At 43.5% G+C, this 72089-nt stretch overlaps 2 protein-coding genes across 2 annotated transcripts; both read right to left on the bottom strand.

The window, feature by feature from the left end:
- Positions 1–26782: 26782 nt before the first annotated feature.
- Positions 26783–37134, bottom strand: LOC137032166 (B-cell receptor CD22-like). The gene is made up of 11 exons (XM_067403778.1): positions 37079–37134; positions 36752–36808; positions 35988–36344; positions 35644–35889; positions 34111–34365; positions 33776–34024; positions 33596–33692; positions 28274–28319; positions 27569–27646; positions 27415–27492; positions 26783–27268 (listed from the first exon to the last, which is right to left on the bottom strand). The coding sequence occupies exons 2-11, from the start codon at positions 36804–36806 to the stop codon at positions 27245–27247; spliced, it is 1485 nt and encodes a 494-aa protein (XP_067259879.1). The 5' UTR covers positions 36807–36808; positions 37079–37134; the 3' UTR covers positions 26783–27244.
- A 24977-nt stretch (positions 37135–62111) lies between these two features.
- On the bottom strand, positions 62112–63752 carry LOC137033177 (transcription factor Adf-1-like). Its single transcript, XM_067405365.1, has 3 exons — positions 63306–63752; positions 62814–62995; positions 62112–62630 (listed from the first exon to the last, which is right to left on the bottom strand). Exons 1-3 carry the CDS (start codon positions 63454–63456, stop codon positions 62154–62156), a joined length of 810 nt encoding a protein of 269 aa, XP_067261466.1. The 5' UTR covers positions 63457–63752; the 3' UTR covers positions 62112–62153.
- Between the last annotated feature and the right edge of the window lie 8337 nt (positions 63753–72089).

Genomic DNA, 72089 nt, shown 5'->3' with positions numbered 1-72089 from the left:
TTATCTCAGGTCCATTAAATAAGTTATTTTGATTTTAGTAATGTTATTAAACAGTAAATAAGAAATTAACATTAATTAATAATAATTAATACTTTATAAGTATGTTTATTGTCAGTTTAGTGATAATAAATTAACTAACATGTTAACTAATGTGCTGTATGTTTTCGAAGTTTTACTGAACAATAACAAATAATCAGAACATTTCTAATCATTAGGGCATGTTGTAGTCCAGATTAAAATATAAAAATGTTTAGGTTTGAAAATAAATATAATTTTAAGTCTTTTTTAAGTATTCAGTATTTGGTGCTGTGATGAACAACACTAAGATTACAAAAAAACGAATGGCTGTTTGAAGCATTTTAAAAACTTCCCTAGCGCAGTTACTTTGCTTGCACGGTTTCTGTGGTAACCGCTGCATTCTGCTCTTCCATCAGCGCCCTCTGCTGTCAGAGAGTGAACGCGCACTTTCATTCAGCTCGTCTCCTTCACTTGTTCCGCCATGTGCCACATGCACGTTGGGCTTGTTTACATCTGAACGCGTGTCCTTTTGACGCAGAATACAGCGGTATTGTGCATTTTATACGATTGATGGGTAAAGAATTCTTAATTGCCTTATAAAAAATTGGTAGTAAATTATTATTTACGGTATTTTGAAGTGCCCACGATTACAATATTGTGCATATTCATTACCGCGATTTATCGCATTACCGAATATCGGCACAAGTCTAATCTTCGTACAGATTTTGAAACACCAGACCCTCATTTTCTTTGTTCACGTCCACCGGTCTCATCCTAATACTACGATGATAACTGGTGTTGTAGCCCTGCAAAATATCTTGTAAAATGTCTATGTAACGCCGGGAATTTGTAGCAGCTAAAACTCGCCACATTCAACTTTTTAGTGTTCTATTAAATCGCTCAACGACGCTGGCTTTCAAATCAGTAGCCGTTGCAAAATGATTGATGTTGTGTTTTTTCATCACTTCTTGAAAATGTTTGTTGAAAAATTCCTTCCCCTGGTCCGTCTGCAATTTCTGAGGTACGCGGCCATGTTGGAGTATAGACGAAAATGCTTTAGTTACTTCGACCCCTCTCTTATTCTTTAACACACGTGCCCATGCATACTTGCTAAATACACTGATGCATGTTAGCAGATATTTATTATTATCATTGTCTATGGAATAGGCTGACATGTCAACGAGATCCGCTTGGGTATCCACTCTGTACATGATGACTCTATTGCGTTTGTATTTTATAGGAGCAGTTCTGTGTAATGTGTAAGCATCCTCCCCGGCCAACCAATCCGAAACCTCTTTATCGGTTAGACGTACTCCACTATCCTTTAACCCTCTGGAGTCTGAGGCTGATTTGGGGCTTGGAGAAGTTTTGACATGCCCTGACATTTGTGCTTTTTTCATTTGTTCATAAACATATAAATGACAAAAGTGTCATTACACTGTATTCAGCACAAACTAGGCTACAATAATATGTGAGGAACATGTATGTACATGTTTGTGTTTTTGAAGGAATAACATTTATGCGTGGTTGTTGAAAAAAAACAAAAACTTAAGTCACTGAAATAAGGCCAAAAAAAGTATAGTAAATCTGTGTTCACAAGACTTTTGGGTACTGGAGGTTGTAAAATAGAGTTTTTGCTTCAAAATTATGTAAAAATTATGCTGCTTACTCCTTCATATAAAACAATATATTGATTTAGTTTTTGTAAGACACTTTTTGCCAAGAAACACAGTATGCGAGGAGGCGTGAATCACCACTGAAAATGGGCCATTCTCACCTGAGAAGACAAAAGAATTGGATAGTAATGAGCTGAAATGACTTGCATATTAATGAGGCATTTCAGTCAGGTAGGCTGTGAAAAAAACCTTCTGTGATGTCTCAAGCTCATTATGATATATGAAACATACAGAAAAATATTATTACAATATAAAGTAATGATTTTATATTATACTTTAAAATATAATGTATTTCTGTGATGCAAAGAGTCTGAATATAGGCTTTTAGTTTAAAAGCATGCACATTTGGAGAAATATTGGATTCTCATATGCTTATGTCAATTTTCTATACAGAGGAGTTATATTTATTTAATATTCACGGTCATTACTATAAGCGCTGGTGTTTTCAATTCATCCTTGAAGTCGGAGGGCGCTCTGTGTATTTTTAGTCCACAAATTCATCTAAAAGAAGAAGAGGCTATTCCATGAATGGAGTTTCCAATACATACTGCAGCCGGAGGGCGCTAAAGAAACAAAAATTCATCTAAAATTCATCCATAGAAGAAAAGTAAACAGGAACTAACTGCATGTCTTCTAGAGATCGCTAACCATGACTTTTACATCCAGATAAACACTTTTCAAGACAATAAATACACGATTGAGACGATGAATGCATGTATTGCCTCTGAATTTGCGTCTGAATAGCGCTGGCTATTCCGTGGGCGTGGCCGCATTAACGGATAATGAGCTGAATCACGGATTTCTGACATGGCTCTCTTTTCATACAGATTACATAAACACAGAAAGTTTGTTTTCGATTTGACTTACATGATTTAAAACCTGACATCTTAACGTTTTTTTAGACATAAGTTACATTTTTCTGTGATTAGTATTCACTAAGTTACAGTTCATTTTCTGAGAACTATCAGATTGGACTTCGTTCAGAGGGAGAGGAGAGATCACGCATCATGTTAGTTTTCTTTATTTTACAAAAAGCATAACATTTTGTTTTTACTCTGAGTGTATATAAATAAAAGAAGATATTCTATAGTTTCAATTGATATATTACTTATGTCTCTATGACAAAAAATGACGGAGTATTTAAAGTCTGTTTTGCTGCAATGTGAAAAAAAACCTGCAAAACGCGCCGGCGCGTTTTCAGACCTCAGAGTGTTGAGACAGAGTCTTTTAATCGTTTTTTACAGCCTAAAGAACCAGGGTTGGATGGCGTGTAATAAGCTTTTGTCATGAGCTCTGACATGTTATCGTATCACCCTTATGATTAAAAATAAGTCATACAAGCAGATTCAAACTTTTATTAAAATAATATGATGACGTTACAGTGTGTAAAAGAAAATATTTAAAAAGAATACATATTGCAGGCATGCTCTAAGTAAGAAAGTAAAAAAGATTAGTGATTGTCTAGCCAGAAAAGAAATTCACGGCATGACTTCCAATCATGGTCTAGGACATAGCTGCCCATTGTTTCAACAATAGCCCTGACGGTGCCAGAATCATTATGGAATCTAACCAATTCCACACAAACATCTGATACATATGTGTAGATACAGAGGATGTCACTGATGCAAAAAAAAATGTGTTACTTCGAGTCTCCAGAACATTTCGTATCGCAATATGGTTCAGTCCCTTTAACACATATGTTTTTCAAATCCTCCCATGAAAGAGCTAGCCCCCTTATTTGTTCACAGTATTTCCTGAATTTTGATTTGTGGGAGGGATCATCCTCATCATCTTCATAAGCAAGATCATCATACGTATCAAGGGCTTCATCGATCAAATTTTTCCAATAACGCATTCATTTGTCTTCTGTAATGTCCTTTAAACAGATTATCTATGATTCTGCTTTGGCTACATACAGCACCCATGGTGACGGTGGGGTCTTGCTCACTCTCCATTCAAAATTGAGAAACCTTGCCAGAGATCGAAGGTGTCATGCACAGCTTTCTCGCAGGATTTGTCCAGAAGTTTGTCTCTGATTTCTTGTAGTTTTGCAGTGATGAATGGTTCGTCTTTTAATTCATGCAGAATAGCTCCGGCTGTTCCTTGAATTCACTGAGGGTGTGATTTTAAGCCAGACCATTGTAGGGCGTAGGCTATAACGGTCCGAAGATCAGGTTTGAACAGTTTTTGGGTCAGTTCGTCAAGGGGGGCTCAAACAGGCAGAAATGTTGAAGCTGGTTTGGATGATTTATCGTGCAGCCTTCGCATCATTTTGCTTATCGCTGATGAGATGTTGCAGTAGTACTGCAATCGTGACTTTAATGATTTTTAATCCAGTGTCGGAGAAGCACCCGTCTGTGGTGTCAAAATTCTTATTGGCAGATGTAGAGGTACTATCACACAGTCCAGTTAGGAAAGTCAGATTGCGATATCCAAGCTCAGTGCAGAATTTATCTAACCATCCTTTTTTGTCATCAGATGTCGCATGTTCGTCTGTCAGCATATGATCAATAGCATTATCGTCAGTTGGGTCAAGAGTTCGGTTGAAAGAGACTCCACAACTACTGTTGCGACCCCGCTCTGAAGCGACGTCTTGAGACATGGCTTATAAAGATGTTCTGAGGGGAGGTCCTGCCTTACCGCTCTCTTTATGGGTGTAGTGAATGGGCGGGGACGGCAGAGCATATGTACTGCTGCGTGCGCATCTCTCGGGGTGGAACAGCTGCACTTTAATTCTGTTGTATCCATCATGCATGTCACACCATTTGAACATTTTGTTTATGATTGAGAAAAAGGAACTCAGCTGAGCCAGATCACACCATTTGAACAAAAATTGCATCTCATACATATCATTATGTTCAATATGCGAGACAGCTCCTGAGCGGTCGCCAAGTTTTGTCTTGTCTTTGCAACAGAATATGTAGACGCACTCGTCCTGTTTCTTATTGGAATGATCACCGACCACTGAGAAGCGGACATTCAGAGTTATCCCATCCCACTCTGCGATGTACAAAGGTTCTTCTCTACAGTCACTCAGATCTTTCCAGACTCGTGTATAAAATAAAGTCCAGTATTTATCCGGTAATACCAGTCATGGGTCTTCTCCCGGTATAAATTCATCTCTGTTGTCAGATGTGTAGAGCGTAACGACCGACCCACTTTATGCAATATGTAACCGAATACACGGTTACTATTCAGCAAAAATGCACCTTTCGCATACTCCTTATTGTCATGGAGGAATTTTGTCAATTGGACATGTCCGTATGTCTTTCTCTCAGCCAAAGTCAGACTTTCCATCAACTCTTTGCACCATTCTGGCTCATGGTTTTTAGGTGAGTACAAACCAGACATGTTTCACAGCATTTTTCCTGTTTCAGCAGAAGCCCAAGCATTATTTATATAGACATGCACCGGAATGCGGATATCGTTGTGTCAAAGTTCAAACGTTCAATCGTCAAATTCCCACCGCCTGTATAAAAATTCCCACACCATTTCACACCTAGTGCAATCGTCAAATTACCCACCACACCTGTATAAACATACCCAACACTATTTCACTTCCTGAACATAAAAACATATGACACTCATAAACACAGTCCAGAAACAGATGGTCACACTTCCTGTCATAAACACTGTCTGGAAACTGAAGGGCATAAGGTCACACTTCCTGTCATAAACACAGTCCGGAAACGGAAGGGCAAAAGGTCACACCTGTCATATCATAAATTGACACAAGCACCAGCATATTACTACTGAATCCAGAATTGCTATTGCCCTCAAGTCTACAGAAAGACTGTAAGTCAGGGTAGCTTTCATCTGACTGTTGGTCTTTTGAGTCACATTTGGTTGAAGCTTTGTTAAGGCCCAACTTCTGAGTGAGACGAGACACTCGAGTTTGCAACTGTTTGTTCTGCTTTTCTAACTTAGCAATACATTGGATTTGTTCTTGTGCAATTGATAGAGTAAATTCTCTATGGCAGCAGATAATGCCCTTCATATTTTTCTTCCGAATACAAGCACCAAGTACCTTTTTGCATCCTTCAATGGACCAAATTTTTTTTCTGGATGAATCTTTGACAAATCCAATCTGACTGACTCACTATTGAGTCCATTTGCTTTCCTAACAATGATTTGAACTCACTATCTGTCCATAAAGGGGTAGCTAGTCCACCTTTCTCAGTTGTTGAAATTAGTCTAGCGTTCTTTCTCAACATTGTTTAATGTCTTTCTGGCACAACAATACACTTCAACACTTTCCTGACAGAGCAGAGGTTAACCTAGTTAATACACATCGTAATGTATTCAACCTTCTCTGGCGAGCAGAGTAGAACCAACTTCCTAACACACTGTAACAGTTGTAACCTTCCATGAATTAACAGAGGATGAACCTTCTTCTCTAGCAAAGTAGAGGATGGCTATTCTTTTAACACACGACCTTCCCTGATTAAACAGAGGATACCAATATTAGCACTTAACTCTCTGAGGTCTGAAAACGCGCCGGCGCGTTTTGCAGGTTTTTTTTTTTCACATTGCAGTAAAACAGACTTAAAATACTCAGTGATTTTTTGTCATAGAGACATAAGTAATGTATCAATTGAAACTATAGAATATCTTCTTTTATTTGTATACACTCAGAGTAAAAACAAAATGTTGTGCTTTTTGTAAAATAAAGAAAACTATCATGATGCGTGATTTCTCCTCTCCCTCTGAACAAAGTCCAATCTGATAGTTCTCAGAAAATGAACTGTAACTTAGTGAATACTAATCACAGATTACATAAACCTTCTGTGTTTATGTAATCTGTATGAAAAGAGAGCCATGTCAGAAGTCCTTGATTCAGCTCATTATCCACTAATGCGGCCACGCCCACGGAGTCAGCGCTATTCAGACGCAAATTCAGAGGCAATACATGCATTCATCGTCTCAATCGTGTATTTATTGTCTTGAAAAGTGTTTATCTGGATGTAAGTCATGGTGAGCGAGCTCTAGAAGACATGCAGTTAGTTCCTGTTTTCTTTTTTTCTATAGATGAATTTTAGATGAATTTTTGTTTCTTTAGCGCCCTCCGGCTGCAGTATGAATTGGAAACTCCATTCATGGAATAGCCTCTTCTTCTTTTAGATGAATTTGTGGACTAAAATTGCACAGAGAGCGCCCTCCGACTTCAAGTATGAATTGAAAACATCAGCGCTCATAGTAATGACTATGAATATTAAATAAATATAACTCCTCTGTATAGAAAATTGACATAAGCATATGAGAATCCAAAATTTCTCCAAATGTGCATGCTTTTAAACTAAAAGCCTATATTCAGACTCTTTGCATCACAGAAATACATTATATTTTAAAGTATAATATAAAACCAATACTTTATATTGTAATAATATTTTTCTGTATGTTTCATATATCATGATGAGCTTGAGACATCACAGAAGGTTTTTTTCACAGCCTACCTGACTGAAATGCCTCATTAATATGCAAGTCATTTCAGCTCATTACTATGCAATTCTTTTGTCTTCTCAGGTGAGAATGGCCCATTATTCAGTGGTGATTCACGCCTCCACGCATATTGTGTTTCTTGGCAAAAAGTGTCTTACAAAAACTAAATCAATATATTGTTTTATATGAAGGAGTAAGCAGCATAATTTTTTACATAATTTTGAAGCAAAAACTCTACAACAAGTCTACAACCTCCAGTACCCTAAAATATTGTAAACACAGATTTACTATACTTTTTTGGCCTTATTTCAGTGACTTAAGTTTTTTGTTTTTTCAATAACCACACATAAATGTTATTCCTTCAAAAACACAAACATGTACATACATTTTCCTCACATATTATTGTAGCCTAGTTTGTGCTGAATACAGTGTAATGACACTTTTTCCATTAATATGTTTATGAACAACTGAAAAAAGCACAAATGTCAGGGCATGTCAAAACTTCTCCAGGCCCCAAATCAGCCTCAGACTCCAGAGGGTTAATGCTAATCTTCCCTGCCTGAACAGAGGATAAACTTCATCTCTAAAAGAACATTTTTAGAGGATAACTTAACCAAAACCTTAACACTCTGAGGTCTGACAGTATCGCCGGCGATACCACCATGGTTTTTTTCTTATGAGTGTGAAAGAGACTCAAAATACTCTGTCAATGTTGCACATACAATTAAGAGTTATACACCATTTTAATCTGTGGAATATCTTCTTTCATTTGTTTACACTCAGAGTAAAAACAGAATGTTGTGCTTTTTGTAAAATAAAGAAAACTAACATGATGCGTGATTTCTCCTCTCCCTCTGAACGAACTCCAATCTGATAGTTCTCAGAAAATGAACTGTAACTTAGTGAATACTAATGACAAAAAAATTACACTTATGTCTAAAAAAACGTTAAGATGTCAGGTTTTAAATCATGTAAGTCAAATCGAAAACAAACCTTCTTTGTTTATGTAATCTGTATGAAAAGAGAGCCATGTCAGAAATCCGTGATTCAGCTCATTATCTGGTAATGCGGCCACGCCCACGGAGCCAGCGCTATTCAGACGCTAATTCAGTCAATACATGCATTTATTATCTCAATCGTGTATTTATTGTCTTGAAAAGTGTTTATCTGGATGTAAAAGTCATGGTTAGCGATCTCTAGAAGACATGCAGTTACTTCCTGTTTACTTGTCTTCTACAGATGAAGTTTAGATGAGTTTTTGTTTCTTTAGCGCCCTCCGGCTGCTGTATGTATTGGAAACTCCATTCATGGAATAGCCTCTTCTTCTTTTAGATGAATTTGTGGACTAAAATGCACAGAGCGCCCTCCGACTTCAAGGATGAATTGAAAACACCAGCGCTCATAGTAATGACAATGAATATTAAGTAATATAACTCCTCTGTATAGAAAATTGACATAAGCATATGAGAATCCAATATTTCTCCAAATGTGCATGCTTTTAAACTAAAAGTCTATATTCAGACTCTTTGCATCACAGAAATACAATATATTTTAAAGTATAATATAAAACCATTACTTTATATTGAAATAATATTTTTCTGTATGTTTCATATATCATAATGAGCTTGAGACATCACAGAAGGTTTTTTTTCACAGCCTACCTGACTGAAATGCCTCATTAATATGCAAGTCATTTCAGCTCATTACTATCCAATTCTTTTGTCTTCTCAGGTGAGAATGGCCCATTTTCAGTGGTGATTCACGCCTCCTCGCATACTGTGTTTCTTGGCAAAAAGTGTCTTACAAAAACTAAATCAATATATTGTTTTATATGAAGGAGTAGGCAGCATAATTTTTACATAATTTTGAAGCAAAAACTCTAGTCTACAACCTCCAATACCCTAAAGTCTTATGAACACAGATTTATTATACTTTTTTTGGCCTTATTTCAGTGACTTAAGTTTTTTGTTTTTTCAACAACCACGCATAAATGTTATTCCTTCAAAAACACAAACATGTACATACATGTTCCTCACATATTATTGTAGCCTAGTTTGTGCTGAATACAGTGTAATGACACTTTTTCCATTAATATGTTTATGAACAACTGAAAAAAGCACAAATGTCAGGGCATCTCCAGGCCCCAAATCAGCCTCAGACTCCAGAGGGTTAAACAAACGTTAACCAAACCCTACAGCTGTCTGTTAACTCTTCTCTGACAGCACAGAGGATAACACATTTGTACTGGTCTTAATGGTTCTTTTGGATAGAGTATCACTCACCAACCCTTGGGTGTACAGGAAAATTCAGCCTGGATCTTCTTTTAGATCAGATCTCTGATGTGCTTTTAGTTTCAATCTGGATTGAGGTGAGAAGCTTTATCCGGATCACGGCACCAAAACTGTTGGAAACTTTTTTCCTCGTCAAAGCAGAGACCAGGAGACGTCGGGATATCTTTCAAGCATAAGTTACGTTTTATTGAGAAACATGCTGTTGCATCGCTGTAGTCATCCAAGTCTCACTAAGGCAGTGTACATTGAAGTTTATATACATTTTAGGGTGCAGTGCTTAGTGATAGAGACAAAGCACCAGGGAGACAACAAAGCATGCAAATGAACCCACCCCAGACGCTAAGGTCTCACAAGTCCTAATCCAATCAGCATACCTATTCAAAGAATGGGAGAGGGGCTCCAAGAGCCATTAACGACAAAAGGTGAGAATCTCAGTAATCTGACTCATTAGACATACAATAAAGAAAACAGGGACTGGCAGAAAACTCTTGCTAGAAACTTTGCTAAACAGAATCATTCATCTGATGTGGTCATCTTTACCTTAAAATGCTAAATACAATGTACTTAACCTTAGTATTTCATCTGAGGTTATGTCAGTATGTAGGGTCAGATCTTAAATAGATTTTTAAATTTGTAATCCCACAGATGTTACTTGTTTAAAGTGGTATTGAAATAAACATACTAACAATACAAATGAATGACACTTAAAGAACTATTAAAAACCCTCAAGGATATTTTTATTTTATTTATTTTGATGAGAAAAGTTCATCACTCTCAGTAAATGTTGGAGGTGAATTAGTGAAGGATCAGCTCTTAGTCTTTATTGTCGTCTGCTCTCAATGGATGTTGATCTTCTGTCTCTCTCTGTTCAGTCTCATGTGTCTCACTGTGGGTTTCCTGAGTAAGTCTGTTTAATTAAACTGAACTGAGAGCCTGAACCTTCACCAGTTTTCTGTGACTTTGAGCTGCACAGAAAAAAACAGCCTGTTCATCATGCAAACACAAACAACACCCCCAGAGCTCATGAGACATTTTGAGACAGAAATTTCCATCTATACGTCAATACCATGACAATGTTTGAAATTTCATTTATAATGTAAAACCACTGTAAATAACTTATCTGATTCTACAACTTTAAATAAAAGCTTTAAGCATTAAACAAAGAATAAACAGAAAATATAAATGTTTATTTTTCAATTAATAAAGTATATGATTCAACAGTAAAACTCTGCATAACCTCAGTTCCTCCAGAGCAAGAATGAACTAAAAACAACATCAGCAAAAGTCTCTTGCATGTACAAAACAAAATCAAGTCAAAGAGAATCAATATTCAGAGAGACGAGAAAGAGAAAACATTTAAACAGCTGCTGTTAAAGAGCCTTTATTAACTATAGTGTCTCTGCATGTGGAGTGGACACTTTACAGTTTACTCTATAAGCGTCACTCAGTTTTATTTCCTGTTTTTAATCACACCCTCAGATAACCTGAGACGACAAGCTCTGTACACACACCAGTAAACCTCTGACACAACTGCTATTTTAAACATGTGAAAGAAGAAACATGATCAGCAAAGGAAACTTTAAAGTGCCTCATGATTAAACAGACTGAATGACCCTGATCCAGAAAACATCTCTTTAACACTAAACTGTGGAATATAAAGAGATTTTTATCAATTAACTGTAAATGTAAGCCAGGGATTCCCAAAGTGTGGTACGCGCACCCCCATGGGTATGCAAGCTGCCACCAGGGGGTGCGCAAGAGGAAAAATGTAATGGCGGTCTGTACAATAAAAAAAACATGAACAGTAAACATTTCCTTTGTAATCGCTTTTATTTTAAATAAAAAAAAACTATAATTTATTAGTTTTTGATAGAAACATAGAAGAAGACAGCTGCTGTCTTCTTCTACGCACTGCTCTTCTTTTATGCACTGCAGGCTAGGTTATATGTGTGCCAACTCGTTTCATTCATTCCATATATATATATATTATAAATATGCTTAACTGGCTGAAATCAGGGAAACTGTCAAGTGGGACGTCTTATGATAAAGTTGTTAGTCACGAAAGAGGAGAGGGACCAAGAGAGAGTGAGGATTTGGAGGCAACAGAGACAATAGAGAGAATAGAGAAAGAAAATGAGCGGGAGTCAGAAGATGTGCCGGAGGAAACCGAAGAGGAGGGAAGGAGATGGCAAAAAAGAGATGAGGGTGAACCCTAGACGGGGGAAAAAAGAAGGAAATATAGCCTAATTGCTCCAATGTTTCTTTTGCACGACTGAAAATAGCCGTGCTTTCTGTTACTGAGCCTGTGTCTGTCACTCGTCCTCTTAAAAGTGGAAGCTTGTGCATAGCTTTGTTGCATTATATTGAAACTTTGTTGTTGTTGTTACTGTCATGCATGCTCTGGTTATTTGTGCATGATTAAACATGAGTGTTTATATGGCGATAAAACAAAACTTTGTTGCGTTTTTTTTTTGAAGTGGGGATTGGGGGTGCACCAACCCGGTTGTGACATAGAAGGGGGTGCGCAGGAAAAAAAGTTTGGGAACCACTGATGTAAGCAATACTGTTAGTAAAGTATGCTGATCTGTGGTCTGTTATAAATGAGTTAGTTGAGTTTCATGCGGTGACTGACCGTGTGCTTTTTCATTGGAGACGATCAGAGATGATCGATTCTCTTTCAGTGATGAAGCTTCTACTGGAGTCTTTACTCTGAACATCACTGAACTGAGAGAAGAGGATTCTGGGATATACTGGTGTGGAGCTCACATCATCACTAAAGTGCACTTAAAGGTCAACAAGGATAAGGATAATGGTAAGAGTTCATGTGTTTGCAGAAGAGTTTCTGATGTTCATCATGATGTTTGCACTGGATTGACATGTCGTCTCCTTCATACTTAGTCAAGTTCAGCTCTGGAAATGATGAGAAATATAAGAACATCAATTCACAGCCATAGTTTGACATATTCAGATGATAAACCTTCCTCACCCTCGTTCATGATGACGATCAAATGAGTGTAAAGATAATTCACGTCTCTCTCAAATGCCACTGCACACCAGTATTTCCCAGCATCCTCTGCTGTCAGTCCAGTGATGGTCCCAGTGAAGACACTTGCAGTGCCGTCATCATTCAGAGTCAATCTGTCAGTCTTGGTCTCTTTCTCTTCATTGAGAGTATTTCTATCTCTAGTGGAGCACTTCCCCTTACAGAGAGACTTTGGCTTTGATTTATAGATTGAATCATAAGGGCAGATGATCTCAACAGATTCTCCTTCACGTCTCACTACTGGAGCCACTGCAAACCAACAAACACAGACATTTAACACACATGATTCTGAATAGACTGTATTTCTACAATGAAATAATCTGAATTCACTCACTGATGAGGTTGAGCTGAATTTTGGTGTTCAGAGAGATGAAAGTCAAATTTGTGTCTCTGGTTTCTGCTCCACACCAGTAAACTCCAGCATCTCTCATTCTCACATTACTGATGCTCACTGTAAAAACTCTCTCTTCATTTCTCTCAGATGAACCATTCATTTCTGTCACTGTAGATGTGCTGATGTTTTGACAGATGTGATTATCATCCTCTTTGCAGAAATGAACTTTATGTTCCTCTGGGATCTGACAGCTGATGTTGACTTCTTCACCAAGATGAGCAGATTCAGTCACAAACATTACATCTGTAAACCAAGAGAAATGACATTAAACATTGGAATAAATATTTTATACATGCAAGATACAGTATTTCATGTTCCTCACCATCTGTGACGTTCAGCTGAAGTTCAGTGAAGCTCTCAGTATAGTGAGACACATTCACTCAACACCTGTATGTTCATGCATCTGCAGCTTTCAGCTCTCTAAAAAACACCATCAAGACTCCTGCTCTGGTGTCGTCATATAAAGAAACATCTCCATTCTCCATCCATTCATCCTGAACTCCTGGATTCTTCCTCTCTGAACATCCATCTGATTCTTTACAGATGTATTTTGGATTGGTTTTGTATTGAGGATGTTTACACTTGATCATCATACGACCTCCTGAGTATCCACTCACTCTAGACACGCCCACTTTAGCTGTCAATCACAAATATCGCATCTAATCTATTTTGCAGCAAACACATAATGTAGAAACTTTTGTACCAGATAGGATTGATAATATGTTCTACTTACTAATAATATGTAGATGAACATTATTAATAATTGTGCAACTATACGACTGTCCTCTGATCCAAACTCCACATAAATAAACTCCTCCATCATCTGGTCTCACAGCAGTAATTCTCACAGTCATGAGTGTATGTCTGTCATCAGAAATATTGAATCTTTGTGTCTTATCCCATGTGGTATAAATCATCTTAATGGAGTCTTTTCCTTCCTTGCATATGATCTTGTAATCATTAATATGATTCTGTGAATATTCACAGCTGAAAGTGACAGTTTCTCCAAAATTCACTATCACTCTCTGTCACGTTACAACATGAATCTGTGATTCACATAATGAAGAAATATATTTTACTTACATAAAAGCATTGAGATGGTCAGTAACTTCATTACACAAAACCTTTGATCCTAAAATGACTGACCTTCTTTCACATTCAAACTCATATCAGTGAACCACTGGCCATCAACCTCAATCCGGTAAGTTCCAGCATCTTGTGTGTTCAGTTCTCTGATGTAAATCATGAGGTTTCTATATTCATTGCAAAATAAAGTGAATCTTCCTTCATTAATCCACTGATTATGTTTTCTGTAATTTATTATTATTGTACTCTGTAGCTTTTGCATATATTTAGCATCATCTTTATGACAAGTCTTCCATGAACTGTTACATGCCAGCCCGTTTTAGTATAGGGGTAATGGCATGGCAGTAACAAAATTTTGGAGAGAGAGAGCACAGGAACCTCTTGTCTCCCACTCCAGCAACACACATCCAAAACCAATGATTCTTAGATGATATTTATTAAATCAAATGTAAAAGATAAAAGGAAAAACAAGCTTCAGGAGGGGGCAAAGGCCAACATAACAAACAAAACATTTCTAACTCAGGTTTAATCATAACTTACCTATACATAACCAAAAAGAAAATAAATAACAAATGAACTTGCCTATCTTCCTGACTACAAATAACCAGGAGAAAAGCAATTTCAAACAAAAAAGGCACCCACCTCCCTACAAATTTGCTTAAAATAAATCTTAAATTCTAAAGAAAACAAAGCCTATAAATCCTCAACTACATTCACAGCAGCACCAATGGTTAACAATGATCATTGACCAAAAACAGTGGCATTATCTGGGGCAAGAGAAAAGAAGTCCATGTGGCAGGCAAGCAACCATCTGCAACCCTCTCCCTCTCAGCTTGTTGTGAGACAGTGCTGGCTTTATATGCTGGCTTTCTCTTGGTTGCAGCCAATCAGTGGCAAAAGAGAAACAAACACAAAAGCATACAAAACAATTAAATAAAATAAAGTCTCCAGACTGTCACAGACACGTCAGGCTCCACCTCCCGTCAATACCCACGCACCCCAGGCTCCACCTCCCGTCAATACCCACGCACCCAATCACCAGAATTCTAATCATCGCCACCTGCACATCATCAGCCACTTAATCACCAGCACTATTTAACCCGCACTCACACACACACCAGTTGTCCGGTCTCGTTTGTCGTACAGACGCTTGTATGCGAACCTCAAGGACTCTACCTGCTACTTACCTGCTACTAGCGATCCCTATCACTCCGTTGTCTCCAGTCTCCCTCCTGTGTTCCTCTTTCCGTGTGTGTGAGTGTTTCTCGTCAGCCATTCTCTATCTCCTCGACTTCTGCCTCCATCTGCAATCACAAGGACAGTATCAATCCTCTATCATCTCATTTGAATCCTCCATCATCCATTTACTCACCTGCTCATTGCTGTTTCTCAAATAAACTACCATACTTGCTTTTACCTCTGCCTCCATGCCATCTGTACCATAACAGAAGACCGGACCAGTAAAACACGGCTAACGATCAGCATGAGCCAACAAGACCCGTTCCAGGAGCTTGTGAGCGCGCTGCGCTGAGCACTCACTCCACCACAACCACCGTCACCAGCACCTGCCGCCGCTTCACCAGTCACTTCTTCATTGCACTTTCCAACTCAGCACACCAGTCCCATGGCCAGGCCGGCACCCTACCCAGGATCGGCAGAGGATTGCAGCGGATTCCTCCTGCAATGTGAGCTGGTCCTGGAGATGCAATCGCAACTTTACCCCACAGACACCTCTAAAGTCGCATTTATCATCTCGCAGCTACAAGGTAAAGCTCTCCGTTGGGCAGACGCACTCTGGATTCAAAAGAACCCTGTGGTGAAATCCTAATCAGCCTTCGTCTCTCACTTCCGCAAAGTCTTTGGAAAACCCCTTTCGGATTCATCTGTCGGTGAGAAACTCTATAAATTAAAGCAAGGATCTAACGCTGTGAGTGACTATGCTTTGCAGTTCCGTACCCTGGCTTCCAGTAGTAGATGGAATGAACAAGCCCTCATCACTTCCTTCCGCCAGGGGTTAGAACCAAAGTTGCGATTGCATCTCGCTTCATACGAGGACAACATCGGCCTAGAACGCTTCATCCGACTCGCCATCCGTGTGGGCACTCATATGCAGTCGTGTCTCGAAGAGCACCAGGGCCAGCCACCTCTTCAACCTCTCCTCCGTCGGTCCGAACCCGTCAGTTCCCCCAGAACCAGTCAGCGAACCTATGCAAGTTGAAAACTCCCAACTCACCCCTGCAGAACGACAACGCCGGCTGACCCTGAACTTATGCCTCTACTGCGCCTCTCCTGGGAATGTACTCTCCGCATGCCCAACACGCCCTCCAAGACCTCTTGTGAGTGCCATCCTTCCCTCTTTAATCCAGATGAAACCACTCACCACCGTTGTAACCCTTACTGCTGCAAATATGTCTGTTCCAGTTGTTGCGCTCCTCGATTCAGGGTCAGCCGGGAACTTCATCTCCGGGTCCCTCTGCCGTCAACTCAAGTTCAAAACCTCGCCTTCGCCTAGTATCTATCAAGCCCACTCTATTACCGGAAAACCCCTAGGCCGCAAAAAGATCACCCGATGTGCTGGTCCACTGCAACTCCGCATAGGCCTCCTTCATGTCGAGGATATCCATCTGCTGGTTCTGGAGGAATCCACCGCTGACGTGGTTCTAGGGTGCCCGTGGCTCGAACTACACAGCCCAACCATCTCCTGGCGCATGGGCGAGATCCTGAAGTGGGGCGAACACTGTTTCTCGACCTGCCTCTCCGGGTTTCCTGTTCCTCCATCTCCACGTTCCAAAGAAATCTCCATCTGTGCCACTTCCATTGAAAGCCCCATCGAGAAACGATCCATGGACATCCCAGCCTGTTACGCCCCCTTCAGCGATGTCTTTTGCCCACAACGAGCCTCCAAGTTACCTCCACACCGGCCATGGGACTGCGCCATAGATCTGCTACCGGGTGAACCAGTGCCACGGGGAAGGATCTACCCCCTATCTGTGCCGGAGGAGAAGGCCATGGAGGACTACATCGACGAAGCCCTCAAGCAAGGATACATCCGTCCGTCTACTTCCCCTGCTGCTTCCAGCTTCTTTTTCGTGGCCAAAAAGGACGGAGGCTTGCGGCCCTGTATTGATTACCGCTCACTCAACAAGATCACCATAAAGCTCCGTTACCCACTTCCCCTTGTCCCAGCGGCCCTGGAACATCTCCGTGGTGCCACTGTGTTCACTAAGCTGGACCTCCGCAGCGCATACAACCTCATACGGATACGCGAGGGGGACGAGTGGAAGACCGCCTTTGTCACGCCCACTGGCCATTATGAATACCTGGTCATGCCCTATGGACTAGTCAACGCCCCCTCCGTATTCCAGGATTTCATTCATGAGGTGCTCCGGGAGTTTCTCCATAAGTTTGTGCTGGTGTACATCGATGATATCCTCATCTACTCCCGGAGCTTGGCCGAACATTGCCACCACGTTGTGGAGGTCCTCAAACGCTTACGGCAGTTCCTACTGTTCCTCAAGGCGGAAAAATGCTCCTTCCACCAGTCATCCGTCCACTTCCTTGGATACTACATTGACCACAGTGGCATCCGGATGGACGAGGGGAAGGTGGACGCCATCCGGTCCTGGCCCAGTCCAACTACCATAAAAGAACTCCAACGCTTCTTAGGCTTCTCCAATTTCTACCGTCATTTCATCAAGGGCTACAGTTCCATTGTCTACCCACTCAACAACCTTCTCCGCCATCAGCCCAAGTCTCTGTCCTGGTCCGAAGATGCCACTCAAGCCTTTGAAGCCCTTAAGGAAGCCTTCACCACCGCTCCCCTCCTCGTCCACCCTGATCCCAACCGGCCATTCATCGTAGAGGTAGACGCATCTACCACAGGAGTGGGAGCGGTACTTTCACAGCAGCAGGGGCAACTGACGCCTTATCCCGTCTCCATTCTCCTGATGAGAAGTCTGAAGCTCCAGCAACCATCCTCCCGAAATCATCTTTGTGAGTCCCATCCAATGGTCTGAAGAGACTCTGCCCTCCTCCAATGCCTCCTCCAACACTCCGCCGGGTTGCCCTCAAGGTCTCCAGTACATCACCAGAGCATGACGCACTCAACTCATCCACGCAGCTCACTCATCACTTGGCACCGGTCACCCGGGGGTCAATGGAACCCTCTCGCTGCTTAAAGCACGCTTCTGGTGGCCCAACTTGGCCAGGGATGTCAGAAGGTACGTGCAGGGCTGCAGGGAGTGCGCCATCTCGAAGAGCTCTCGTCATCTGCCGGCCTGCAAGCTCCATCCTCTGCCCGTTCCTGAGAAACCATGGTCACACCTGGGAGTCGACTTTGTCACGGATCTCCCACCTTCTGATGGTCATACCTGCATACTCGTGGTAGTGGATAGATTCTCCAAGGCCTGCCGGCTGATCCCTCTCCAAGGTCTACCTACTGCTCTCACTGCTGCTGAATTAATGTTCAACCACATCTTTCGCTACTATGGAATCCCCGAAGACATTGTATCTGACAGGGGCCCCCAATTCATCTCCCGAGTCTGGAAGGCCTTCTTGTTGCTCCTAGGTGTGACCGTCAGCCTATCGTCGGGATACCACCCTCAGACGAACGGGCAGACGGAACGGAAAATCCAAGAGATTGGCCGCTTCCTGCGTACCTTCTGTCACAGCCACCAGGACTCCTGGAACCAGTACCCGGGTTGGGCCGAGTACGCCCAGAACTCTCTCCGTCAGCCTTCCACCGGATTTCAATGTGTACTCGGCTACCAACCCCCACTATTCCCCTGGGACGGGGAACCCTCCAACGTTCCTGTCGTCGACTACTGGTTCCGGGAGAGCGAGAGGGTGTGGGACTCAGCCCACCATCAGTTGCAGAGGGCCCTGCACAGACGCAGGATGACAGCCGACCTTCGTCGCTCCAACACTCCCAACTACCAACCTGGGCAGAAGGTTGTCGACCAGGGACATCAGACTGCGTCTGCCATGCAAGAAGCTGAGTCCCCGCTTCATTGGCCCGTTCACCATCCTTCAGCAGATCAACCCCGTCATGTATCGTCTTCAGCTTCCTCCTGAATATAAGATTAATCCCACTTTCCACGTGTCCTTACTCAAACCTCACCACCCTTCTCTCTCTCCTTCCACAGAGCCTGACGTGACAGCCGCCGAGCCCCCCCTTCCACTTCTGGAGGATGGGACTGCTTACGAGGTTCGTGAAATTCTGGACTCCTGGCGCCGTGGTGGTCTCCTGGAATACCACGTCGACTGCGAGGGCTATGGGCCAGAGGAGCGGTCGTGGGTCCCGCGGAACGACATCCTTGATCCCAACCTGCTACAAGCCTTCCACTCCAGCCACCCGGACAGACCTGCCCCACGCCCTCGAGGTCGGACATCATGACGTCGGGGTCCTCAGCCCTCAGGAGTGGGCCGTGGGAGGGGGGGTACTGTCACAGACACGTCAGGCTCCACCTCCCGTCAATTCCCACGCACCCAATCACCGGAATTCTAATAATCGCCACCTGCACATCATCAGCCACTTAATCACCAGCACTATTTAACCCGCACTCACACACACACCAGTTGTCCGGTTTCGTTTGTCGTACAGACGCTTGTATGCGAAAACCTCAAGGACTCAACCTGCTACTTACCTGCTACTTACCTGCTACCAGCGATCCCTATCATTCCGTTGTCTCCAGTCTCCCTCCTGTGTTCCTCCTTCCGTGTGTGTGTGTGTTCCTCGTCAGCCATTCTCCATCTCCTCGACTTCTGCCTCCATCTGCAATCACAAGGACAGTATCAATCATCTATCATCTCATTTGAATCCTCCATCTTCCATTTACTCACCTGCTCATTGCTGTTTCTCAAATAAACTACCATACTTGCTTTTACCTCTGCCTCCATGCCATCTGTACCATAACACAGACGTAACACTCCCACCGTTAAATTTTACAACCCCTTGACTGTAAAAACAAGCAACTCACAAAACTCTAATAGTAGTGCAACAAGCCTATTGCATCTCAACTCAGTTGTTTTAACCAACCCACTTAAATCTCTGCATCTGCAGTCCTGGAAAGTGCATCCGCCACCACATTCTCTTTACCACGGATGTGCTTGAGGTTAAGGTTATACTCCTGGACAATTAAAGCCCAGCGCATCAAACGTTGATTAGAGTTGGATATGCGGGAGAGAAAGATCAATAGGTTATGGTCAGTATACACATCGATAGGCATGGCGCTACTTCCCAAATTAACCTCAAAATGCTGGAGAGCTAGAAGCAAGGTAAATGCCTCCTTCTCAATCGTGCTGTAGCATTGTTGGCATTTTGAGAACTTCTCTGAGAAATAGCAGATGGGGTGATCGATACCACAAGAGTCCTCCTGCAGCAGGACTGCTCCAGCACTGGTAGCACTGGCATCTATTTGGAGTTTGAAAGGCAAATCAAAATTAGGTGCACACAACTCTGGGGCATGGCAAAGGAGATCTTTTGTGGCCTTAAAAGTATTATCACACTCGTTGATCCACTTAAAACTTTTGGTAGTACTGAGGAGGTCATTAAGAGATGACACAACAGTAGAAACATCACAGAAAAAACCCCGGTAATACCCACTCATACTTAAAAATCTGCATAGTTCACGCTTGTTACGGGGTGTAGGAAACTTTAGTATGGCAGTAACCTTGGCCTCAACTGGCTTAACACAACCCTGGCCAACTTGTTTTCCCAGATAGGTAAAGCTGTGGTAACCTCTCACATTTGGCAAGATTCAAGGTTAGAGAGGCAGCAGCCAGGCGGCTGAACACTAACTCCAAAGACTTTACGTGATCTTCCCAGGTTTTTGAATAGATTACGACATCATCTAGATATGCATTGCAATTCGGCACTCCTGACAAAACCACCTGCATAAGGCGCTGGAAGGTGGCAGGTGCATTTCGCATTCCAAAAGCTAAAACCTGATATTGTAGAAAGTGTTCAGGAGTGACAAATGCAGATATCTCAGATGCACATGGAGTTAGGGGCACTGGCCAATAACCCTTTAACAGGTCCAATTTTGTGACATATTTGGCCGAGCCTACTCTGTCGACACAGTCCTCCAGCCAAGGCAAAGGAAATGAGTCAGGTTGTGTTAAGGAGTTAACCTTACAATAATCAGTACAGAAGCGATAGGAGCCGTCAGATTTAGGCACTAATAAACAGGGCGAACTCCATGGACTCTGACTATGCACCGCTAGTCCATGCTGCAACATGTACTCAACCTCAGATCCCATTATCTCACGCTTCTTAGGGTTTACTCTATAAGGATGTTGCTTGACTGGATGAGATTCACCTACATCAATGTCATGTTCTAACATGGTCGTTCTGCCAGGCACATCAGAAAAGAGTGAGGGGTAGTCACGAACCAACCTAATAATCTGGTCACTCTGTTCTCTTGTCAGATGTACAAGAAAGCTCGGCAAATCATTCAACATGACAGAGTTTTGAAGGCGTTTAGCTGCGATTTCTACACCCTTTTCAACTGGTTCATCCTCTGGTATTACATTAGCAGTGACCACAGCAACAGGTGAAACAGAGGAGGAAGCAGGCTTCTCACCACATTTAATAAACCGCTTCAACATATCTATGTGGCATAGACGGGTCTTGCGTCTGTGGTTAGGAGTATGAATGACATAATTGGTGTCACTGAGCTTTTCTTTGACTTCATAGGGACCCGAACATTTAGCTCGAAACACAGAACCTGAATCGGGTAAGAAGACAAGGACACTATCACCCGGTTGAAAACTACGATTCACACTTCTCTTATCATAATGGATCTTCATTTTTGACTGAGCTGCAACCAAATGTTCTCTAGCAAGTTTGCTGGCCTTATGCAATCGTTCACAAATAGTGCTAACATAGTCAATTACTGTCACAGGCAGAGAGTCTTTAGCTAATAATTGTTCACTTAATAGCTTCAAAGGACCACGCACAGTATGGCCAAAAACAAGATCAGCTGGACTAAACCCAAGACCCTCTTGCTCTGCTTCACGGGCAGCAAACATAAGGTAAGGAAGACCCTCAGCCCAATCTTTCCCATTGGCTATACAGTAGGAGCGCAACATTGATTTAAGGGTTTGATGAAATCTTTCAAGCGCGCCCTGTGACTCAGGGTGGTACGCGCTTGAAAGCTGATGTTTAACCCCTAACTCAACAAGAGCCTGTGTGAATGCCTTGGATGTAAAGTTTGACCCTTGGTCAGTTTGTACAACACAGGGTAGACCAAAGGTAGTGCAGAACATCACTAATTCCTTAATGGCGACTTTGGCTTTAATCGAGCGTAAAGGAATCGCCTCTGGGAAACGTGTTAAGGTACACATTATTGTTAGAATGTATTCGTGTCCTGACTTGGATTTGGGTACTGGTCCCACACAGTCAACAAGCAGGCGCTCAAAAGGCTCTTTCATAACCGGTATTGGCTGCAGAGGTGCGACTGGTATCTTTTTATTGGGCTTTCCCGCCAATTGAAACTCGACGAAATGTTTTTGTGACACCCAAGTGTCCTGATAACACATGTTCGTAAGCCAATTTCAATACCTGCCCTCGGTAATCAGTTGGCAATACAATTTGGGGCGATTCTTGTGAATCCTCATGAGCCTCACGCCTCCACTTACGCATGAGTACTGTATCTTCCCAAAAGTAAGCTACCTTAGCATTAGACACCTGACAAAGGGGAACAGCAGTTTCTATGCAATGAACCAACGAGGGGTCTGATTTCTGTGCAGCAGCCAATTGCTCCTTACCAATCTTTAAGGGAAATGTAGCTGCACTCTCACTGTTAGGGCGAAGTTCTGACTCTACTGGTATCTTAGCTACCACTAACTCATCAGGTGCCGCCAAAAATGATTCAGAGAGATCTACCATGTCTCTGAATTTAGATGATTGAGCACGGGTCATAACACATGCAGGAAAAGCTGCAGGAAATTGACGTGCTAAGTCGGGTTTCTCACTCATGGTAGGGTTATGAACCACAATAGGACAGGGAAAAACTTCGCCCCCTGTGAGGTCATTTCCCAAGATAACACCCACCCCCTCGACAGGTAACTGAGAACGTACACCAAGTTTTACAGTACCTGTAACAAGTTCCAATTCATTTAAATGGACAACAACATTTTCCGAAATACAACTTTTGAAGTCCTCCAGCAAGATAAGCTCTTGAAGCTGATCAAGAGTCATAATCTTGCTGGAGAGACACCACCTCTCGAAAAGGGTTTTCTTCTCCCTCGCGAATTCAACAAATGTCTGTCTGGCTGTTTTCACATGTGATCTAAATTTTTGTTGGTATGCCTCAGGCACCAACTCGAACGCTCACAGAACGGCAGAGTTTACTACATCATAGTCAAGAGACTGTTCTATTGGTAAGGCGGAGCAAACCTTTTGCACTTTACCAGAAAGACTGCACTGCAACAAAAGAGCCCACACATCTTTTGGCCACCGTAATTTCATAGCCACCCATTCAAAGGCAACAAAGTACGAATCCACTTCTGCCTCTCTAAACGGGGGTACGAGTTTAAGATACTTACCAAATCAGGCTCAGAAGTTGCATTATCAGTACTTTGAGGTATAATAGCAGCAGGTGAAATGACGGAAGACAAAGCAGCACTTTGAGGTACAACAGCTGCAGGTGAAGTTGCAGGAGATATCATAAAGTGTAATCTTGAGTGATGCATAGGAACTGGTTTCGGATTTAATTCCTGAGCATGCAAATCTAACTGACGCATCCTAATATCCCTATCTGCTTGTGCCTCTATAGCACGAAGCCTGATCTTTTGACCCTCACACTCCTGCTTTTTTATAAGAAGGTCCAACTCCTTCAACTTGACAGCTAACATAGACTCACCCAGAGACTCAGTCGCCAGACCAGGAAGAACCCCACTTGCCACAGCTTCTGCTGCAAGCCCAGGTTGTTCCTCAGCACTGATGGCAGAGTAATCTGGCAAAATTCCATCATCAATCAGCTTTTCTCGCAAGTGATCTTTAATAACTTGTTTGGTAGACTGCCTAGGAAACTCAACATTAAAGAAGTCTGAAATTACCAACAAATCTACCTTCCTGCAGCGCTCAAAAACGTATATGGTAGGAGAATTGTAAATGAAATCAAATCAAATTCCATAATTCTCAGTACCACAGGAGCTTTCTCTCTTACCAAAATGAAAACAGCCAAACAGAACAAAAGAAAATGAGCAGATACTTACAATTACGCCACGGTAAACTTTCACTTGAAAGGACGAGCCCCCACTTGTTACATGCCAGCCCGTTTTAGTCTAGGGGTAATGGCATGGCAGTAACAACATTTTGGAGAGAGAGAGCACAGGAACCTCTTGTCTCCCACCCCAGCAACACACATCCAAAACCAATGATTCTTAGATGATATTTATTAAATCAAATGTAAAAGATAAAAGGAAAAACATAAGCTTCAGGGGGCAAAGGCCAACATAACAAACAAAACATTTCTAACTCAAGTTTAATCATAACTTACCTATACATAACCAAAAAGAAAATAAATAACAAATGAACTTGCCTATCTTCCTGACTACAAATAACCAGGAGAAAAGCAATTTCAAACGAAAAAGGCACCCACCTCCCTACAAATTTGCTTAAAATAAATCTTAAATTCTAAAGAAAACAAAGCCTATAAATCCTCAACTACATTCACAGCAGCACCAATGGTAAACAATGACCATTGACCAAAAACAGTGGCATTATCTGGGGCAAGAGAAAAGAAGTCCATGTGGCAGGCAAGCAACCATCTGCAACCCTCTCAGCTTGTTGTGAGACAGTGCTGGCTTTATATGCTGGCTTTCTCTTGGCCAATCAGTGGTTCTGAGGTGAATGGGCAGCAAATCAGCCACAGGTGTACCCAATTACCTCCCTCAGCAAGGTAGTTGTGGACATGTAGGAAAAACAAAAAGAGAAACAAACACAAAAGCACACAAAACAATTAAATAAAATAAAGTCTCCAGATGTAAAAGAACTAACAAGAAGACTTCCTCCAGAATATCCAGTGACACTAAAGCATCTCACTGCACCTGTCAATCAGATTGATACTGTGATCAGAAACCTCATGAACAGAAAACAGCATCATTACTGCAGTGATGAAAGAGAAAAGCTCTGACCTGAGATCAGGTAGAAAGTGAAGAAGATGAGGAGGATCTTCATTGTGAGTTGAGTTCAGTCTTCTTTATGCTGAATGTTCTCTGTGTGAATCTCTCTGTCTCTGCATCTGTCTGCTTTAGTTACTTCCTCTTTCTTCAGCTCTTTATCAGTAATGAGCAGCTTTACTGGCCCCTCCCACCATCAGCACTGACTGAATATTACATTAATCACACTGAAAGAGCGCCACCTAGTGGAGGATACAGTGTCTGATACTGAGAGATCATACAGGTTTCATCTTCTCTATGGCTGTGTCCGAAAACCTAGGTAGCTGTCTTGCTGCCTCACTATCTTATAAGAGAATGACTTGTACGGCAGCATTTGTGCTTGAAGGCACCTAACGAAATTGATTTCGGACAGACTTCTGAGGCAGTGTAACAGTATAATGATCTACAGCAATGTAGCATGAGCTTTGGTGAGAACTAAACAAATATTTAATTATTAAAGTAGTAATTTCTCGATAGAAATGATATCAAAACTGAAATATGTTGATCAAAAACGTACATTTATACACAAACTGAGCAGCAAACGCAACCTTCGGAAGCCATCTTTATTTTTCTAGCTCAACTGTCACAGAATGGAAAGCACAGGATTGTGGCATATCTAAGGCAGCTAAGGATACATCTATACTTCCTTAAAAAATCGATCTGAGGAAGGTATCTCATGAGAGAGGAAGTGAAGCTAACATTGGATTCGGACGTGCCTTGATGCCTTACTACCTTGAAATGTTTCCTCGGAAGGCAGCATTTTTCAGTTTTCGGACGCAGCCTATATAAGGACTAATGACACTGAAGATTATTGATCAGTGTTATTTAAATCTTCCACTAGAGGGCGACAGTATAATTCACATGTAAGTTCACTCACTAGAGCCCATTAAAACTGCACCTGATACTGATAGTGTTTTTGACATTTTCATCAGTTGTAAGAAACGTTAACAGCTTTTTTAGGAGGAAACTGATCAGATCTGTCCGGCATTTGACTGGATTAGTTTGGATACTTTATGCATAAAAATCATTAATAATATCATAGTTTGATGTGGATTCAGCACCATGGACAGCAGCTGTCAGAGAAACATCAGCATCATTGATAATCTGCTTCCCTTCATCTCTGGTTTGGTCATAAAAACATCTGTATGAACAATAGCTGTATGTAATTATCAAATATTAGTTTAATTTCTCCAGATTCACTCTCTCTCTTTGAACACACAGGAAGTGTAAATCTGTACCATTTACATTTCATAATTTCAGAAGACAAGGAAATTATGCTCTGTGTCAACTACTGTACAACACAACTACATGAAACTAATTCTAATTAAACCAATAAATGTAAAGTTTAGTCATTGAAATTACAATATAGAACATGAACTTATCTCTGCCACTAGATGGAGCCAGAGCTTTCAATAACACAACTGGTCATGTGTTTACTGTAGGAGCTCAAATCTATAGGTGTGAGTGTGAATCTGAAGATATGTGAGTGTGTCATCCTGTGATGGACCGACATCTGTCCAGTGTGTTTCCTGCCTACAACCTGAGACGCTGGGAAAGAATCCAGAATACATTCATGAATGCATTTTGTGTGAAAGCAGTGATTCACAGTCACCAATTTTAATATAAATATATTTTTAATGGAATCAATACTAAATAAGTATCTTGTGAGTATCGATACATCAATGCTGCAGCCCATAAGGTTTGTACAAGCACATATTACAAATAAAACTGAACATTTAAAGGAAACACAAGAGCCAGAATAACAGAAGCTGATAATATTGAGCACTTTGAGAGCAAAAACAACATATTCCTTTATTAATGCACACAATTATGATTTTGTTCAGTATATCAGGGTAAAATGATCAACTGTGAATTAAAAGCAGGAAAATGTTGTAAAATGAAAAGCATGGCTTGTTTGCTGAACATCACTTGTGTTTTGCTCTGCTGAATTAATTTTAACATTTATATTTACACAATAACAAGCTTTAACTTTCATTTCATTCCTCTGTTACATCATGTTTCTTCAACTGTACAGAAATGAAACTCTTGTGTGACTCATCACTGATGATCCTGTCAATCACATGTGGCTCCGCCCACAGAGCTCAGGATTGGTTCCTTCATGCTCCGCCTCTTACTGCAGCATCTTCCTGTTGATCTGAACAAACAATAAGATGAAGAAAGACTGACTGAAGTTCATCAACAACATTATAAACCTTTCACAAGATCCACAAATCAATCACACTAGAGCTGAAGAGAGTTTGATTGATGATATTGAGAAGAGCTGCAGGTTCAGACACTCACTGATGGATTCTCATGTTTAGAAAAGCTCTGAGGATCAAGAGTCCTGCAGGAGTCTTCAGGAGCTCTGGGATGAACCGTCTGTGTGGAAGAGAGAGAGAGAGATCGGTCATGTGATCATCTGTGATGGATCATCTGACTGTGACGTCTCACTTACTGTGAGTGTGCCGTACAGGTCAGAGGTCGTGGACTTGAGCTCAAGAGCTGTACATGTGTCTTCATTGGGATCAGAGATCTACAGGAGAGACAGAAGGACACACATCACAAAATATCACAATAATAAAAACATGATCAATGAAACATTCAGAAATATACACATTTCTTTAAAAAAAAAAATACTGGAAAAAGATCCCTGACAGTGTTGAAAGTAAAGGGTTTCTTCATGGGACGCCGTTCAATTTTCTTGTCTTCTTACCGCCTCTCATGTGTACAGATGTACAGAAGAGTGAGCATTTGCTCATCTGAGACGATTACTGAATAAATATTTTATTCCATGTTACATGAAAACAAAAGGTATATATTGCTTTCTCTAAATCTGAGCATAGCTGATATTAGACCATGTTTTTTGACCACATGAATGAAGTCATCTCTGATTGGTCATGTATCTTGTACAAAACCCTTAATGGCTTGAATCATCATAAAATTGATAATAAACAGATTGGCTAAATTGGCTAAAAACTTGCCAAGTCCATTCACAACTGTCCAATAAAATAAGGCTTGTTTCTTGATATTTTTATATTATCATACAAACTGTTTACTGACTGGATTGTGACTTTGAGAAGGTTTGAATCCCGTCGGTCTGTACAGTTACAGTCTAAAACACAGACAACAGCTGATGTGAAGTCATGTTGAGATGATTTACCTGTTTCACTGTGAGATCTTCAGTTTGATCATCCCTTCGTTTCCTCCTGTTGTAATGACAGACATTAATATCATATGGACTCTATTAAATTAAGAGAAAATATGAATGTTGTTTTTAAAAATTACTAATAATTAAAACACAACTGAGCAATTTCTTACATTAAATCAAAAGTTGACTTACTCAATACTGTTACAACAGAGACACGGAGGCAGAGGTATAAACAATCCAGGTGAGTTTATTAGCAATTAAGTAGAGCACTGGGTTATGGTAAGCAGATAGAGAGTTCTGGAGAGATGAAGGGAATATAATACTGTCCTGATATTGTCTTGCAGATGCAGATGAAGAGATGGGATGGTTGAAGCTGGCGGAGACACTCACACACACAGGCAGGTAAGCACACAAGGAGAACGGGAGACGAAGGAGATGGAGGAGACGACTGGAGCAGGTAAGTATGGCGTTTGGAGTCCTTAAGGTTAGCATACATGTGTAGTAGTGCGAATGAGACCGGACAGTGAGTGTGTGTGTGTGAAGAGTCTTTGTAGTGGTGTTGATTGCAGTGCTGATGAGTGGCAGGTGGCGGTGATTAGTACTCCGGTGATTGGGTACGTGGGTATGGAAGTGAGGTGGAACCTGACGTGTCTGTTACAGTACCCCCCCTCCCACGGCCCGCTCCTGAGGGCCGCGGACCCCGACGTCGTGGTGGTCTTCCTCTCGGGCGTGGGGCAGGTCTGTCAGGGTGATTGGCATGGAAGTTCTGTAATAGGATAGGATCAAGGATATCATTCTTGGGGACCCATGAGCGTTCCTCGGGACCATAGCCTTCCCAGTCGACGAGGTATTCCAGCTGACCACCACGGCGCCGGGAATCCAGGATTTCGTGAACCACGTAAGCTGTGCCGTCCTCCAGGATGAGTGGAAGGGGGGGCTCGGCGGCTGCCACGTCAGGTTCTGTGGAGGGAACAACAGAAGGGTGGTGAGGCTTAAGCAGTGATACGTGGAATGTGGGATGGATTCTACTGTACTGTGCTGGGAGCTGAAGACGATAGGTGACGGGGTTGATCTGCCGGATGATGGTGAACGGGCCAATGAAGCGGGGACTCAGCTTCTTGCAGGGCAGACGCATCCTGATGTCCCTGGTGGACAGCCAGACCTTCTGCCCCGGTTGGTAGACAGGAGCTTCGGAGCGCCGAAGGTCGGCTGTCGTCTTGCGTCTGCGCAGGGCTCTCTGCAGTTGGTGATGAGCTGAGTCCCAAACCCTCTCGCTCTCCCGGAACCAGTAGTCGACTGCGGGGACGTTGGAAGGTTCCCCATCCCAGGGGAACAGTGGGGGTTGGTAGCCGAGTACGCACTGGAAGGGTGTCAGTCCAGTTGTGGCTTGGCGGAGGGAGTTCTGTGCGTACTCGGCCCAACCCAGGTACTGGTTCCAGGAGTTCTGGTGGCCGTGACAGAAGGTACGCAGGAAGCGGCCTATCTCCTGGATCTTGCGTTCCGTCTGCCCGTTCGACTGAGGATGGTATCCAGATGACAGGCTGACGGTCACACCCAGGAGGGAGAAGAAGGCTTTCCAGACGTGGGAGACGAACTGGGGTCCTCTGTCGGAGACTATATCTTCAGGTATTCCATAATGACGAAAAACATGATTAAACATCAACTCAGCAGTCGCCATGGCGGTAGGTAGACCCTCCAGGGGTATCAGGCGGCAGGACTTTGAGAAGCGGTCTACCACCACCAGGATGCAGGTGTTACCGTCAGACTCAGGGAGATCTGTGACGAAGTCCACTCCCAGGTGTGACCAGGGTCTCTCAGGAACGGGCAGAGGTAGGAGCTTGCCGGTGGGAAGATGGCGTGGGCTCTTGGAGATGGCGCACTCCCTGCAGCCCTGCACGTACCTTCTGACATCGTTGGCCATGTTGGGCCACCAGAAGCGTTATTTGAGCAACGAGAGGGTTTCATTGACCCCCGGGTGACCAGTGCCAAGTGAAGAGTGGGTATTGTGCAGAAGTGGAGTGCGACGTGCCCGTGTGACGTATTGCAAGCCTTGGGGGCAACCCAGCGGAGTGCGTGTGGAGGCATTGGAGGAGGGTATGGTTTCTTCGGACCACTGGATGGGATTCACGAAGATGGACTCCGGCAGGATTGTTTCAGGATCTTCAGGCTTTTCCTCAGGGGAATGGAGGCGAGACAGAGCGTCAGCTTTGGTATTTTTTGAACCAGGGTGGTAGGAGATAGAGAAATTGAACCTTGAGAAAAACATGGCCCAGCGAGCTTGGCGAGGGTTGAGTCTTTTGGCAGCCTTCAGATATTCAAGGTTTTTATGATCAGTGAGAACTTGGAATGGATGAGTAGCCCCCTCCAACCAATGCCTCCACTCCTCGAGGGCAAACTTGACGGCCAGGAGTTCGCGGTCACCGATGTCGTAATTGACCTCCGCCGGGTTGAGCTTGCGGGAGAAGAAGGCGCATGGATGGAGTCTACTTGGTGTCCCCTGCTGCTGTGATAGTACCGCTCCCACTCCGGTGGTGGAGGCGTCCACTTCCACGACGAATGGGAGCTCTGGATTAGGGTGGACGAGGAGGGGAGCGGTGGTGAAGGCTCTTTTAAGGGTCTCGAAGGCGTTGGTGGCTTGTTGGGACCAGGACAGAGACTTGGGCTGGTTACGGAGTAGGTTGGTTAATGGACTGACGATGGTGCTGTAGTTCTTGATAAACCGGCGGTAGAAGTTGGCGAAACCTAGGAAGCGTTGGAGTTCTTTGATTGAAGATGGAGTGGGCCAGGACTGAATGGCGGAGACCTTCCCCTCGTCCATCCGGATGCCACTGTGATCTATTACGTACCCCAGGAATTGGACAGAGGGCTGGTGAAAGGAGCACTTTTCAGCTTTGAGGAAGAGGTGGAATTGCTGTAAGCGTTGGAGGACCTCCGCAACGTGGTGGCGATGTTCGGCCAAGCTCCGGGAGTAGATGAGGATGTCGTCAATATACACCAGAACGAACTTGTGGAGAAACTCCCGGAGCACCTCGTGTATGAAATCCTGGAATACGGAGGGGGCGTTGACCAGGCCATACGGCATGACGAGATATTCGTAGTGTCCGGTGGGCGTGACAAAGGCGGTCTTCCACTCGTCCCCCTCGCGTATCCGGATGAGGTTGTACGCGCTGCGGAGGTCCAGCTTAGTGAACACAGTGGCACCACGGAGATGTTCCAGGGCCGCTGGGACGAGGGGAAGCGGGTAGCGGAATTTAACTGTGATCTTGTTGAGGGCCTCTTTGATGTATTCCTCCATGGCCTTCTCCTCCGGTATTGACAGGGGGTAAATGCGTCCCCTGGGCACTGGTTCACCCGGTAGCAGATCAATGGCACAGTCCCATGGCCGGTGTGGAGGAAGCTTGGAGGCGCGTTGCGGGCAGAAAACGTCACTGAAGGGGGCGTAGTCCGGGGGAACATCCACGGAGCGTTTCTCGACAGGGCTTTCGATAGAGGTTGCGTTCATGGAGAGAGATTTGGAGAGTGGAGACTTTGGAACAGGAAGCGCTGGGAAGCAATCAGGAAAGCAGTGGTCGCCCCACTTCAGGACTTCGCCCGTGCGCCAAGAGATGGTGGGATTGTGTTGTTCTAGCCACGGACGCCCTAGAACCACATCAGCGGTGGATTCCTCCAGAACCAGCAGATGTATTTTTTCTGAATGCAGAACTCCCACGCAGAGTTGAAGTGGTCCCACACAATGACGGATGTTCTTACGGCTCAGGGGTTTGCCCGTGATGGAGTGGATTTGATAGTTAACCGGAGACGGGGAGATCTTGAGCTTGATCTGTCGACAGAGGGCGCCTGAGATGAAATTTCCTGCTGACCCTGAGTCGAGGAGCGCCACCACTGGAACAGAGGTATTTGCAGCAGTAAGGATTACAATAGTCGTGAGTGGTTTCATTTTTTGAATGGAGGGGAAAATAGCACTCACCACTGGCCGAGGAGGATGGGTTGGGCATGTGGAGAGAAGCATAAGTTCAGGGTCAGCCTTCTTTGTCTTTCATTGGAAGTTAGACATGAATGGTCGATTTGCATTGGTTCGGTGGCTGGTTCTGGGGAGCTGACGGGTTCAGACCGGCGGAGGAGGTTGGTGGCAGGTGACTGGCCCTGGTGCTCGAGGAGACACGACTGCATACGAGAACCTACGCGGATGGCGAGTTGGATGAAGCGTTCAAGTCCCATTGAGTCCTCGTATGCAGCGAGATGCAGCCGCACGTTTGGTTCCAATCCTTGACGGAAAGAGGTGATGAGGGCTTGTTCATTCCATCCGCTGGTGGCGGCTAGCGTTCGGAACTGCAAGGCATAATCATTCACAGAGAGATTTCTTTGCTTTAGATTGTAGAGTTTCTCACCAGTGGAAGAATCCTTCAGAGGTTTCCCGAAGACCTCACGGAAGTGAGAGACGAACGCCGAATATGATTGGACAACAGGGCCTTTCTGAGTCCACAGGGAATCTGCCCATTGCAGGGCCTTACCTTGCAGTTGCGAAATGATGAACGCTATTCTTGCCGTGTCGGAAGTGTAGAGGTGCGGCTGCATCTCCAGGACCAGTTCACATTGAAGAAGGAATCCGCTGCATTCCTCTGCCGATCCTGAGTAGGGCGCCGGTTTGGCCATGGGACTGGCGGTGAATGCTGGAGAAGGAGCGGTGACAGAAGGTGCGGAAGCTGTAGCGGTGGATGGTGATGGTGAGGATGGCTGTGGTGTGAGTGCTCGGCGCAGTGCGTCCACGAGCTCTTGAAACGGGTCGTTGGTGCTCATGCTGTGAAGTTGTTAGGGTCCGGTCTTCTGTTACAACAGAGACACGGAGGCAGAGGTATAAACAATCCAGGTGAGTTTATTAGCAATTAAGCAGAGCACTGGGTTATGGTAAGCAGATAGAGAGTTCTGGAGAGATGAAGGGAATATAATACTGTCCTTATATTGTCTTGCAGATGCAGATGAAGAGATGGGATGGTTGAAGCTGGCGGAGACACTCACACACACAGGCAGGTAAGCACACAAGGAGAACGGGAGACGAAGGAGATGGAGGAGACGACTGGAGCAGGTAAGTATGGCGTTTGGAGTCCTTAAGGTTAGCATACATGTGTAGTAGTGCGAACGAGACCGGACAGTGAGTGTGTGTGTGTGAAGAGTCTTTGTAGTGGTGTTGATTGCAGTGCTGATGAGTGGCAGGTGGCGGTGATTAGTACTCCGGTGATTGGGTACGTGGGTATGGAAGTGAGGTGGAACCTGACGTGTCTGTTACAAATACAAAACTGAACTTATACAATCACTGCAGTTTTTTATTGATCTCACATTATAAACAGGATGATGATGATGATGATGATGATGAAGAATAATCCTCCAGATGTCACTGCGATCACAATCACATTAATACCATCACCATGATGAACTGAAAGAGGAAGATCATCATGATTAACTCTCCAAACTGATGAATGATGTGAAGATACAGGAGTGTGTTAATAAAAGCTTCACCTGTGACAGTTACATCGTCTGATCTCTGAGATCCATGTTGATTGTGAGCCTGACAGTAGAAGCGTCCACTCTGTAGTGCACTGAAACTCTGCCCAGATCCAACAGCTGAGCTTTCATTCTCCTTAAACCAGCTGAAGTTCAGAGCAGGAGGGTTTGAATCACTGCTGCAGATCAGAGTCACTGAATCTCCTGAGCAAATGTGACCAGACTGAATGATGGAGATGGAGACTGAAACGCTCCTGGGAGGGTCTATAATGAATGAAAAATAAATTTTAATGAATATTAGAAAATTATGAATTTGGATGTGATAAATGTGAAGATGATCATTAACTCACACATGATGTTTAAAGTCACAGCATCAGAGTATTTCTCTCCATGTTCATTGATGGATCTGCACTTGTATTCTCCACTGTCATCAGAGCTTATCTTTGAGATGTTGAAGATTCTTCCAGATCCAACAAACATTCCTCTTTTAAACCAGCTGATTTCTGCAGGAGGGTTTGAATCACTGCTGCAGATCAGAGTCACTGAATCTCCCTTCTTTATTTCACCAGATGGACTGATGGAGATCACTGGATTCTCTGGAGGATCTACAGGAGAAATATGTAATATCAAGACTCCATATGAAAAATAAGAGTGTGAATAATACACTCTAAAAAATGCTGGGTTAAAAACAACCCAAGTTGGGTTGAAAATGGACAAACCCAGCGATTGGGTTGTTTTAACCCAGCGGTTGGGTTAAATGTTTGCCCAACCTGCTGGGTAGTTTTATTTAAACCCAACTGTTGTTTAAAAATTGCTATATGGCTAGCTTAAAATGAACCCAAAATAGTTGGGAAATTAAAAACCAGATGCAATTAGAGGCAACAATAATAGACATAAGGTGAATGTTTATTAATAAGCTTTGATATTTTATTAATATAAATTTAATAGTTTAATAGTTTATTAATATAAATTTATTAATAAGCAATTTAATAAATGTTTATTGTTTAATAATTATTCATTGAACATTAATAAATGTTAATTTCCAACATACTTTGGGTTAATTTTAATTAAGCAATACAGTAATTTTTAAACAATAGTTGAGTTAAATAAAACTACCCAGCAGGTTGGGCAAACATTTAACCCTACCGCTGGGTTAAAACAACCCAATCGCTGGGTTTGTCCATTTTCAACCCAACTTGGGTTGTTTTTAACCCAGCATTTTTTTTGAGTGTATGAACATGGTATATGGCATTTTTTTTTCCATTCTTAGTAATATTCAAGCTTTTGTATGTTGATACTGTTTTAGTATCTTAGCCTTTTTATATTTATTATATTGTTATGTGAATTATTCATATTCTATTTAGAATGCTATTTGGTATTTAATTAATGTGTTTTATTATTGATTCTTTGGTTAAAATGCAAACATTATTTGAGCTTTAAATGTGTTTCACGAGTTTGTGTGCCCATATAATCTTAGCGTGAGTGGTAAACAGATTTGGCTTGCTGTCTGCTATAGAGGAGCTTGGAGAGGGTATTCTGCTCGAGCTCCGATTGCCCCCTTATAATAGACAAAAATAGTACAAAAGGAGGAGAAGGGGAGGAGGAGGAGGGGGGATGCCGAAAGAACTAACAACAGGAAGAGGTAAGATGCTGGTTTTATACCTTGGTATTAATTGGAAGATTAGATTAGATTAGATTAGTAACTGCTCCCGAAATTACATTTATTAACTTCACTTAAAATTGCATATTGTTCACATGTTGTGCTGTACTGTTGAAACAGTATTTTAACATTGTTTTAATGATCAGCAGAGTTACAGATCAGTACTTCCACTTTTAAACAAAAGGACGGACAAATAAACTCAAACTTCAAAGAATATACATACATCTAATATTGAGTTGAACAGCAGGAGATCTGTAACTGTGTCCATATACACCACAGCTATATCTGCTTTTATCTTTTCTGCTGACTCTCCCGAGGTCGAGCTGGTTTCCAATAATTCCTGTAGTTAATTGCTGTGAGTTTCTGTACCAGATGAATGTTGCTCTGTCAGTCAGAGTGCAGCTGCTTTTACATGTCAGACGGACTGAATCTCCCTCTGTCACTCTCTCAGGAGACTCCACCTGAAGATCTGAACACAACACACACATTATATCTAGTGCTGCTGTCATACACTCATTATTATTCAACGTAATGCACAGAAGAAGAGAGAAACCTCATGAAAGTCACCTGTGACAGTAAGAGTCACTCCAGGTTTACCAATATATCTTCCATCATCTTTATCAGTGATAAATTTGAAATAGTACTCGTGTGAATCCTTCAGTGTCACATGACTCAGTCTGATGGTGCAGTTCTGCTGTTTATCTCCCAGATACTGAAGCCTCTGACTGTATTCAGGGTCCTTAGACAGATCTGGATACTCTTCATTTTTCTCTTTAATACTTGTTTTGGTCCAGTACACTTTCATGATCTGATGTCCAGTAGGGTATATATAAGAGCAGCTCATTATCACTGATGATCCCTGTAGTGCACAGATGTGTGAAGGACTGTAACTCACACCCCTCCCACTCCACTGGCTACAAACTCCTGAAACACAACATTCACAAGAAAATAATGAAAATGCTCCTCTATGAAAACTTTATTTTACAAAACTGGTGTTTATGTAAATTGAGAATTACACGTATCATGTGTAAAATCTCCATACATGGAAGGTGATGAAATACAGGAAGCAGAAGTGTAAATGCTAAACATGAAAAACAGTCTGAACTAAATGTTAGAAGTTTCAGCAGTTGGCATTATATCAGTAAAAACCTAAATAATACAATTTTATTTGGATGCAACAAAAATATTTTAACACATTTTAGTAGATATTTTACTGCTGATCTTTTTTCCCCAGGGCTAACAGCAGGACTAACTGAACCAAGTTAATCAGTCACAATCTCTGTTTCTAATATTGAGTTATTATCAGTCACACATTTTCAGGAGAGACTCACCTGGAATCATGAGCAGAAACAGCAGAAGAAGAGAAGGAGCCGGTCTCTGTGACATCACTGCAGAAAACTAAATCATTTACACAACAGCACAACATGTCAGCTTTAGCTTCAAAAACACAATAACTTCAGTCTATTGTACTGTAAACACTGTAAAAATCACGACTGTTAGCAGTTTTCCACCGTTGAAACTCAAAGACAACATTAGGCACACATGAGCTCTGGATGTTCAGAGGTTATTATGAAAGAAAATGTTTCTCAGAAGTTTCTTCTGTGAATGGAGATTCATTAGTTATTCAATATTCATCACTGAACAAGTGTAACTCTTACCGTGTTGTAGTTTCAGACAGCAAACAGACTCCAGGAGAGTGAACTGAAAATGTGAGCTGAAAACTTTCTTCTGCAGTTTTTGCAATTATTTCCTTCCTCGTTTTAAAGTCTATTGGAGTGACCTTCCCCATGCCGAGACAGGAACAACCCAAATGAAACTACTTGCAAAGAATGAAAAAGTATGATTAAAAATGTACATGAATGATTAAAAATAAATAAAATAAATAAAAGAGATGCACTGCTATGATTGGCTGAAATAAGTAGAGCTGCCCTTTACTAAAGGTTTTCTGATCAACTAGTAGTCGTTCATTTTAAGTGATCAATCAGCTAATCTCACTTTTATTAATAAACCACATAAATCATAATAATGAGCCTTTAATTGCCTACATAGCCGATCAGTGCTCAAGCACACTCTTACTGAAGGCGCAATCTGTTTATTTTTTCAATGTGCCAAACTCAAAACTTTTGGAATAGTTTATATATTCATTTGGTAAACATCTTGATTTTTCCACTTTCAGTTAAAATATATAATCTGTTACTATAAAGGTAAAACTAATACTCCAATGATTTACATTGTTTATTATTATTATTATTATTATTATTTGTTTGGAAACAAATACTATTCATAAGCAAAAATTCTCTTACTCTCAGCCTACTTTTTCATATTTCTTAATTGAAATTAATGCATTTCTCAGATCTCTAATAATAATAATAAAAAAAGTTGCTTTCTAATCTTGGTTTCAATAAAAGCCGTTTCTGGAGTAACAAGGAAGTTTTCAGTTCTGACATTCTTATGAAGGCCTCATATGTGTCAAAAGATTTGATGTCTCAATTCATGCCCACATTTAAAGAGAAGTAGTGTTTCATTTAGACTCATGTGTGTTTGCACAATAAGATCAAACCATGTTCAAATGCATGTTCAGAAACATTTTACATGTCTTAAAGGGATAGTTCACCCAAAAAATAAAATTATCCCATGATTTACTCACCCTCGAGCCATCCTAGGTGTATATGACTATCTTCTTCAAAGTGGTCGGTCATGAACAACATGTTGCTCTATTAAGTATTCAATCACATGAGAATTAAGACTAAGAAAAATAATAAGCATCAATGATTTAAGGAATCATTTATATCAAAAAAGAGAATTGTATGGCTTTTAGTTCATGTCTATCAGCTCTGAGAGATCTATATGCAAACAAAGTCACATACAGTAAACCTCTATCATATCTCCACATTGTCTTCTGAGAAAAAAAAATAAAATCTGTGTTCTTTTTGAAGACTTTTCAGAGCCTGATGAAGTTGATATAAATACACGTTTAATACTGCAAAACACGCTCGATGTTACAGTCACAGTTCTCGCCATCCAGAATAAAAGAGATCACATTTGTAAATGACTTTACTTGGACCCATTGTGTGAGCTGTCTCTTTAATATTGTGTGGTTTATATACATGTTGCTGCTGATTGGGCTGACATTTTTGACACACCCACCAAACAAGAGAAGACATATCTCAAACCCATTGCACACCGTTTCCAGGAAACACAATAGGGTCTGGCTGCAGCCTGAGGGGGCGAGTGGAGCTCCACTCTCGCACAGGTAATACGTCACCTCCACTAGTTTAATTACCGTATTTACATTATTGTAAGGGTAGGTTTAGGGTTGTGGTAGGTGTAGATGTTAGTAAAACACAAGTGGCCCATGGTCTGCAGCCAGACCCTTCTCAGTGTAGTAGGGCAGTCTAGGTACCGCCCTATTAAATGTGGTTGTCACCTGAATGACAGGTGCAACAGCCTATTGGCTGTTGTTCTGGGTATATTTAAAGCGTAGTCTGTCACCTGGGGGTGCATCGTGTAATCATCGTTGTGTGTAGGTGTGTGCGCGCGCAGCTCTGCGGGAGGTATGTATTTAGTGGTTTGGCTAACGTTGCTGCTAGCGTCTATGCACTATCTAAGTGTGTATATTTGTTATGGCCAGGTTATGGTCAGGATTGGTACTACGTTGCTGTTGGGCACAGGCTGTCTTTCACTCCAGGGGCCCTATAATACACCTGGCGCAATGCGACGCAAGGCGCAGCGCAAGTGTGTTTGCTAGTTTGCGTCCGGCGCCGTTCGCGTTTTCCCGTTCAGCGCCACGTCCTTAAATTAGTAAATGCATTTGCACCAGTTAGTGCGCCCATGGGCGTGCTGGTCTAAAGAAGAGGTGTGTTCAGCCGCATTGCCGGCGCATTGCTATTTTAAGGAGCTGAAAATAGACTGCGCCATAGACCAACTCAAACCTGGTCTAAAGTCTAAAGTCAGTGGCGCAATATTTTTTTGTTAGAGCGCGTTGGTAGAAACTGCGCCTCTGGGCGCGTCGACTTTGCTTATTACACACAGGGATGCGCATCACACAAACATGCCAAATATTAAAAACAAAAGGATTACAGTGTAAAAGAATATTATTGTGTAGGCTACATAAATATAAAAATGTAACTTCGTTTACCTTCTAACTAAACGTTTAACTTCGCGCACGAGCAGATCGGTTTCTTCGCTTGAAAAGCGTTCAGCTTTTCCGCCAACAGATTCCACCATGTAAATAGCAATCCGCCATGGCGCGAGCGCATCTCGCTCTTAAAGGGAATGGGAGATGACACTCTGATTGGTTTATTGAACGTTACACCCATAACTCATTAAGAGAATAGGGACAACCCATTTCAAAAATGCGCCCGGCGCACGGACCGTTTTTCCGTCGTTAAAATAGCAAAAGTGTATTTGGACACGCCCTGAGTGCACCTGCGCCGTGCGCTTTACACTTTGCATTTAGATCGTTAAAATAGGGCCCCAGGTATGTAATTTCAATGTATTAACGTTTGTTATATTGTGACTCGTGGTAACGTGCTTTGATCATATTGCAGTTTGCGTATGCTTTGGAACGCCTGCATATTTACTGAACCCGTATATTTAGCGATCTACTTCTGGATATGTATATCTAGTCCCTTGAGCATTATTGGGGTGGTGTCTTTGGCTAATTTTATTTATTTTGGTCTATTTTAGTGGGGTAACTGCTCGTGAGCATTTCGTCACGGTGGACTGCAGGGCAATTGCTCCTACGTCAATGAGAAGACTGCACTGTTTGTTCTGCTGCTATTTTTATGACTGCGTGACCATTGTATTCGATCCTTTATCGTTTGTTTTTGTTTTGTTTTTTGGTCCTTACGTTTATGCTGGTGGTTAAGGTGAAGGATGGCTAGCTTTAGCCATCGCTGAAAGTGAGATGCACCGTTAACGGTGCACTTTCAGCCTCACTGTTGTTTATATTGCCACCAGCAGCTTGTTGGTTTTGTTTGTTTCTTTATTTGTTTTGATTTGTACTCTTCCTAGGGACGGCGTAGCAAAATCGGGAATATCTCGTACCTGGAAGATTTATGTGTTTTGTCTGTTTGATTTGTGCTTGTACTGAAGCCTTTCTAGTTTTGTTGTTGTCCTATTTAATTGTTTTTTTTGTGTTTTTCATGGGATTTATTTTGATGATCGATTGTTTGCTGTTTCTTTCAATTGTATTGTTTGTTCTTTTTGGTTTTGTTTGTTTGTTTTCTTTACCCGCTTACTGCTTCATGGCATGTCCAGGTTCATGAGCCTTTGGTGCTAACCTAGTGAATGTTTATAACTTCCTGTCTGATCCCGGTGGCCAGTAAACTGTTCTTTGGTCTTCTTCATGGTTTGAACTTACTCCAATGCAAGTTGCGGGATTGAATGTGGGTTGGATTAATTGTGCTGTTATTTACCTTCTTTCTTTTTTTGTTATTTCAGAAGCTGAAGGCCCCCAGTGAGGGAAGCTAGCTGTTTTGGCCCTGCGGTGGTGGTGTTTCTCTCACAGAGTGTTTTGCCATTTGACAACTGCATTTCCCTCACTTAGTGTGTGGTGCGAGTGTGAGTGTTTGTGTGGAGCATATTTGGGTGCGTGGTGTGTCTTAGGATACTCACTGTCCAGCTAGCTCCCTACTGGTAAGCCTCAGCCTGAAAGTTTGTTTTTTTTTTTGTTTCCTTTTCTTGTTTGGTCAACAGTTCTTTACATTTTAATAATTATTGGAAATAAAAACATTTTGTATTTATAGCCACGTCTCTTGTGTTGAGTGGTAACGAACCTATGTGTCCTATTCTGGGTATAAATTTCCCCGTTCATAGATACGGGGTGGCGTAGTCTACTTGCTTATTTGAGTTGTGCACTAGTGTCACTTCTTGCCATTTACGGCCTCGCCACATCAGGAAACATGTCGTTCAACCCGGAAACCCCTGGTGATACACTGATGTTTGTCCAATCAAATGCTCTGATGAGTGAGAAAGTCCCTCCCCTAAACCACCTGATCTTTGCTCATCTGAAGATTATTAATGCTCAACATCAGTGTGTGTAAATGAACTGATCATTAGATGTACAGAAGATATTTCTCATGTCAGGAATCATGTGTTATATGAGCTTCATCTATAGAAATAATCATCAGTTTTTATTGAAGTATGAATGTGTTTGTCTTACCGTGTTGAAGCTCATCAGATCAACAGCAACTGAATGACTGACTGTTTTATCTCAAGCACTTTAGCTTTAAATGGACAGATTGTGGTTAACACTGTTTATTAATAACCAGTGCTGGAAATATCAGTGTCCCTCCCTCAACAAGAGAACAACATCACTGAACTATAACCAAAGAAAAATAATGATCTTTTCTTTAAGTTAATATAAATATAGTTACTCATTATATTTCGCGAACAGTATAACCAGACGTTCTGCTGGATATTTCACACTTATTATCAATGTTCCATCTTAGCTTAGCTGGACAATTGCCGCACAGAGGACAGACTCAGACATGAAATCATGTGTGGGGAAGTCCATTTGATTGTAGTTTAAATGAGAAATAATTGCAGTGTTCTGGTCAACCTCTATAGAGTTATTATCGCTATAGAGTTAGATCCGGTGAATACGGTTTACAAGTTTCATAGAAAGAGAACGACTGAGAATACTGTCATGTTTGGGGACTAAATGCCTCAATATGAGAGGCAAGCGAAACGAAAAGAAATGTGAAATAAAACGTCATGTTTTAATGAAAAGTGGCGGAAACAATGGATGATGGGCACAGAATGCTAACAAAACATTTACAATCACACACCCACCACAGGTGTAGCTCGCAAACTCAAAATACATCAGTGATATACCTCAGTTTAAACAGATTATTGTCTGTGGTGGTGGTGTGGGTTTCAGGGATGTTTAGATAACTATAAAAGAGTTAACGTTCACTTTTCTTAAAAAAAAAATATTTAGCTATCAGATCTGTTTATATGCTTTGGTTTGTTTTCATATTATAATATAAAACAAATTGAAGTATTTAAACTGATATAATACTGTATATCAGTTTAAATACTTCAAGATTATATTTTATTATATTATAAATATAAGCCTAATAAAGAATTGATCTCACAAGAGGATTGTTTAGGGCTCCTTGCAAAATCTTGAAACCTCCTGGTATATAAAATCTGGGAAATTCATAAGCAATAAACATGTCATGTTGATGGTTTAACACTGTCTGTTGCTGTAATTAACTGTGTAAAAACACATTAGGGTTGTTCCAAATCGTCAGTGTAACTGCTCATATTATATTAGTATAAAGAATTTAACTTTCCTGCAGGAGATTTTTAAATCATTTTTTATTGAATTTATTGGTAATGACTGGTACAGTTTATACAGCAATGTGAATAAATCTCAAGTAACCTAAAATTAACCTAAATGCTTAATTTAGTGACTGAACTGCTTGTTTTCAAAAATATGATTTAATATATCACTAAGTTACATCAAGGGTCAAATAAAATAGAAATGGCACATTAAAGGTAAAAGTTACAGTTGCATGATACAGTAAAACCATTTTGTGTGTGTGTTTACGTTCATTGTACAGGTCTGATATAAAGAATGTTTTTGCTCAGGTGGCCAAAATGTGCGCTCAACAGTTTTGCTCAGCGAGAAAAAAAATTAGAGGGGGACATTGCTTATTATGTTAGTTGATGTTTTTGCATTCAGAATGAGAAAACTCTTTTCCTCTTTTGTCTGTCGCCCCCTACTGAACATCTTTGATTATTGTGTCATGTGACTCATGCTTCTCTACAGCAGTGGCGTCCATCAAGCCGGGATCACACTACAGGAGTTTCAGGCCGATTTATGCCTGATTTATCCCTCCCGAGAATATGAGAAAAAATCTCATCCATAACATTGATCGGTTCTGATGTTCGGTCCAGATTATCTGGTAATGTGAGGCATTTAAGATTTAAAAGTGCAGAACTTAAACTTGGGCACACTTTTGGCCATGATTTGATCATCTAGACAAATTTAGAAAATCTTAAATGATTATAATTAATGATCAAATTTAGCCTCCGACAAAATTCGGACGGTGTGTCAGAAGATTTGGCACACACACCTGCAGTGTGATTTATTTAACTCTTCTGTCATTCGCTGAAGTCCAGATGGGTTTTATTTATGCAACTTCCTTCGCTTCCATTAGAAATACGGCCAGAAGCTGGAATAACATGAGAAAAGATTCAAATAATGAGGTAAAGAGCTGCTATCAAAGCGAACAGGGACTGAAGAATCCAGAAGAGACGCAGAAATTAATATGTTCAGAATTATAATACACAATTTTGACATCGATACATGAGGAAAACTACCATAACCTAGAGATATTTTAAATATTATCTCATAATTTGGGAGCAGGTTTATTAGGCTGCTGTCACTTTAAGACCTGATGCACGGATCCATTATACTGTTATACAAGCGTGTTTACGTTCACTTAAAACATAACTGACTGTGTTTACATGAATACTCACCAAGACCGTCAGTTTGACATTATTTTGTGTGTATTTGACTGTTTAAGTGCAATAAGCAGAACATTTTGTTTGTGCACTTTGGGTGTGAGAACAAAATATGTGGAAATGAGTAAAATTATGAGCAATATGAGCAATCCCACGCCGAAATTCAAGCCCTGTAACACCAACAACATTCATCCGGAGCAAATGAAGCGAGTGAGTGAAGGGTGGCAGGTTTGTGTGTCAGAGAGAGAAAGAGCAGCTGATATTGTATATCTATTCTGCCGAAAATGAGTATTGGAAGCATTTCAGATATTTCAGTATCGATAAGTATTGAAAAATCAATATTTTTTGACCACTACATTGCACACAGTTTATTATTTCAGATTCATATTTAAAAGGCTACAAATGAAAAATATATAGCCTTTATATTATAAATATATGTGGCTATAGTCAGTAGACGTAAGTCATAGCAGCAAACATGAGATGATTATGCTAAATTTCTGGCGTTATTCGCAAGATCGTGACAACAGTCGTCTTTGAACCTTTCTCACTGTATGACGTAGGACCACTGTTTAGAAACCATGACCACAGAAATTGCCATGATTGGCCATCTTTTGTCTGCGACAGTCCAAAATCAAACAAAGTTTACCAGGCATACCAGGCAACTGCATTGCACTTGCATGGTGATTTTCTTCAACTTCTCTCAACACAAAATGCTTATGCCGGCACCAATAGCCTCATGGGCAGCACACAGACATATAGCGCCATTGTGCTTTGGGCGTCCCGGGTTTGAGCTGCCTTTCCAAATCCTGTCCTCCTCTCTCTGTCCCACTTCACTTCCTCTCTGTTCTTAACAGTCTTATCGCAATAAAAATGTAAAATCTTAGAAAAAAAATTCCCTTTGCCAGGTATTAGCTTCTGTGGACAGCCTGGACATCTAAGCAAGCTTCCCACAAGTCCATCCTTTTGGAATTGTTGGTTCACTTTTGTGACAGTAGTCAAAAAACTTATTAGCAAAGTTTTAGTAATTTTCTTATAACCTTGACCTTTTTTGTACAAAGAAATTATTTTCCATGTGGTGTCATTTTGTCAGCATTAAATGGCAGTGGATTTTCTTTCAGCTTTTTATCAGTAATGAGCAGCTTTTCTGGCCTCATGTCTGATACTGAGAGCTCATACAGGTTTCATCTATAAGTACATTGATCGGCATTATTTAAATCTACCACTAGAGGGCTTCCACAGCTGAAGTCTGTGTCTGATTGCAGCTTCTGTCACTTTAACAGGCAGTTGTGGATTCAGCACCACAGACAGCAGCTGTCAATCAAACTTCAGCATCACTGATGACAGTTTAACAACACAAACTGAACAAAGAGAGAAATGCTGAGACTTGACTTCATCTGCTTCCTTTGCTTCATCTTTAACTTTGGTTTAAAAATCATCTGCATGAACAATGAGTCCACGTAATTATGAAATATTATTTGAAAACCTTCATTCCTGCAAAGTCACTCATTTATTTCAAAATAAAGAATACATGTCAATCACTGTCATTTATAATTGATCAAAACAGAACAGAAGAATAAGAAACGAGCATCTACTCTATCAATTTCCACACCATAACTTGTACATTTCACTAAAACCAAGAAATTTAACAGGCATTAACACATATTTAACACTAGATGGAGCCAGAGGTGTGAATAAGACATTTGTGTTTGTGTTTTCAGTATCAGACAAGTTGATGATCTGCTCAAGGTATTTTTTTCCTCAGATTATTATTATTATTAATTTAGTCTTTGTTAAATTATATCATAACTTAGGGAATTTTACAAAATCTACCTTTATTTTCCCTCAGAAATGTACACAGAGCATAGTTTAATATAGGCCTACTTTTTTTTTTTAATAAATGAATAAATTGAATAAATTTATGAACAGAATGAATAAATAAGAAAAGGCTGTTATCAGTGTTGACATTAGCAGTTTTACTCACTGAACACAAGTGCTGCTCTTCAGCACAACCACAAAATCCAAAGACATTACAGAAACTCCTTCAAGTGCACAACATAACTGAACATTAAACATTAAAACATCTTTCCTGCTACTTTTTTTTTTTGTTATTTCAGCGAGTTTTAGAGTAAAATGTTTAATATACTAATTTATATAATGTATAATGAGGTATTTAATAATTCATCACAGTCAGTTAACAGTGTTGTATTGTGAGATTCACGAGCCTCAGCGCGACCGTTAGTTAAAGCACTGCTGTCAAGATCAAATAAACTACCATAAAAGTCATTCATACGCTTGTGGTGTGTAATTAAGTCTTCTGGTGGGATAAAACAAGTTTGTGTGAGGAACAGATCTAAAATGAATTGATTACTCACAAATCTTCCTCTCGCTGATCTGTCAGTTCAAATTTTGATTCACCCGCGAACTTTGTTTTCATTCAAACGGAAGCGCAGCGCTCAGCGCCATATAAGGAGAAAAGGGAGGAGTAGAAACTGTGCTTAAACCTCATTGGCTCTCTCGTGTATGTTGTGTCATATTTGAATATTCAGAATCTTGAAATAAGAACTGAAGGTTTGATGTGAGATTCAGGCAGACTCAGAAAAAAAATGCAGCATTTAGAATTAACAGAATGATATCATGCTTTGGTGTCGACGCTAAAATAGTTGTTATACTTAGCTTTATAGTAGAGCTGTCAAAATGAATACAATGCATGCGGTTGTTTTTTTGTTTTTTTTTTCAGTTTAACGCATTAAAATTATTTAATGCAATTATCGCAGCATCCATTTTCCTCCATCATCCTATATATATATGGTGCGATTAATCACAATAACAGAAAAATTCTCTGTATCTTTTATGGAGTGCAAAGTCTGTGCCAATCGATACTAAGATAAATAAATATTTTCTGTTTTTTTTTTTTGTTTTTTTTATCACAGGATTTCTTGGTTTGACCCACAGAAGATAAATAGATCAGGAAACCACAAGCTGAAGAGCATCTCAAGTTCATGATCTTCATCACACTGACAGTATTCAACAACCTGCAAACACAAAAGGCTTTTAAGCAAGTGTCTTTATCCTAGTAAAAATATAAAATACTGAGTTAAAGAGCATTTTCTGAAAATACACACAAATATACAGACTCGTCATTTCACGGTTTATCATCTGTTTTCTGTCTGATGATGATCTCACCAGTAATATCACAACACGACATCAATGACATTTGACATTCAGTAATACGAGTTACATCTCTGACAATTATGTTTTTACTGAATTCAGAAAAGCAAACTAACAAATTACTCTTACTGCCATATAAAGATACACTTTGATTTTTTCCAGAGAGAAAATAATGTTGATAATGATCATCAAAATAAATCAAATCATAAAATTTACAGTAAAACCTGGAGTTGTCGCTTGTTGTACGCCAAGAGAGCATCTCCAAATATATTAGAAAAACGAGGTGAAAAGTACCTGGATGACCTACTACTTCCACTGAGATTCTGAAGTGTGCATTTGATGGACACTTTACTATCCCATGAGGTCACGGGAGAGGATTTACGAATGGAGGTGAAGCGACACAACTGATGCTAGTACATCCAGATTAAATACGATCTAAAATATTAATGGTCATGAAGTAAGTTCAAACTCAGATGTAGTACCTACTCAGACAGTTTGTGATTTCAGACGCAGCGAGTGTGTCAGAGAAGAGAGACAAGCGATGGATCTCCAGGACTGAAAACCACTGAAGAAGATCAGACTTGTCCAGGAGCTGCTTTATAAACTAATGTCATCTGTGAAAAAATCAAATAAACATGACTGGACAAAGTATTCAGAAACCACTGGAATATAAATGAGAGTATGAATTCATTAGTTAAGCAGCCTTACTGGGATCTTCAAAATCACATTAATCAACCAGTCATGTTTCTGAAATGTTGGAGTATTTGAAACTTGTCTGAAAACGATTCTTATTTTGCGATTCTATTTAATGATGCATTTAAAAAAAACAATACACATTTTACCTTCACCTCAGAAAATTAAATCATTTTTACCTCAGATTAGATCTACATGCTTAAGTACAAACTTATAAAAATAAGAAAGTTATATATATATTATTTATATATCTCACACACACAAAAAATACCTGACTCATTTAACAACTCTTGCAAAACTTAAATATAGCAGAGGAAAAGGGGAACCAGAACTATCTGACATTACAATCAATTTATATATGCTAAATATGATGTGTTTAGACAGTACGCGTCTCATATGGTGATCAGTTTGTTCTGTTTACTGAGTCCGTATCTTTAAATGCATCAGTTTATAATATGCTCTGCTGTTGAGAGATGATTGACAGCAGCGTATTCACTGTAATCCTGATCATTCCTGAAACTGACACTGTCAGGACAGTCTGATCTCTTGTGGAAATTCACCACTGCGTAATTCAGATCCTCAGCAGATGAGATGCAGCACTGAGAGTCTCCAGAGGCTTTCTCAACTGTAGCAGAGGGGCTTGTGGGTAATTGTCTGTGAGTGTCTTTAAGCTCCTTGTAATCACAACCAGTGTGAGAAACCTGATGAGAGACAGAACATATGTGTATTTAATAATAATCATTTGAATATTTAATAATATTAACAAATCCTCAGTCTCTAAATCATCAGGGGCCAGTTGTTCAAAAAGTTTAATATGGATCAGAATTTTCTGGATTTGGAAATCCCATGTTTTGCTGTCCAGGATCAGGTAATCCATCTTACTTTTGTGCTGGTTTTTCAAAGTAAAATGGGATTGGATCACCCTGATCCAGACACAGACTTTTTCAGATAACCAAATCTGGATTATTAGTGCTCTAAGGAGCCCCTAAAGCAGGGATGGACAACTCCGGTCCTGGAGGGCCAGTGTCCTGCAGAGTTTATCTCCATCCCTGATAAAAACTCACTTGCCTATAACTTTCTACTAATCCTAAAGACCTTGATTAGCTGGTTCAGGTGTGTTTGATTAGGGTTGGAGCTAAACTCTGCTGGACACTGGCCCTCCAGGACCGGAGTTGTCCATCCTTGCCCTAAAGGGACATGGTGATAGAACACTGAACATTTCAATGCTTTTACGTTCTCTCAGAAAAGTTCAGCATTGTTCACCCGAGATACTTTGCATTCGCTTGTAAAGAACTTTTGACTGGTTCATCTCTTATGATTGTGCCAATGTAGTTAACAAACAGTGATAAAAAATAAATAAATAAATACATACAAATAAATAAAAAACAATTTAAATTAATTATAGTATTTTTGTTTGGTGTTTACAGTACATTATTTTATGGCACCAAAATCTCTTTTTTTTTAACTTTACAGTAGGTTACCGAAGGCTAAATATGTAGCCTAATGTCTACTTCTAATTTATTACTTTAACAGTTTAAATAATCAAGAGCAAAATAAAAAAAAAAAAATTAAAAATGTGTGTATTTTACATGATAAAATGTTGTATTTTTTTTACCAGTTTTAAAGTTTATAAAATTTTTGTTCGTGAAATCCACCCTTCTGATGGGATCCGTATAATTCAGATTTTTTGGATCAAAGATATTCCAATCTTACTAAACATTTGTGAACAACACAAACTGATGATTTGATCCAGATCAATACCATGATTGATTTTTGTGATCTAATCTGAATTCAGAATCCCTTTTTCCTTTTGAACAACTAATTTTCAAGATTTGATCCAATCCTATCAGATTACTTTTGAACAGCTGGCCCCAGAATTTATTCTCATTATTGATCAAAACAAATATCTTTTCCAAACACAGTAATTCTACTAACCTCTTCATTGTTTGCTGGAGTCACATGTGATCTTTTGGAGAAGGAATCAGCATCTGTCAAAAACAAGAAAATTAATGGTTTGGTAAATCTCTTCACATTCTTATATTCCTCTATTTTGCTCATCTTTAGTCAGCAGGAGGCAACAAAGTTCATTTTATGAAGAAAAAAAGAATGTTAATATATCAGTTTGATCAATGTGGAAAAAGTCCTTGTAAAGAAAGTAAAATTATCGACAGAAGAAGGAGTTTTACTGTTGGACTGACGCCTCCTGCAGACAGTCCAGATCACAATCACGAGTCCAGTGCTGATCAGCAGCAGAACCACAGACACACTGACCACCAGAGAAGAGCCTGAAAACACCAGAGACTCACAATCTGAACCACACACACAAGTGAATGTGTTTGGCATAGTGCTGTGAATCGATAAAAAAAAAAAAAAAAAAACGTCTCGGTTACGTATGTAACCCTCGTTCCCTGAAGGAGGGAATGGAGACGTACGTCAGTAGTGACCAACGAATTGGGATATCGCTTAGAGAGCCCTATCAGCTTTGTGTAAACTAAAACAAGCCAATGGAATTGGCGTGCGATATTTGCATAATGCGCACCGCCTCCGACAGGTGTATATAAATAGGAAGCAGATGCAATCGCACTCTGTTTTTCGCTGAGGAGACAACTGGTGTCCGCGCTACAGCGAGGGTACAGAAACTGTGGCGACGGGACGTACGTCTCCGTTCCCTCCTTCAGGGAACAAGGGTTACATATGTAACCGAGACGTTCCCTATCAGTCGGTCACGTTCGACGTACGTCAGTAGTGACCGACGAATTGGGATCCCAACTAAAGCGCCACAGTTACGAAACCCCTTCCAGTGCCCAGCGCAAGCTCAGCCGCCCATAGCACCGGCTGGCGGTGAAGGGGGCGAGCTTACACCGAGAGAGTCTACTGCTGTCTAACCAATACCCACTAAGTTAACTAGACTACACTGGGGAAGCGAACCCGTAAGGGACGCTGCGGAGACCACTACCTACCCAATGGGGGAGGAGTTTACGTGGGAAATACACATATGGACTGGCCCGGGGGGCAGTACGCATATGGAGTCCCTGGGATGGCTCCACCTGGTAGGGGGAGACTCATCTGACAGGTGACAGCAGAGCTGGCTCTGCTAAGGGAAAGACACGGACTCAGCCCGTAGGGAGTTTTAAACCGTGGATAATTACACATAGGGGACCGCTCACGTAGAGGGGTCACGACATATGGGCCCCAGCCAACAGGCAGTGTCAGCGACGGATGTAGGCCTGGCATCAGACACTCCGCAATGTCCGAGCCGAAGGGGGAGGTGGAGGAACTTGACAGGGTTCGCCAAGCGAGGAACACGACTGGAGTGAAAGTATGCACGTATCCGGCCAGTGGCGGGAATGGCATTGCAAGCCGACACTTAGAGAGGGTACAACATGTCCACGACTAGTGGATGCGAGTATACGTGAAGATACCGGCTCTACATGTAGGCTATAAAACCTAGCGAACGTGTTTGGTGTCGCCCAGCCCGCAGCTCTACAGATATCTGTCAGCGAGGCGCCATGAGCCAGCGCCCAGGAAGAGGCCACCCCTCTGGTGGAGTGGGCTCTCAACCCGAGCGGGCAAGGCACGCCCTATGAATCGTACGCCAAGGCGATGGCATCCACTATCCAGTGGGCCATCCTCTGCTTGGAGACAGCCTTTCCCTTCTGCTGGCCTCCGTAACAGATGAAGAGCTGATCTGAGGTCCTGAAGCTTCGCGTTCTGTCCACGTAAACGCGCAGAGCGCGGACGGGACAGAGCAAAGCTAGGGCTGGGTCTGCCTCCTCCGAGGGCAGCGCTTGCAGCTTCACTACCTGATCTCTGAAGGGAGTGGTAGGAACCTTGGGCACGTATCCAGGCCGGGGTCTCAGGATGACGTGAGAATCACCGGACCCGAATTCTAGGCACGTTTCGTCGACCGAAAATGCATGCAGATCCCCTACCCTCTTCAGGGAAGCCAATGCAACCAGAAGAACCGTCTTAAGAGACATTAGTTTCAGGTCGACTGAATGCAAAGGCTCAAAGGGATGACCCCGGAGAGCTGTGAGAACCAGGGTCAGATCCCAAGAGGGTACGGAGGAAGGGCGAGGAGGATTCAGTCTCCTTGCCCCCCTCAGGAACCTGACGATCAGATCGTGTTTCCCCAGGGACTTACCCTCAACTGCGTGGTGATGTGCGGCAATAGCGGCAACATACACCTTGAGGGTGGAGGGAGACAGCCTTCGCTCCAACCCCTCTTGCAGGAAGGAAAGCACGGATCTGACCGAACATGATCGGGGGTCCTCTCGGCGAGAGGCGCACCATTCGACGAACAGGTTCCACTTCAACGCATAGAGACTCCTAGTGGAAGGAGCTCTAGCGGAAGTGATGGTGTCTACGACCGCTTGCGGGAGATCACTCAGAACCTCCGCATCCCGTCCAGGGACCACACGTGGAGGTTCCATAGATCGGGACGCGGGTGCCACAGGGTGCCCCGTCTCTGAGTCAGGAGGTCCTTCCTCAGAGGAATCGGCCAGGGAGGGGCTGTCGCGAGGAGAATGAGGTCTGAGAACCAGGTCCGAGTGGGCCAGTACGGAGCCACTAACAGAACCTGCTCCCCGTCCTCCCTGACCTTGCACAGGAGTTGTGCGAGAAGGCTCACTGGGGGAAACGCATATTTGCGCAGACCCGGGGGCCAGCTGTGTGCCAGGGCATCCGTGCCGAGCATGCCGCCGGTCAGGGAATAAAACCACTGGCAGTGGGCAGTTTCTGGGGAGGCAAACAGGTCTACCTGGGCCTCGCCGAAATGCTGCCAAATCAGCTGGACCGCCTGGGGGTGGAGCCGCCACTCGCCCACAAGTGGAGGATGCCGTGACAGCTCGTCGGCTGCACGGTTGAGCACACCTGGGACATGAGTGGCCCGAATGGAACTCAGATACTTCTGACTCCACAACAAGAGATGGCGGGCGAGTTGCGACATGCGACGGGAGCGTAGACCACCTTGACGGTTGATGTACGCAACGGCCGCAGTGCTGTCTGAGCGGACTAGAACGTGCTTGCCTGACAACAGCTTCTTGAAGCGGGCCAGCGCAAGACGTACCGCTAGCAACTCGAGGCAATTGATATGCCGATGCAGCTGAGGCCCCGTCCAAAGACCTGCCACTGCATGCCCGTTGTACGTGGCCCCCCATCCCGTGGCAGAGGCATCTGTGGAGACCACAGCATGCCTGGACACTTGTTCGAGGGGTACTCCGGCCCGCAGGAACGAAGGGTCCGACCACCGGACAAGGGTGCGACGGCAGCTCGGTGTCACAGGGACACGGAGCGTGCCGCACTGCCACGCCCATCTCGGGACCCGGCCGCGGAGCCAGTGTTGAAGCGGTCTCATATGAAGCAATCCGAGCGGCGTGACCGCGGCTGCAGATGCCATATGCCCCAGGAGCCTCTGAAAATCTTTCAGTGGAGCCGCTGTCCTGCGCTTGAGCGAGCTCAGGCAGTTCAACACCGACTGGACGCGCGCCTCGGTGAGACGCGCAGTCCGTGCGACCGAGTCTAGCTCGAGACCGAGATAAGAGATCCTCTGCCCGGGGGCGAGTTTGCTCTTGTCCCAGTTGACCCGAAGACCCAACCGGCTGAGGTGAGCTAAAACCATGTCCCTGTGTTAGCACAACTGCTCTCGCGAGCTGGCCAGGATCAACCAGTCATCGAGATAGTTGAGAATACGAATGCCCTGTTCCTTGAGGGGAACAATAGCCGCCTCCGCAACCTTCGTAAAGACGCGGGGTGACAGGGCCAGCCCGAAGGGTAGGACTTTGTACTGATATGCCCGACCCTCGAACGCAAACCGGAGGAAGGTTCTGTGTCGAGGCAGAATCGAGACATGAAAGTACGCGTCCTTCAGGTCTATTGCTGCAAACCAATCCCGGGGACGGACTTTTTCGAAAATACGCTTCTGCGTGAGCATCTTGAACGGCATCTTGTGAAGATACCGGTTCAGGACGCGCAGATCCAGGATTGGCCGTAGCCCACCGCCCTTTTTCGGTACAATGAAGTAGGGGCTGTAGAACCCCGACTTCATATCGGCTGGAGGGACCGGCTCGATTGCATCCTTCGCCAGTAGGCGACACTTGAGTGAAGTGGACTCCCCTGAAAACCGGGGGACGCCGGGCGAACTGAATCGCATAGCCGAGTCTGATGGTGCGAATGAGCCAGCGGGACGGGCTGGGAAGTGTGATCCACGCCTCCAGACTCCGAGCCAGCGGGACCAAAGGCACCACAGACGCACCGGGGGTGGGGCAGCAAGGCAGAGAGGGACCCGACTCGGACGGCATGGGAGCGGCCCGGAGTGAGGTCGGACTCTGCGAGGCAGCAGTGCGAATGGGAGACGGCGCACGGGATGCGGTCTGCGCCATCACACTGCCGCCTACTGGCGGAATGGGAGGGGGTTGCGAGCGGCGAGGCGGGGCCTGGCACACTGGCAAACGCGCCCTCTTGTGACCTGGAGTTTGAGGAAACTGCTCTTTTTGTGGCAAAGTGGGTACCGCTGGACTCCGGAGAGCCAGCAGCGGTAGATGGACAGGCGCCACAAAATCCCCCCGGCCCTCCTCCGGGGGTGGGAGAGCAGATGGAATACTCTCCCGAAGGGCAGGAACCTTCCGCTCCAGGTCGCCCGTCTCAGGGCTGAGTTTTCCCCAAACGCTTGCCACCTGGCTTGGCAGAGACGGGCTGGGCACCACGTCCGCGACCGGCACCCTGCTGTTTGGCTGGTGTAGGCTGCTGCTTTGCCGACTTAGCAGGGGCGGAGGAAGACGCAGGCGGGCGCCCTCGGCGACGAGCGGGCTGAGGCTGAGCCACGGGCGGCTGGGTGGAGGCAGCAGCGGGCCGCCGTGGCATGACATGTCTGATAGCCTCAGCCTGCTTCTGTGCAGCGGAGAACTGTTGGGCACAGCTCTCCACCGCGTCGCCAAAAAGGCCGACCGGAGACACGGGGGAATCCAGGAACCGATGTTTGTCGGTCTCCCTCATGTCTGCCAAGGTCAGCCAGAGGTGGCGTTGCTGGACTACCAAGGTAGACATCGCCTGGCCAACAGAACGCGCTGTCACCTTCGTTGCCCGGAGGGCAAGGTCAGTGGCAGCGCGCAGCTCCCCAAGCAGCTGTTGGTCAGGACCTTCCTGGGGCAACTCCGACAGCGCTTTTGCCTGATAAACCTGCAAAAGGGCCATCGCGTGCAGGGCGGAGGCAGCCTGCCCACAGGCACTGTAAGCCTTCTCAGTCAGACCGGCTGAGAATTTACAGGCCCGGGACGGGAGACGCGGCTCACCGCGCCAGCCAGCGGCCGTTGGACACAACTGCATCGCAACAGACCGCTCGACTGGCGGGATCCTCGCGTATCCCCTGGCTTCCCCGCCGTCCAGGGAGGTGAAGACGGACGAGGGACCAGGCCTTGAACGAGCCTTATACGGAGCTTGCCAAGACCTGGTCACCTCATCGTGTACTTCCGGGAAGAAAGGCATTGGGGCGGGACGCTGGGTTTGACCAACGCGACCCCCCCCCAAGTACCAATCATCCAACCGAGATGGGCCGGGACAGGGTGGAGGGTTCCACTCAAGCCCGACGCACAAGGTGGCCCGGGAGAACACAGCCGTGAGCTCGGGATACGACTCGGGCGACGCTGCCGCCCCGAATCTTCCTCCCCCGAGGACTCAGGCTCACCTTCCGATGCAGCGATCGACATCCGATCCGCTGCCGGCGCACCAAAGGTAACGGCTGGACAGTCCGTAAAGGGCCCAGCGGAAACCAACGGTGGCACGATGGGTTGCGGTGCTGATGAGGCGGCAGGGGCCCGAGGAGCGTTTCCGCTCGGCGGGGAAGCCCTGACCGTAATCCTCCGGTCACCCTTCCTATACACCGCCGAACCGTCATTCCGGCCCGGAAAAAACGGTCGAACGGGGCATAGGGGAGGGGACCCCCGCTTCCTGAGACTTCAGGAAGGAGAGTCTCGACCTCAGCACCGCGATAGTCATGTTCCCGCAATGGTGCCCATCAGCAGGGACACGGGAACGACCGCACCCATTAACGCACAGACGAAATGACATACTGTCAGGGTTCGTCTGTAAAGCTCTTTTAGAAGGGGAAAACAGTCAACTCGCTCGTGCCGAAGCACACAGGGAGTGACGCGATGTGCCAGGTACACCACTCCCTGGGCACACCGAGGAACCGGCCCAAATCGCAACACACGCTTCACTCTTAGGCGTGTGCTGTGAAAACAGCAGTTGAGAGCTATAGCTCGGATCCTCGGGAGCTCGCGACCTCGCTGTAGCACCGTTACACCGGCACACACGGCTTGCTGTGAATCCTCTTCGAGGCAGTTTAGTTCACACAAAACAGTCTTCTTAAACAGGACACCACTGAATGGCTCCGAAGCGAAAGACAGAGTGCGATTGCATCTGCTTCCTATTTATATACACCTGTCGGAGGCGGTGCGCATTATGCAAATATCGCACGCTAATTCCATTGGCTTGTTTTAGTTTACATGAAGCTGATAGGGCTCTCTAAGCGATATCCCAATTCGTCGGTCACTACTGACGTACATCGAACGTGACCGACTGAAAGGGAACTAATTAAACTAAACGTTTTTTTTTTGTTTTTGTTTTTTTTTTACTAAAAACACTGGAGATTTTTGTATTTTTTTATTGTAATAATATGACAGTTACTCTACAAATTAATGTAGAAACAACTTAAAGACAGTAAATTTTAAATGTATTTGTTTATAAATATTTTTGTTTATTATAAATATATTTGTTTAATGGCATCTTTTTATGAAGGTCAGTATTACCGATACTATTACTGTACAGATGAATCTATGAAATTGATTTAAAAAAAAAACCATTAATGATACAGTAGATAGTCAACATCACAGTATAATTGAAAGCTATCAATTTCAACATTTATTAGGCTTTTTTAATATAGGTGAACTTAAAACAATCACATAAAGCCATTTTAATAAATGTCATATTTAACTGTGGCCTTCCTACCTGTTTTTGAATAAAATTATCAGCGTAATAATACAGGTAGGCCTATAAATTTCATTTTAAATTGTTTATCTAAGGTTTATACATAATTTCCGTGACAGAAATCAAGACAAATCCTTTCACCTTACTACTGGAGCGGCCAGTTTGCTAAGTTTCAAATGATTATTACACCGAAAACAAAAACTATGCAAAAGCGGCAGCCCTTCCAGTGCTCTCAGTGTTTTCACTTCTTCAAGTGAACAGAATTAGTGAACTAAAGTGAATGTGGGTATAGGGGGGCGATTTCAGATTCAGCCTTTAAGTTAATTTAAGATGTTGTTTAACTCATTTAAGACTGCTCTTATGAGGATACTCGACAAACAAGCATTTTGGCATAATTCTGTGTGTTATTGTTTGTTCAAGCGCGAAAGACAACTCAATTCTGGTGCTCTGTCTGCACACGACACTTGTGTGCGTCTTTCTATTACAGAAGGCCAAAAGGTTCAAAAACATTAATTTTAACACATCAACAACACATAAAATATGTGTATTTAACACGTATTTCAAGCATTACATAAAAATATGCGTGAAATACACATATTTTATGTGTTGTTGGCATGTTAAATTTAATGTGTTTTTGAACCTTTTGTCCTTTGATACTCACACAGACACAACATTCACAGACAATGCGTTCTCTTTTGTCTTGTGGAGCTTGAATGGTTTAAAAGCATTTGCATGAATAAGAGCATGATTATATAATGTAACGCTAATGCTAGCCAAATGATGACAGAAAAAACAAATGCTGCGTTAATTGTGTTTAATATTTTAATCTGGACAAAATTCATCGCACACATTAACTCGCTAATTTTGACAGCACTAGTTTGTGTTTCAGAGAGAGTTTGTACCTGTTACAGGAGACACAGATGTGATCGCTGGAGATTCAGCTGATGATGATGATGATGTTGTTCTGTCATAGTCTGTCTCCAAAACACAGAAAAGTCGTGTCACAAACAAAATGTTTTATACTTTCTTCACTCACACATATTTCACTTCCCTTTTCTCAAAGATGCTGATTTTTTTCACACATTACTTAACCATCAGACATGCTTCCCACACAAAACCACAAACAGTCGCCTTCGAGCATCTTGAAACTGTCAGGAGGATTGGAAGTGTTGCTGATGCAGTTATGATCTCTTTGCTACGTACTTTTGCATATGCATGCTGCTGTTAACTAGCAGTTATCTGTGAGAGTTAAATTGACACCGTTTTAGTGAACTCTCAGTACATACTCACATTACTAACACAGTATAAATATTAAATGATAATTGACCAGTTTAAGACAATCCGTTTCCTAAAATGAAGTGAGTTGGGTTTTAATTCAGTGCAGGGTGTTATTACAGTAACATTGTAAAGTAGATTACAGTAAAGAACTGTAAATTCACAGCTGCTCTTGTTTTGCCGTTTTGACAGTTCTGCTGTGTTTTTACAGTACAGTTTTAGTTTATGAATTACATTTGAGGTGAGGATGAATGTACAAGGTTTTATTTACGCACTGATTTTTTCTTTCTTTCTTAGAACCATTTAATAATGTAAAGAATCTTTTTCCACCATAAAGAACCTTTTGTGCAATGGATGAATTGGATGAAAAATGTTCTTCATGGAGCCATCAATGCCAAAAAAGAACCTTTATTTTAAGAGTGCAGAGCAAACATGAGATCTTTATCATTATAAAGTTACTTGAACTCTATATTTTGAACTCTTTTGAAAATGTCTATATTTTGAAATTTTTACCATAGGCTCTTAGTTTGCATTACTTTGTGTCATGATCACCGTCTGTTCCTGTCATTGTTCCTGGACTACATCTCCCATCATCCTCTCTGTCACTCACCTGCACACACTTCACACTAATCACTGATCACCACACCCAGCTGCAGCTCATTACCTGGACTATAAAGGACTTCCACACACACCACCTCACCGCGAAGTATTGTTTCCCCAGTGTACAATTTCCGAGCGTTTATTCCCTGTTTGCCTGTCTGTTCTCGACCTTGTCTGTTCCTGTTTTTGATCCGTTGCTGCCTGTCCTGATCCTTGCTTTGTATACCAACCTGTGAGTGATATCTGCCTGCCTTGTGACCTACCGCCTGTACCCTGACTACGACCCTGCCTGTCCTTTGCTGCTCCTGTTTGTTCCTGATTGACCCTGCCTGTACGACCATTCTCATTCTTAATAAAACGCTGCACTTGGATCTCCTGCCTGAGCCTCCCATTCGTAACAGAATACTTCGCCACTACCAGATCCAGCAGCTTCGGTGAGCGTCTTTCCCGTTTCAACATGGACCCAGCAATGCAACTGATCAGCCTCCGCCAAGGTACCCGTACCCTCGAGGTGCACATTCAGAACTTTTTGGATATTGCTTATCTATCTGATCTGCCGGACTGTGCCCTCATTGACTTCTTCGCTTACGGATTAAACGAACCACTAAAGGCCGGAACACACCAAGCCGACGGCGACGAACTAGTGGCGACGAAAGCAGACTGCGGGGTCGGCTGGCGTCGGCTGGCGTCGGCAGCGTCTGGGTCCAAAGTTGCCCTGACACACCAAGCCGACGTTCGACAGCCGACGGCCAAATAGCACGTCCGTTCTGCGCCTGCGTGAGATGAAATGCCTTTCCATGCCAGCAGGTGGCAGTAGTTTGTGTTCGTTGCTATGGTTCGTTGCTAGGGAGACCGGAAGAGCTACAGGGATACAAAACATAAACAAAGGTGCATGAAAAACCAGTTCTCGCTCATCACATACGGATTCGTGTTATTTCAAAAATGTCCGACACGTTGCAAATGGCACTGGCTTTGTCAGCCCTTGGTCTTTTGCTTGTGGAAGAGGAAAAGAAGAAGCGGATGAGAAAAATACGGAGAAAGCGCACTAAATGGGTGAAACCATGGATACTCCAGAGACAGGCCCAAGGTGCTTTCCCGAACCTGTGTCGAGAGCTCGAGTTACAGGAAACTTGTGGTTTTAAAAATTTCGCTCGGCTTTTTCCCACTCAATTTCACATGTTAAAAGAACTTATTAGTCCAATCATACAGAGAACAAACACGAACTACCGGGATTGTATCTCCGTGGGGGAACGTCTGATGATTACACTACGGTTCTTGGCAACAGGTAAGGTTATTCGTTGTTTGAACATTTCATTAAAACACCTTTTCAGTTGTGTTTATTTTGGTGTATTATGAAGCATTATAAAAGTGAAAAGAATTTTATTATTTTGTATCCAGTTGTAGCCTACTTTAAAAAGACACAATGTATAAAACATTATTATGGTTGTTTGTAGCACAATGTCTTTAATAACTGATAAAAAAAATATTTGCTTTAATGTAGTGTAGTACAAATGCATTAAAAGTGTTAGATTTGACTCTGTAAAAGGTGTGGAAAATTAATAGTGGAGTTATGTGTTTGTAATCTTTGCAGGAGAAAGCTTCAAGAGCCTTTCTTACCAATTCCGGGTGGGAATGTCCACAATTCAGCAATTTGTTCCTGAAACCTGTGCAGCAATCTACCAAGTCTTAAAAGAGAAATACCTAAAGGTATACATGTATCTGTTTAATGTTTTTTGTTTTAGCCCAAAAATGAGCAATTTTTTTGATCTCTCAGATATTGTTTTAGGAGGCCTCTGATGTAGAAATTAAAGATTTTTCAGTTTTTTTACATTTTAATAAGGGTAATTTTAGGGTCTTATATTGTAGTAGATAAACTGAAAGAATAGACAGGATGGTAGACCATGTGTCGAGGGCAGAGATCTAAGTATTATCCATCAAATTATAATTTCAATGCAAATAAAATTCCACTACTACATTCAAACAATACAGTCTGGCTGGCCTATTATGCTCTCTACTTATCATACTAAAAGAACACATTCATCCCCCCAGAGCACTTACAGGTTCATATTCAAGACCATTCATACCTGTCCCTGAACAATGCAACAGGCATCTCCCCCAAAATCCAAAACATAAAGAGCCTAATGCTGACCTATAAACACTTCTTCAACCCAATAGCATTGTGAGGACGAACAATAGAACCCATTAACTATGTAAATGTGATCTTGAGAGAAAAAATCATTTGCAGGCATTTTTTTTTAAATTTTTGAAAGTGATGTTGTAATTCTGCAGAAGTGGGCTTTGCAGGGTTAATTCAAGAATGTCAAAATCACTGAGTTATTAATGGTCTGACGAGTTAAACTAATTTCTTTTAATTATATTGTTTTTTAGTGCCCAGACACAGTGGAAGAGTGGCAGCAAGTAGCCGTTGGATTCCAGAATCAGTGGCATTTCCCAAATTGCCTGGGTGCTCTGGATGGAAAGCACATTAACATTCGTCCCCCTCCAGGATCTGGATCTAAATTCTTCAACTACAAGCATACATTCTCAATAGTGCTTATGGCACTGGTAGACAGCAACTACAGATTTCTGTATGTTGATGTGGGCTGCAACGGGCGCATTTCAGATGGTGGAGTGTTTGGGGGATGCTCATTGCAGGATGCCTTGGAGAAAAGAACATCCAACATTCCTGCACCTGCACCACTTCCTGAATCAGACCAGCTGGCCCCTTACTGCATTGTGGCTGATGAGGCATTCCCCTTAAAGGAATACCTCATGAAGCCATACCCGAACCGCAAGCTGTCTGTAGAGCAACGCATATTCAATTACAGACTTTCGCGAGCTCGAAGGGTGGTTGAAAATGCATTTGGCATCCTGGCAAATCGTTTTCGCGTCCTACTAACCACCATTAATATTCAAAGCACTGCCAAAGTGGAGGACATTGTTTTGTCTTGCTGTGCTCTGCACAACTTTCTGCGCAAAGAGTGCTGTGAAGTGTACATGGCAGGAATCGACCAGGAAGAACAAGATCATGACACTGTCCCTGGAAGATGGAGAGAAGACCCTGGCCTACAGCAGGCCTCTCTGCCACGCACAACCAACAGTACAACACACGCCAAACAGCTCAGGGATAAACTGTGCCAGTACTTTAATTCGGACACCGGTGCAGTGCCCTTTCAGTGGGGCAAAATATAAGCATGTAGCAAACTTGTTTCTTTCCCCCTTGACCTTGGTTTATGTTTTATAACAATGGTGTGAATTTGCAAAATAAAGTTTATATTTTTACATCATTGTGTTTTGTGATTTTTTACATAAAGAACAGTGAAGTACCTTTTACACAAAGTCAGTGTTTTATTTTCAAATGTGCAAAAATAGCATTAAGGTAATTTACAGAAAAATATCAACAGTTGGTATTTAAAATAAATAAAATGTACAGAAATATAAACTTTGCATAAGTACTCTAATATAACGTACAACTAAGCGTGACATATTTACTAAATGCTACAATATCTGTTTACAATTTTGCTACATAAAAAATTACAAGTGTGTATACTGATTGGAAGATGCATCCAGTGCATGGTTGTGGCCCACTGAATATTTGAAAATGCAATTATCAACCTCATGCTGGAAATGTGGCAGTAGATGTGGTGGCAAATTCCGCATTCTGTGTTCAAGATTTTTGCAGTAAGCTGAGATGGCATCATTGGTGTTTTCCTGTGATGCCAACTTTTCCAGAGTTTTGCCGATGGTGCGCATCAAGTTTGTGGATTCCTCGCTGGAGGATTCGTCTTGCATCTTCCTGCGCTTCCCTGGAGGCTTTGGTTTTATGTTGGAGCTTTGCAAATGGTCCTTTCTCATGGCTGTGGACTCAGTTCCACAGATGGTGGATTCAGCCAAGGGTGTACTTGACCGTAGGTCAGCATCACTGAAGCTGGGGTCTTCATGGGTGCCAGTCCAGGTGTCACTGTTGGTACCATCTGAGGGTGAACAGGAATCACTATCAGCCGCAGGTTCCTTAAAAAACATAAGATACAAATGTGACAAGTTAATGTAATGGCTTGACTTAATATGCGGAGTTACTTGTGAATAGACTCTTTTAAAGAAGCACTTGCCATCTTACAAAAAGCAAAATGTTTATTTTATTCTGAAATTAAACAATAAATAAATAAATAAATATAAATATATTTGTTTATTTACCATGATCATTAGATTTGAAGTGCTCTCCTTCCTTTTTGTGTGAGGCTCTAGAAACTGCAGGCGGTTCAGGATCCATTGCTGCCTGCCAGTCTTCTGAGCTCCAGAACTTCCTGAGGGTCCTTGTTTCTTATAACGCATGTATTGGGTTCGCAATGAATCCCACCGCTTCTTGAGCTCTTTTTCTGAGGGACAAAGTAAAATTTTGTAAGCATTAAGTGTTATGGCTGCTTATTTTGTCACTTTAATGAGTATTTGTTATGCCAACAAATGTTACTTTTTGCTGTATTGTTAATTATATTATTAACAATTTGATTAACTTTAATATTATTATGAAATATGAGATGCTAGCACAGCACATATTAATTACTGTCTGTTTCCATAAACAAACTTAGTTTGGTACACACAAAACACTAAAATGGTTATATTAGTTTTACTATGGACTATTGAACAATTACAAACAAGCTTTCTCAATTGCCAAAAAGGAAATCTTACCTGATATGACGAGTTTATTTTCGATCTCACGCCACAGTTCAGCTTTCAGCACACGGTTGACATAACATTTTTCCGTAATGTCATACAAACCCGGCCTTTCCTGGATCATGTTGATCAATTCGTCTTCACTTGCCTCGTTCCAGATAGCCATGTCTTTCACGTACCTAAGGTAAACAATGTGTGTTCCCTCTTGACTTCGTCGTTTACTTGCTTCGTCACTTCCGTTTTTCTTTTCTCATGCACTGGTTCGCTAGCTGAACAGCCAATCAGAATGATCATATGGCCCGACGGCCCGACGAGGTCCAACGCCGATTCAACATTTCGAATCGGCCGAAACAAAGCCGACGAGGACCAACTTCAGCCGACGGTGCAGAACACACCGAGGAAACTTAGTCGGCCGACGAAGAAAAACTGCCCGACGGCCGACCGTCGGCTTGGTGTGTTCCGGCCTTAAAGGACTGTGTACTCACCAATGGTCCCCGCGGATCGTTCATAGAATTCCTGGACTTTGCCTTGCTTGCAGTTGGTTCGACTTTCACTGTGGGAGTCGCGGAGGATTCCGACACAACAGTGAATCCTGTAATGGCTGCCAAGCCCGAGAACACACACAAAATGGCGGCCTCTACCACGAGTCACGTCGCCGCTGATCGCCCAGAGCAACGTCACGCCTTCGCTGATCGCCCAGAGCAACGTCACGCCTTCGCTGATCGCCCAGAGCAACGTCACGCCTTCGCTGATCGCCCAGAGCAACGTCACGCCTTCGCTGATCGCCCAGAGCAACGTCACGCCTTCGCTGATCGCCCAGAGCAACGTCACGCCTTCGCTGATCGCCCAGAGCAACGTCACGCCTTCGCTGATCGCCCAGAGCAACGTCACGCCTTCGCTGATCGCCCAGAGCAACGTCACGCCTTCGCTGATCGCCCAGAGCAACGTCACGCCTTCGCTGATCGCCCAGAGCACCGTCACGCCTTCGCTGATCGCCCAGAGCAACGTCACGCCTTCGCTGATCGCCCAGAGCAACGTCACGCCTTCGCTGAACGCCCAGAGCAACGCCACGCCTTCGCTGATCGCCCAGAGCAACGCCACGCCTTCGCTGATCGCCCAGAGCAACGCCACGCCTTCGCTGATCGCCCAGAGCAACGCCACGCCTTCGCTGATCGCCCAGAGCAACGTCACGCCTTCGCTGATCGCCCAGAGCAACGTCACGCCTTCGCTGATCGCCCAGAGCAACGTCACGCCTTGGCTGATCGCCCAGAGCAACGTCACGCCTTCGCTGATCGCCCAGAGCAACGTCACGTCGCCGCTGATCGCCCAGAGTCACGTCACGTCTCTAGATCAGTCAGGGAGCGGAGAGCACTGCGTTGCAGTGTGGCAGATCCGCCGATGACTTCAGCTCGAGCGGCTGGCATCCCTAAGCATCCACCAGCCACTTCATTCTCAAGCCCGCCGGCTGCTTCGCCCTCAAGCCCGCCGGCCGCTTCGCTCTCAAGCTCGCCCGTTTCAACGCTCTCAAGCTCGCCCGTTTCAACGCTCTCAAGCTCGCCCGTTTCAACGCTCTCAAGCTCGCCCGTTTCAACGCTCTCAAGCTCGCCCGTTTCAACGCTCTCAAGCTCACCCGTTTCAACGCTCTCAAGTTCGCCGGTATCCATGGACTCGAGCGCTCTGGACACGATGGACGAAAAGACTGCTTTGCCAGTGCCCACGGGCAAGATGGCCGCCCCTGCGGTGCGTAAGGATGCAGGGGACGTTCCAGCCACTGAGTCCGCTCCAGAATCCACTCCAACCGGTGAACCATCACCTCACCCTCGGAAGAGGAGGAGAAGGAGGAAGAAGGCTTCTTTCTTTCCTCAAGGCTCAGAAGCCTTTCAAGAGGCCGTTGGGGGTCCAGAGACTACTCCAGAGGTCTCTCCCACTGCGCCCAGGTGTCTCGCTCTGCCGGCGCCACCCGTGCTCCTCGCCCTGCCGGCGCCACCCGAGCTCCTCGCCCTGCCGGCGCCACCCGAGCTCCTCGCCCTGCCGGCGCCACCCGAGCTCCTCGCCCTGCCGGCGCCAACCGAGCTCCTCGCCCTGCCGGCGCCAACCGAGCTCCTCGCCCTGCCGGCGCCACCCGAGCTCCTCGCCCTGCCGGCGCCACCCGAGCTCCTCGCCCTGCCGGCGCCACCCGAGCTCCTCGCCCTGCCGGCGCCACCCGAGCTCCTCGCCCTGCCGGCGCCACCCGAGCTCCTCGCTCTGCCGGCTTCACCCGAGCTCCTCGCTCTGCCGGCTTCACCCGAGCTCCTCGCTCTGCCGGCTTCACCCACACGCCTGGCCCTGCCGGCGCCACCCGAACTCCTTGCCCACGAACCTGCGACGGGCCCCGCTGAAATCCCCAAGAACTTTTTGGGGGGGGGCAGTATACCTAGGGGTGGGGAGCTAGTGGGTGGGGACCCTGCCCAGTCACTGTTGTCAGGGCCATTTATGGACTGTAGCCCACTTGGGCCATTCATGGACTCATTGCTGCGGCTGCCCAAGCCACCTGACCTGCCGTGGTTGCCCGAGCCAACGTCACGCCTTCGCTGATCGCCCAGAGCAACGTCACGCCTTCGCTGATCGCCCAGAGCAACGTCACGTCGCCGCTGATCGCCCAGAGTCACGTCACGTCTCTAGATCAGTCAGGGAGCGGAGAGGACTGCGTTGCAGTGTGGCAGATCCGCCGATGACTTCAGCTCGAGCGGCTGGCATCCCTAAGCATCCACCAGCCACTTCATTCTCAAGCCCGCCGGCTGCTTCGCCCTCAAGCCCGCCGGCCGCTTCGCTCTCAAGCTCGCCTGTTGCAACGCTCTTAAGCTCGCCCGTTGCAACGCTCTCAAGCTCGCCCTTTTCAACGCTCTCAAGCTCGCCCTTTTCAACGCTCTCAAGCTCGCCCGTTTCAACGCTCTCAAGCTCGCCCGTTTCAACGCTCTCAAGCTCGCCCGTTTCAACGCTCTCAAGCTCGCCCGTTTCAACGCTCTCAAGCTCGCCCGTTTCAACGCTCTCAAGCTCGCCCGTTTCTACGCTCTCAAGCTCGCCCGTTTCTACGCTCTCAAGCTCACCCGTTTCAACGCTCTCAAGCTCACCTGTTTCAACGCTCTCAAGTTCGCCGGTATCCATGGACTCGAGCGCTCTGGACACGATGGACGAAAAGACTGCTTTGCCAGTGCCCACGGGCAAGATGGCCGCCCCTGCGGTGCGTAAGGATGCAGGGGACGTTCCAGCCACTGAGTCCGCTCCAGAATCGACTCCAACCGGTGAACCATCACCTCACCCTCGGAAGAGGAGGAGAAGGAGGAAGAAGGCTTCTTTCTTTCCTCAAGGCTCAGAAGCCTTTCAAGAGGCCGTTGGGGGTCCAGAGACTACTCCAGAGGTCTCTCCCACTGCGCCCAGGTGTCTCGCTCTGCCGGCGCCACCCGTGCTCCTCGCCCTGCCGGCGCCACCCGAGCTCCTCGCCCTGCCGGCGCCACCCGAGCTCCTCGCCCTGCCGGCGCCACCCGAGCTCCTCGCCCTGCCGGCTTCACCCGAGCTCCTCGCTCTGCCGGCTTCACCCGAGCTCCTCGCTCTGCCGGCTTCACCCACACCTGGCCCTGCCGGCGCCACCCGAACTCCTTGCCCACGAACCTGCGACGGGCCCCGCTGAAATCCCCAAGAACTTTTTTGGGGGGGGCAGTATACCTAGGGGTGGGGAGCTAGTGGGTGGGGAGCTAGTGGGTGGGGACCCTGCCCAGTCACTGTTGTCAGGGCCATTTATGGACTGTAGCCCACTTGGGCCATTCATGGACTCATTGCTGCGGCTGCCCAAGCCACCTGACCTGCCGTGGTTGCCCGAGCCACCTGACCTGCCGTGGTCGCCCGAGCCACCTGATCTACCGTGGCCGTCAGAGCCACCTGACCGGCTGTGGTTGCCCGAGCCACCTGACCTGCCGTGGTCGCCCAGGCCATCTGACCTGCCATGGCCGCCTGAGCCACCTGACCCACCGTGGCTGCCTGAATCCCTGGGGCTGCATTGGAGATTCCGTCCCCGTCTGCCGTTAAACCTCCAATGCACCCACCCCCCCCTCCCTAGCTGTTCCTTCACGTCATCTGCCTGCCTTGTGACCTACCGCCTGTACCCTGACTACGACCCTGCCTGTCCTTTGCTGCTCCTGTTTGTTCCTGATTGACCCTGCCTGTACGACCATTCTCATTCTTAATAAAACGCTGCACTTGGATCTCCTGCCTGAGCCTCCCATTCGTAACACTTTGCATTTGTTCCTGATTTCATTTCCTTTGCTTATGTTATGTTTCAAATTTATTTCATTATGTGCGTATGTGTATATATATATAGCCTGTTGTTGTTCCTCATAGTTTGTAACTGTGTGGTTATTGATTTTATCTTTCATCATCTAGAGGTGTTCAGTATTATTACTGTCATTATGTGTGATGTTGTGGAGATCATCGTGGGTTTGAGGCTCTCAGTTACTCACCTCTTATAACCTCCAGATTCACTTCAGTGTGGGAATATTTTCCTCTAGTTCTATCAACTCCACACTGGTACGTCCCAGAATCCCGTTCTCTCAGATCTCTGATGGTCACAGTGAAGACTGCTGATCTTGTGTCGTCATACAGAGAGAATCTTCCAGAATGAACCCATTTATCTTTCTCATCAGTCCTGATGAGTTCAGAGCACCATCCAGACTTTGTTTTTTTTTTGGCTTCTTTCCTTTACAAAAATATTTTGCTTTTGCTGTATCTTCTTTACTGTATTTGCACGTGATGTTGACTTCAGACCCTGAATATCCTGTAATGCTCAAGGACCTCATGACACCTACAACAAACCAACATCTTAATATATCACACATTACAAGAACAAGGTGAACTTTCAGATTAATTTAGGCTACTGCTTCTTAAAGTCACTGGAACATCATGAAGTGAAGTGAAAGACTCTCCTCATCAAATCTGTGCTGTTTTTAGTGATTTACTCTGAGTTCAGATTCTTACCAGGAATCATCAGCAGAGTGAAAGTCAAGATGATCTTCATTCTTCTCTCTTATTAAATGATCTTCTCTGTTGTCAGTAGATTCAGTTCTTCTGAAGCTCTCAATGTGTGTTCAGATGAGTTTTGAGTGTTTCTTTCCTGGTTACATGTTTAACATGAAGTGCTGAATGTGACGGAGACACCCACTTCCTCTGAGAGAGAGAGAGAGAGAGAGAGAGAGATTAATAAAAGGAGAAGTGAAACTAAAGGGATAGTTCACCCAAAAATGAAAATTTGATGTTTATCTGCTTACCCCCAGTGCATCCAAGATGTAGGTGACTTTTTTTCTTCAGTCGAACGCAAATTATGACTTTTAACTGCAACCGCTGCCGTCTGTCAGTCAAATAATAGCAGTGGATGGGAACTTCAACTATAACAGTAAATAAAACTAGCTTAGACAAATCAAAATTAAAACCTGCGGCTCGTGACAACACATTAATGTCCTAAGACACGAAACGTTCGGTTTGTGCAAGAAACCGAACATTATTTATATAATTTTTACCTCTAATACACCACTATGTCCAACTTCGTTCAGCTTCCTGTTAGTGAGGTCAAAAAACGCGTTGTGATGACGGAAGTGATGTCTCGCCCATATACTTCAATGAGCGCGAGACATCACTTCCGTTGTTAGAGTGCGATCAGACCTCACTAACCGGAAGTTGAACGAAGTTGGACATAGTGGTGTATTAGAGGTAAAAAATGATATAAATACTGTTCGGTTTCTCGCACAAACCGATCGTTTCGTGTCTTAGGACATCAATGTGTCGTCACGAGCCGCAGGGTTTCATTTGGATTTGTCTATGAAGTTTTTTCGACTCTAATTGTTCAAGTTCCCAATCACTGCTATTATTTGACTGACAGACGGCAGCGGTTGCAGTTAAAAATCATAATTTGCGTTCGACTGAAGAAAAAAAGTCACCTACATCTTGGATTCCCTGGGGGTAAGCAGATAAACATCAAATTTTCATTTTTGGGTGAACTATCCCTTAATGCTTCACACATGCTTTATTTGACAGTGACATCTGATGGACACACACGTAACAGCAGCGATTCCCATTGTAACTATAAGTGCAGGTTTGACTGATAAGGTTAATATAACTGTTGGATGTGGCAGACAGAACAGGAAAGAGGAAGTATAATAAAGTCCAGGGATAAAAACAGAGCCTCCCTTAAGGAGAGGATTCCAGGCAAAAAAAGGTCCAGGAGGGTGATGAAGCGGAGGTGGAACAGGGAAGGGATGGAGGGCCGTGTAGTGGAAGATACTGAGGTACTGAGTAATGGTGGAGGTGATGGGAGGCACACAGTGGGATGATTCAAGGATTGTTTTAGTGGCTATGACATTTTTTAGATGGCCGTAACAGGACAGGGAGAGGTTTCAGAGAAGGCAGACAGAGGGTTCAGCAGCAGACACCACTGCCCCGGGACGAGCGGAAGAAGAGCGTGCAGCCCAAATGCACAAGATGATGTATTATTAACAAAGTTTCGGGAGGAACACGTATTCAAATGATCTAACTAATCATCAGTTCACTCCAACCAGCAGTCATCAATCAGAAATCAACATATCTACCCAATCAGCATGAGTGGAGACTTATATATAAAGGCAGTCGATTCACCTATGTTGTTTTTTTTTACTGTTTTCAGCTTTCCTCCACCACCCCGTCTCCTCGCACTCGCCTGGTTATCTTCCTAAACCAGAATAAGGGGGCAGTACTCTGGGTTCAGGCCAAATACCGAGCTCAGAGCCCTCTCCTGGGACAGCACGCCACATACGCATACTATTAGCTGATTATTTGTAAGTGTGAACTCGTGAAATGGCAGTTGTCATTACCAGTGACGGATACTAAATGTTTACCTCTAAATATGCACCATTTATCATCTTTAATACCGTTATAATGAGTAGTGGCTGTTATAAAGCACAAAACAACAAAGTATCCAAAAGAAAATACTTTTTTATAAAAGAAAACAAACACAAAGGGGAAGTTCACAAGGGAAATAACTGAGAAACACCATCACTATACCATAAACAATACAGGACAAAGAACTAGCTGAAACTGAGGGCTAAACAGAGCAAACAAAAGAGCTATTGAGTTCATTAACAAAACAACAGGTGAACAGGATCAAGCAACGAAACACTGGGAAACTAGGGCCCCGTTTACACGTACATGGTTATTTTGAAAAACTGAGACATTTCCCTTCGTTTGCGCACTTCGTTTACAAGCAAAAACTCCGGCCAGAGTGGAGATTTTGAAAATCTTCGTTTGCACGTGTTAGATCAAAATCTCAATAATAGGTAGAATATTTGTAATTCCAGTCATCAGTTAAGAAACAGGCGCCTCAACCCCTGTGATGTGTGGCAGCAGCAGCGCGAGATCTCGGGAGAATGACCAAGTAGACACAGATCAAGTGTGGTAAAACGCATTCTCAGATTTATTCAGGAAGAAGGGTCATATTTATAGACATAGGTTAAACAACAATCTCCAGGATGGCTTGAGCATCCAATCATACGACTTACCATGTAAACCTTACCATGTATGGCATTTCACAAAATATAATAACAAATAAGAAATGTATGTGCGTAAATGTGTGTGTCTTCAACTTCTGGTTACGTGTGAGAGTGTCAGTGTGTCCAAGGACTACTACTTGTTGTTTTGTCTAGGTAGGCACATGAGCTGCACAATGGAAAAATCCCAAGACACAGAGAAAGTCAGAAAGTGAAGCCCAAGAAATAAGAAAATATTTACAGTATGCGCCAGAGCTCGCACATATGTCAAAAGTGCGACCTATGTTTGCATGTGATCATGGAAGCATTTAGAGTAACAGTCGCATTTATGTTGGTGCAAACTCTTCTTGTGTGTTTGCATTTGTAAATACAGCTGCTCCATTATGTCGAGGAGCAGAGACGAATGAGTGCTCGGAAATCAGCAATTTTGCAACAACTTCGAATCACTTCAAAGGAATTCGGGATTCTTTTTCGGGATTCTGATTGGCTTGAGTTGCTCGTTACACTCTTGACGTCATATATACACGGGTACGTGTAAATGAACACTTTTCTGAAAACTGACGTGTGCACGATGTTACTTTTGAAACCAGAGAGGTTGAAATGTCCGTTTATGAAAATAGCCGCCCACGTGTAAACGTAGCCTAGGTCAAACGGGCACACAGAAACACTAGAAATCACTAGATGACTGTATAGCCCTAAATACTGTATATAAACAGAGGGTGTGTTTCCTAATTGCAGCAAAGGTTTTGTTTTCAAACATAAATACTTACTTGTTTAAGGTTATTATATATTATACAATATACCATGTATATTATACATTGTTAAAGACTACTTTTAGTCAAGAGTTTTTTTCTTTTCTTTTGTTGTGTCTGTTGATTTTCAAAATATATTTGAGTGTTTAGCGTACATACCATGAACAGAGACGGGGTCTGTGGTCGAGTCTTGTCTCTCCTGTTTGAAAAACTCCATCTCAAATCCGTCAGCAATTGACAAATTCACATTATTGACATGGTTAAAAGGATTTATATTGCCAAGCATGGCAGTGCTCTGATCCAGCAGTGTTGAGAATTGTCACATTTACACACAATAATAGGCAGTGAATGACAGCGCTCTGATCAGTTCAGTTGGGTGATGCGGCGTTTGTTTCTTTCAGCGTGGCGGTGGGGATTTCTTGTTCTGTGCTGTCTGTGTGGAGACTGAGGAGCATTTCCCCCACTCCCAAATATAAATATATATATATATATATATATATATA

This window comes from Chanodichthys erythropterus, chromosome 12 (genome assembly GCF_024489055.1).
Source record: "Chanodichthys erythropterus isolate Z2021 chromosome 12, ASM2448905v1, whole genome shotgun sequence".
NCBI lineage: Eukaryota > Metazoa > Chordata > Actinopteri > Cypriniformes > Xenocyprididae > Chanodichthys > Chanodichthys erythropterus.
The sequence above is the reverse complement of the archived record's forward strand: the minus strand, read 5'-3'. Positions and strand labels throughout refer to the sequence as shown.

Bases quoted from the DNA above. Each gene is read 5' to 3' on its own strand.
- LOC137032166 (XM_067403778.1), bottom strand. From the start codon at position 36,806: ATGTCACAGAGACCGGCTCCTTCTCTTCTTCTGCTGTTTCTGCTCATG. The intron at 27,647-28,273 runs GTAAATCATCTC...TCTCTCCTGTAG, and splicing joins AAGATCTCACAGTGAAACAG to ATCTCTGATCCCAATGAAGA. The intron at 27,269-27,414 runs GTGAGTGTCTGA...TTGTTTGTTCAG, and splicing joins CTAAACATGAGAATCCATCA to ATCAACAGGAAGATGCTGCA.
- LOC137033177 (XM_067405365.1), bottom strand. From the start codon at position 63,456: ATGGCTATCTGGAACGAGGCAAGTGAAGACGAATTGATCAACATGATC. The intron at 62,996-63,305 runs GTAAGATTTCCT...TTTGTCCCTCAG, and splicing joins AAATAAACTCGTCATATCAG to AAAAAGAGCTCAAGAAGCGG. The intron at 62,631-62,813 runs GTAAATAAACAA...ATGTTTTTTAAG, and splicing joins CTTCAAATCTAATGATCATG to GAACCTGCGGCTGATAGTGA.